Below are 72,089 nucleotides of genomic sequence, written 5' to 3' on the forward strand. Positions count from 1 at the left end.
ACAGCCAGAGGCCCCACCTACTTGAGCTCCCACAGCATACAATTCAAAGTGACAGGCAGACTTTGAATTTGATGACCAGTCTCTAGTTATCAACGCTTCCATAGTTTTTTTTATTAGTTAAGTCATAAGTCAGCAATAGGCCAGTTTACTCTTCATGGCCTGCCAAAAATGACCCTATTTGAAAAAAATAAAATAAAATAAAATGGATGCAAAGAAAACAAGTTAATCCAGTTCTGCAAAATAGGATATGTATTAACTGCTCTGAAGACCAGACTCTTTCCTCATCTGTGGAATGAAAGTGTTTCAAGTTATCCAGGCATCTAGCAATGTGTTTCTCTTCTTGATAATGATCTTTAACTTTATGAGCCAATTGCTTAGTGTGTGCGCGTGCGTGTGTGCATGTATTCCAGCTAGCAGTTACTCGCCAAAAAGCTAACCAAATACAAAGACTGCCTACAACTCCTGCAGAGAGATCTCAAAAGGGACTAGACTTGGAGTTCTTTGACCCCTCCATGAGTCTCAGAATACCAAACAGTTCCTATACATACTCCTGTCTCCACCAGTAGCCTCAGACATAGAAAGATGTGCGGTCTCAGGGACTCAGGCCTGTGCTGGCCAGCTGTCAGAGCAGAGGAGTCACTGCCCTTGTGAGCATGATGCTGAATTTCCTGATAGGGAAGTGCATCACACATAAAGTCCAGAATTAGGATCCCTGATGCTGATGTGCACAGAAGGACAGAGCAGTGACATTCAGAGTTTGTGATCTTCACGTAACAAGTAATCTACAACCATAGATTATTTTAAGGTATGTTACATTTGTTTATGCTCTGGAACATTTGTTCAATGATGCAAAGAATGTGTTGCTTTTGCTTATGCTGCATTTGTTTAACTCTGTGAAGCTGTGATTCTTTGTCTGTCTAAAACACCTGATGGTCTAATAAAGAGCTAAACGGCCAGCAGTGAGGCAGGAGCAAGGATAGGCGGGGCTGGCAGGCAGAGAGGATAAACAGGAGAAATCTGGAAAAGGGGGCGGGGGGGGAAGAAGCAAGAGAACAAGGTAACTGAGAAGAGGCTAGGGGTCAGCCACCCAGCCAGCCATGGAGTCAGAGTGAAAGTAAGATGTACAGAAGTGAGACAAAGAGAAAGCCCAGAGACAGAAGGTAGACGGGTTGATTGAAGTTAAGAAAAGCTGGCTAGAAACGAGCCAAGTTTATGAGAAATAATAAGACTCCCTGGTGATTTATTTGGGAGCTGGTTGGTGGGCCCCCCAAAAAGCCAGAAAAGTGAAACAACCAACTATGTAAGATCCTCTAAGATGGGCTTAATATCTCTGTGTTTTTGCTTTGAAACATCGTGTATTAGCAGAGCCGTACTAGCTTCAATAACAAATAAGTCCCACGTTACCTGTGGATTAATGCGACAGGTCTCTCACTCACACAGCAGGTGACTTTGCTCTATGAGGTCACAGGTCCTGACTTCCTGCATCCCGTTGGTCTGGATATTTTAGGCATCAGAATATTCTGCTTCCAGCCAGCTTAGAAAGGAGACACTACTTCTTACAGAGTTGTTGGGTGACTTTTCATTTCTGCAAATATTGTACTGGTGGGAAGTTGTCACGTGGCCTCATGACACGGACATATAGTCCTTAGTATAGGAACTCGTGTTAGAAACAAAGAATGAATGATCTCAGTTTCAACCAAAGGAACAACCAAAAGGAAAGGAACCCAGCAAGGTGCTTCTTCTCGGGGAAAGGAGGCATTGATATGGCAGAACCCAGCTACTGGGGTAGCAAGAGCACCAGGGCCAACGTGGCTCCTGCCTTTTACCTGATTTAGGTGATGACTTCATCTCATCCCATTGGTGGGAGCTTGACTGCACTATCTAATACGGTTAACTAATCAGTCTAAAGGGGATTACACATACACACACGCACACACACATACACACCTCTCACACCAGCAATGACCCCAGAAATAACTCGCTAGATAGACCTTTCCATACTATGGCAAATTCCAGAGAGAAACTGTCTTAAAGAAGAACACATTTTGGCTCACAGGTTTGCATTTCAATCACAATCCACTGACTCAAAAGGACCTTGGAGGATGGTGTAGTGGGGCCAAGCTGCTCACCTAGTGGCAGCCAGGAAACTGAGATAGAGGACTTGGGGGAGGAAGAGTTAGGGGTATGATCATCTGTGCAGGTTACTTCCCTCGTGGCCTTATTCCTCTTAGGCCTCCTTTGCTAAAAGTGTTATCGTGATGAAAAGAGCTCTCAGGGTCCAATCGCTTCCTGAAATTCACACTCTGAACTCGGATGCTGAGGAAACCAAGCCTCCAGTGCACAGTCTTTCATATCTAGAATGTAACAGAGAAGAAGCACCCGCTAGTGATGGACAGGTAGCCCGAGTCAATTGAGGAATATATAAAGTTCAGTCCTACTCAAAGTTCTTATCTTCCACATAACTTGGTAACAGAGTTCGAGGATCTCCAAACTTGCAATATACTGTATTGGAATTCTTCGTAAGAATAAGAAATATAAGCTCAGACTGGTAGACCGTGCCTGTAATCCAAGCTATGCCTTGATATGGTTACTAGAACCTGTCTCAAAATAAAAAGAGGAGAAACAACTCAGATAGAGCATTTGTTCAGCATGTTTCAGGTCCCAGGGTCAGCCTGTCATACTATAAAAAAAAAGATAATTATGAAGAAGGAAGAGGAGGAGGATAATTAAAGCAGAGCATTTTAAGCATCTGAGCTTTGACAGTTGCCGCTACTTGGGGAACCCCTGGAGGATAAACATGGGGTGCTGAAAGAAATTCTTCCTTCTCCTTATGAAGCAGTGTGAAATAGTGATTCCTACTTCCTGTGAAAGTCATTCAGTCTGGGTTGGAGAGCTGGCTCTACCATGACCAGCTTGCTGTCATCTTGAGGGTGAAGCCAACATGCAGAGCAGAGGGTCTGAAGTCTGGGCACGCCATACCAGTAGCCTGACCTACTTCTGGGTCTCCAATTCTGTTAGAAAACAAACTTTTAAATTTCTCATTGTTGAAACCACCTTGACTTGGGGGTGCCTGTTATTCCAGATAAAAACCACCCTAATTTGTGCCACCCCAGTATACAGAAACACAAGAGCAAATGCCCCAAATAGACCTTCTCTCACCGGGTCTTGCCATCTGAAACACTGACCCTCGGAGAATCATTCCTTCATTGGGGATTTTTATTTCTACATAATACGTGATGCATGTGTTCCTGGAGAAGGGAAACAAAGCAAGCCAAGACGAAGAGCAGTAAGAGGAGTGGGAGAAGAAGTTATATAGATTTCATTCAGTAATTTCTTCAATCTTTACCCATTGTTGGGCATTCGAGGCTGGGGAGTTAGAAGATAGGAAGATCAACAGGTGTGGGTGGTCCTCAAATATTTATTTATTTTAATGAGGAATAATCCATTAGACTGCTATCTTCCTGGACTTCCTTATTTTCACCATTAGCCTCCCCCTCCCCTGAGTTGCAGCTCAGCTCCCCCAAGTGGAGACTACATACAGCAGAGGCAGGGAAGATGGAATCATCCCGAGCCTCAGTTTCTCAGCTGCCTAGAGGACACTATGGACATTACTATCGGAGAGGAGAAAAGGACCCATTGCAACCGAAATTCCGCCAAAACCTCCTCTCCACCCTCCCTTTTCCCTTCCACTTTAGAAAGGGGGCGTTTGAAGGAAATAAACTCATCCTCGAGAAGGCAAAACCAGAGCTCTACAAGGGAAAAGCTATTTGAAGTGTCAATCTAAACAGAATTATGTTTTTACTTCATAGTTTTTAAGTTGACAAAATTACATGCATTTGTCCTATACCTCGTGAGGCTCGGAAGCACACATACATTGTGGGAAAGTTACATCTAGCTAAGCAATAAGTGCGTTATCTTGTATAGTTATTTTTCTTTTTTTGCAGCGAGAACACATAACATCTTAGTATTTTCCAAGAACACAGATTTCCTGTGCTAACTATCATCATTATGCTGCAATAGAGCCCTAGATTGCTCCTCCTTCTTGCTTTATATCTTTCCATCAGTGCTGTAAGCTGAGCACTACGTTCACTTCAGAAACTTGCACAAGAACTGACCATACCAACCCCTGGATCTCCCCTAGAAAAGCTCAGAGGTGCAGGAGGTGACACCCACACCCAGGCCAGAATGAGCAGGCATAGAAAAAGAGCTCAGGAGATCTCCGAGCTCTAACCTACTTCACAAGCCAGCACCCTGTTCAGTCCCTCTTACATTTTAGTCTAGATATTTGCACATGTATCATTTATGTGAACTCTCAGAAACACAGAAATAAGTTACTTTGGTTATCATTAAGGTAGATTACATGGCTGTTATTATGTCAATTTTATGAATAAAGAGTGGGGGGAGCTAGAGAAAAGTTAAGTTTTTATCTCCAATTAGGAAATGATCATCGAAAACTGGGTCTGGATCCCTGATCTCACAGCATCAATATTCACAATTCCCTCCTCCACCCCACTTCCCTGCCATGGGGGCACACGCAGCGGCCCTGAACCTGAGGAAGCTCTCAACTAAACCTTCCCATATTTCGCTCACTCTTAGATGTCAGCTGGAGTGAAATGCACATCTGGACAACATTTTGGAGTGTGTCCAGGAAGGCATTTTTCTAAGGGGCTTGAAGGAGTATCCACTGCTAGTATGGGCGGGAGTAGGGTGAGGTGGGCATGAACCGTTCAATCAGCTGTGGACCGGACAGAACAAACACAGAGCAAAGGGGACTTGGTCACTCTACTTTGCAGCTGGGTTAGGTTCTTTCTCCCCTGCCCTCTGACATCACAACTCTGGACCTTCTGGTCCAACCCTTCCCCGATCATGAGACTGCATGATTTGGACTGAGTGGTGTTATCAGCATCCCTGGGTCCCTAGGTTTAAAACCCTTATCTAGAACTTTTGAACCTCCCATTACTGACATAAGGCAATTCCCTTAAAAAAATCCCCACTGACATCTGCCTACCAATTGATCAGCATGTCTCTACCTGCTTCTTTGGAGAATTCTAATTAGCACACTTCTTTTCATCAGATTTTACTGATAGGGCACCTGAATTCTTGCATGCTGATGGACCATAAGCTCAGCTCTATGCCACGACCAGAATATGTTCTGCAGACACTGTAGTCTCTACGGTTAGACTTCTTTTGACCAATATCCTGGACATATATAGAAATTTAGGTATGAAAATAAAAAACAACTTCTATTATAAAAAGAAATCTTTCTCCATGTGCTCTATTATACCATCCAAAAAATACAATTTAACTTTGAGCTTCTGGTCGCAATCCATTACAAAGACGCATACCTGATTAAAGAGTCATGCCACCGGGATACCATCTTTATCTGAGCAGTTACATGCTAAGGAAACATTTCAATTAATTTATCTCTGTCTCTGTCTTGCTTACTCCCTTGTTGATGGCAGAAAACAAGTTGTCAAGCAATCTCTGAAAAATTAGCTCTGAGCCCCTTAAACAGATGCTGGAGGCATTGTGGGCCGTGTTCTCCCTCTTTGGCAGCATCCTGCTTCCCTGTCTCTTCATAAGAATCAGGGAAGATGGAGGGAGTGATGGAGACAGCCTGGCTCCCACAGGTCTCTTTAGCCCTAATTTGAAATGTTATCCAAGTCAAAGGCTGTGAATCGTGTCAGCCTGTTTATAGCTGGGAGAAGTCACTTCCTCCTATGTTAAAAGCTGGCTCCTGCACACTCCAGCTCTCCCGGGCTCTCTACCCAAGCCCCTGGGGTATTCCCTTTCAAAACCACACAGGCCCACAGCTCAGAACCTAGATTGTTCCGAAAGCTACAGCAGTCTCTTTTCTCTATTGAAGAGATCTGTTTTAATGTTCTTTGTTATTGACTTCAATCGCAGTGTAACAACAGTAGGGAAATTTTGAAAAGAAGAAAATACCCATAATCACCTCCTCAACAGAAACACGCTGGCGTTTATGTACCTCCCCTGGGACTTGTCTTCACAGTTTTAGAAACTTGCAGAACGAGGAATGTGCATCGCTCTGTGTTTTGCTTGCTGTTTTTGAAATTGTCTTCTCCCCGTGCCCTGCCCCTCCCTGGAAACCAAGGCCGGCAAAGGGAGGAGTGCAGAGTGGCAACCGACTGTCTGGGATTTTAAATATGACACTTGGAGATTCTAGGAGCTGGAAAGGTGATCCCCACTATAGACGCATCTATGTCCCAAATCCTAGAACTTGGGTATATAGGCTCCCTTAGAAAAACGGCCATTGCATTGTGGAGATGCTATCATCCTGAACGATGAGGGTGAACCCTAAATCTAATGCCATGTGCCCTTATAAGAAAGAAAAGAGGGGGCTGGTAAGATGTCTCACCAGGTGGAGGCACCCTGCTGTGAAAAAAAAATCTCCCGGAAGTTGTCCTTTGACCTCCACACTCCAGCGGCGATATGAGCATGCCCACATACAAAATTAAATAAAGAGGGCAAATGGAGGAAGAGAAACAGAGCAGTAAAGGTACGGGACGTGTGAGGAGGGGCCAGAGCAGAACTCCCTGAGCCCCTGGGAACCGGAAGAGGTGAAGGATTCGCCCGGGGTCTCCAGAAGCCTGCGGCCCTGCCCCTGCCTTTGTTTCCACCTCCAGCTCCGCATTCCTGCCGGTGTGAGCCACCAAGTTCGTGGTCAGTTGTCGTGGGGGCCATATCTAGCTAATTCAGAGGTCACTAGCTTCGCATAGTTTCAAGGATGGGATTTCACGGAAGCCTTGGAAATCAGCCCCACAAAGGGGCTTGTTAGTACATCAGTCCAGGGATCACAGGCACCTTGAGTTTCTTTCCACGTGGCGACCCCTGGTGTCTGGATGCTTTCTGGCGGTCTTCCCAGTCTTCCTGAGCTGCGTTGCCAATGCTGATGATCATCAAGCCTGCTTTAACATAAAGACTCACCCCCAAGTTACTGTCCTATCTCATCCCCACGGGACAGACGCTCCCAGTGACTTCTGTAACTTCCGACCTGGGCATCAACTCAGGGGTTGTCTTTGGGGTAGCAGTCATTATGTTTGTAAGTCAGTGAAATAGAGAGAGAGACAATGGCAGCCTTAGGCTGGAGGGATGGGGAGCTCTCTTATCCTGTCTTATATACAGAATGTCTCATGAACCATGGGAGCTTACATACACTCAACAGAATTCCTATTTTGTTTCATGATTTAATTCCTCATTTAGATTTCATCAATAAAATGTGTTTATTATTTGTTATCTAGCATTGTCTGGTAACTTTTGTCTTTTCACCCATTTGGATTGGGATATTTTTAGGCTAAATTCAGCTTCTTACAAACAATGCCAGAGTTTATAAAAAAAAATAGTTTTAATAGAAGTGTAAGCACAGGAATTAAGGAAGAAAGAGAGATGCTTAGGGAAGGGATGACACGCTGTGTTCGTTACTTTCTTTGCTGCTGAATGAAGTACCTGACCTAAGCAACTTCAGGAAGGAAGGGGCTGGGCTCAGAGCGCCAGCACAGTCCACCATGATGGGAAAGTCACAGGGAAAGAGCGGAAGGAAGCTGGCCGTCACGTCCAGTCAGGAAACAAAGAGGATGAATATTCTTGGCTTACTTTCCCTTTTTTACTCACTTGGGGACGCCAGCTTGGGGAATGGTACTGCCCACATTCAAGGGTACTCTTCTTACTTCAGCCAAGCTACTCTAGAGTCTCTCTCCAAGGCATGGTCACAGACTTGTTTCCATGGTAACCCCATCAGCTTGGGAAGTGATACTGTCATCATCCAAGTGCATTTGCTACCTCCTCTAAGCTATTTTATAGGTGGCTCTGTGTCCTCAGTGTAGCATGATGGTTAATTTGATGAGGCAAATCCGCCGGGCTACTATAGGATGCCCAGACAGACAGTTTCTGGGTGTGTCTGTGGGGGTATTTCTGGAGTTGATTAGCTGAGTCACCATTGGCTTCCCCAGCGTGGGTGGGCACCATCTGGAACGCTGAATGTCTGAGTAAAGCCAAAAGATGGCAAGATGGCGAGGAGCCATTTGTGCTCTTCACTTGATCTGGGTCGTCCATCTGTCCCCAGATGCCAGTTCTCCTGGTTCAGGCCATGCCTAATTAAAGCAAAATAGCTGGAGTTCTGGTTAAGATGCCGTAGTGCTGAACCCCTAATGTAAATTCATCAATGGAAAAGATGAAGAGATAGATGATGGTAGATAGATAGATAGATAGATAGATAGATAGATAGATGATAGATAATGTTTTCAAGTTATCAAAAGAGAGGGGCTGGAGAGGTGACTTAGCAGGTAAGAGTGCACACTGTTCTGGCAGAGGATCTGGATTTGGTACCAGGCACCCACGTCAAGCTGCTCAAAATGGCCTAGAACTCTAGTTCCAGAGGATCCGAAGGTCTCTTTTGGCCCTTACACAAATGTTACACACACACACACACACACACCTTTAAAGTTAAAAAAAGACTTGTCATAAGCATGTTATTAATCAAAAGGGTACGTGTTTTATAGCTGAAATAGAACATTGAACACATTTTTATTCTAAGAAGTGACATGAGGCTCAATCATAATAATGTGAGCCAATAGCTACTTAGCATTTATAACTGCAGTTACTGAGAACATGTTTCAGTTTCATAGTAAAGAAGTCGAGGAATCCGTTAACAAAGATAAAGCGAAAGGAATGTACATGTGGTGTGCCCATTGTGACCCTAGAAGGTAAGATGGCGACGTGAATGAAAGCTCTGGTCCCCAAAGCATAGAGCATAGTGGTGTTGTGATGTCAAGCCAATCCAACAAAAACACTCAGAAAGAAAGGCTGGGTCCAGAGTTCTCAGCTTCCCACCAGAGCTACCAAGGAAACAGGTTATCTCCCCTGGGAACCTTTCAAGGCAGCCGAATAGAAATGAATGAGAGAGGGACTAGAGAGATGGCTTGGCAATGAAGAGCATTGACTGCTCTTCCAGGGGACCTGAGTTCGATTCTCACCACTCTCATGGTGGCTCACAACCGTCTGCCACTCCAGTTCCGTGGCATCTCTCCTGGCCTCTGAAGGCACCAGACACACACGGTACACAGGCAATGATGCAGACAAAACGCCGGTGCATGTAAAACAAACCAAAAGGAAATTTCAATTTGTAAACGAATAACAGAGAGCACGAGAAGCTGGGGAAAGCAAGCACACTAAGTAAGAATCACTTTGTGTCTGTTCTAGAAAGAGGCTTGGATGCATGGGCCTGCTGTGGTTGTAAAAATTGATTCAGGAAGACAGATAACTGGAGACTTGGCATGCTTTCCTTCCCCTGATTTGGCAGGTTAAGAGGCCTGAAATGCAGCAGGTAAAATGAACCAGCAGCTCAGATCGACTCCAGCCAATATGCACAGGTTTCCTGACATCGTTTTGTCACGCCTCCCATTCATTCAGGGGTCGTGATCCAGTCTCATCTTGACCAGACTCAACAGCCTCCTTATTCCCTACGGACCCCGAGTGTTCTGGTTAGTTATGTCAACTTGACACAAACCTAGACGTATCTGGGAAGAGGGAACCTCGGCTGAGAAATGACCCCCCACCAGATTGTCCTCTGGGTAAATCTGGTGAGGGCCAGAGGGGGTTAAAGCACAGAGAGTGGAAATAGAGGAAGACGCCTAAGAAGGCAGAGCAGAAGGAAAGAGGAACTGTATTAAAGAGCCACAGCATTCGGAAGGCTGAGAACCACTGGTCTATGGTGTTCTCTTCCCATGTTTATCACAACAGTTAGGAAGCAACTAACATGCTACCCCAGAGTAAAAATTACTAATGCATTCTGTATCCACACTGGAGGCTTTTGTGCCCTTTCCTATCCAATATTTCGTTTTAGGCTTTCTGTGATTCCCAAGATTTGAAATAGAAGCCCAGGACTAGGAGACCCACTGTTAGCCATGGTCAGTGCCTGATACTGTGCTTAGCATATCATTGGCGCCCAACAAATATGAAATGAACAAACTATATCCTGGGTAGCTAATGAGGCTGTGACAAGCTTCTGGGTCTGTGGAAGCTCCAGAAACTCAGCTGCTTATAGAAATTCTTCCATAAGGCAAGCAGCAGTCATCAGAATATATAACACCCAAGTATGTTATGTTTACTCAAACTCAGATATAAAATAGTAGGTGTATTCTGGCCAACACCATCAAGTCCCACCCTGATAGTTCTGCTGTTTAAAATTTATGATTTCTTCGTCGTAACCTCTGCTATTCTCTCCCCCATTCAATGTTGTCTCAATCATTAAAAAACATTTATGTGCAAATGACAAGTGCCTCAAATAATGGCTTCCCGTGCCTTCCCAAGTTGACTGTTTTCTTTTCTCTGCCCTTCCTGAGTAACCAGTGTGGTTTGGACAGCTCACGCACATAGATTCTCATGAGGAAATGTGTGCAGGACAAAGTGAGTCTCCTTTTACTGCAGTGCGGGCGAGCATGCCCAAGATGTTCCCCAAGTCAAAGCACCCTATTTTTCTCATGATGCAAGCAGGGCAAACCGCTCTTTTTTTAAGTGAGGAGCCTGCTTTCTCTCTGGCTACATCCTTGACTACAAATCCCTTGAAAATTATTTTTCAAACTCCAAGCTTCATTAATTTAATTGAATCTGTTCCTGGGTTTTAATTAAATCTGCGTTTCTCCCAGTAACCTTTGGAGAAAGATAGCAGCCGCGTTGTCATATTGGAAAGGACAGGCTCGCAGAGTAAAACACACATGAAAGCGAAGGACAGAAATGAGTAGGCAGGGTTCATATAAATTTATTTTTGTACCAAAAAAATTAACATTCAGAGACAATGCTTTTATTGTACAGTATAATAAAATAACTTTCACTAAATTAAAAAGTGGATTGTTTTTTGCTGATAAACCGCAACACATTTTCTATTTAAAAAAAGAAACAACATTTACAATTTGTAGCTTTTATAGAGAAAGATACCTGTTCAATAATGACACAATACTCCTGACAGGTTTTAGTAGCCTGTTATGTATCCTTTCTTGGCTCTGTCAGCTCCTTCTAAATTTGAAAGGCACCTGGTGACCAACATCCTGCTTGCTATTCAAGGTATCCATTTTAATTTTTTTGTTTGCATAGGCTTGACAAGACTGAAAACTCTATTAAATTAAGAAGAATGAAGAAATCAACTACATGGGATTGCCCGAAACAGTATCCTTCCCCTTAGCGACAAGTTCCCTCCGGGGAGTTACAAAGTGCAGCAGTTAAACACGTCCTGTACATTTAAACATTAAATATGTCAACAGTGAGGCATTTTTTAAATATTTTTGAATCAAATACTATAGCACAAATATAATTTACAATATTTTCCACAGAAAACATTACACCTGAAATATAACTTTAGATATTATATAAAAATACATATATTTTTCTCTCCTTGTTAGAAAAAAAAAAGTACTTATTTGCAGGTTCCAGCATGATGTAACAATTCAAGAGAACTTGACCCTTCAAATTACCATTTGTCTGCAATGAAATGATACCCTCTTAACGTTGAGGTTCTCAGTGGCACATGGCCAGGAGTTAGATCCAGAGACTATGACCTCTTCCACTTCATAAGCATCACTATACATCTTCCAGTCTGATTTAATTCTAGGATTTCATTACGAAATTATACAACCATTGAGTAACCACCAGGAGTCTAGCATCTCCTATTGACTTTACATAGGCATGGCCTGGCCAGGGTCAAGAGAGAAGACCGCCAGTTTTGTACAATGTGGGCCGTGCCTCTTAGTAGTCTTACACACCTATATACATCTTCGACTTTTGGATATGCTTCCAAGTATCTAGGATATACATGCGAATGCTCCACAGAATGGGTTTTACTCTATGTCTTGAACTTTGAAAGCACCAAAGTAGGTCGCATCTTGATCCGGATCCAGCAGAGAGGGGTTGGACACCTGAACGCTGATTTCTTCCCCAGCTCGGAGCTTGAAAAACCCTCCAACGTTTATGGAGTAAAAGTGGAACTCAGAATTCCCTGACCAGTATTTGGTACTTCCTCCCTTCATCAGGTTTTGATAATTTGGGATTTTGATGCTGGTTTTAATGACATACACCATCAGCTGAAGATATTCGGAATCTAGGTCTCCCGATGTCTCGTGATGCCGGAAGCAAATGTTAGCGTACAGGTAATAGAAGCCATCTTGGTTAACCCTTAGCTTTCCGTTGCTTAACGTCATGTTGGAGATCTTGGCCCAGCCCCGATCGTGGTACCAAGAGGACAGACTGACTTTATGGGAACCTATAGAGGACAGAGGCACAAATTTAGAATCCACTTCTTGGATTAAAAAAAAAAAAACAACAAAAAACTTTCCTCATTTTTTTTCCATAGGGTGGTAGGGTAGTGTTATATGCCAACACCACAGTCCTTATTCTAACATGGTAACTTACCTTGACACTCATTTTCTATATGGGGATGGGTGCATTCAACTGAACTTAATGCTTTCTATCCTGTACACTGGAGGCACAAATCAAAGGTCCTCTATTTTTGCCCTTGAGGAAGCTACAGGATACGAGCAATGAATGCAACATGGTTCAGAAAAGAAGGAAAGCTTAGAGGAGGTCCATAAAATTGCTGAGAGGTGGGGAGGAAAGGAGGAATGGAGGGAGGGAGGGAAGGAGGGAGGGAGGGAAGGGGAGGGAGGTGATTTCCACACAGAGGGGTCAAAACTGACTCCATGAAGATGCTACAATGCCTGGAAACATAAAAAGGAGAAGCCTGAACCCCGTGGAGAGGAGCAGTTCCTTCCAGGGTGAAGAGGAGAATTAGCCAGAGTCAATTTAGATAGGAAAGAAATCAGCTTGTACAGGAAGAGAATTTCCACCTGTCACATAACTTAACCTCCGTTCACGGACAGGAGTCTATAGAAGGATGTGAGAATCGGGTCAAAGAAGCTATGGGTAGGCCAATTCTATCTGAGTCATCATCTGTCTGTCTGTCTTTCTATCTATCTATCTATCTATCCATCTATCATCTATCTATCTATCTATCTATCTATCTATCTATCTAATCTTCACCTTAGCCAGAGTCACACAGCTGAGAGTCTATCCCCAGAGAAGCCCAGACACAAAATGTCCTAGCTCCTCAACTTCATGCAATCCCACATCTACTATTGTTAAATCATCCCTGGTTCCATGTTTTCCTACAACCCCTTCTTGTTCAGAAATGAGGTGATAAGGGACGTCCATGCTATTGTTTCTGGAGAAGTCCATGTTCTGGAGAACATTGTAAATCACCCATGTACCCAGTGTTTTTCATACTCCAGGTCTTTGATACACATTACCGGCTCTTTAAAAATTGGGGATACCCATAACAAATGAAATTATGCAATATGTGTACTTGTGTGGACAGTAATTATTCTACCAGAGAAAATGGTAACTGAGAGGGTAAGGGTTTACAGAAGCATGGGAAGGTCTGAAACCACATCTTCCCTCCAGGGATTTTATAAAGAGTTGCAGCAAACTCACAGTGCCAACAGGACAAACACAGTCAGCTGGTCTCAGACTAGGGGAACAGGGAAGAATTTGTTTCTGCAGCATAAAAACTTTGTTGGGTGTCATGCTGCCCACAGCTTGTTAATATTGAGATGGTGAATGACAGAAATCAGTCAGGGAGCCCCAGAAAAGATAAGTATTACAAGGTCTTGCTCACGTGCAGAACCTACAAGACGCATGCATGCGCTTGCGCACACACACACACACACACACACACACACACACAACCATGCAAATAAAAGGGATGCTATTTGGGATTGAATTTGACGGAAAGTGAATAAGGTCGAAATAAAAGATACACTTGGACAAAAATGTTATTATGGTTTCAAAATTATGGTTTGCAACAATATACTTAAATAATTTTTTAAGAATAAAAAAAATAGGGGTTGGAGAGATGGCTGAGTGGTTCAGAGCACTGACTGTTTTTCCAGAGGACTCTGCTTCAATTCCCAGCACCCACATGACAGCTCAAAACTGTCTGCTATTCCAATTCCAGGGGACCACACATCCATGACAAAACAGCAACAAATATAAAAATAAATAAAAAAGAATAAAATAAATAAGCACAGGGACTAACACTGAAGTCACCACCTCATGAGCTAGATTCTAAGTCATGAAAGTTGACAACTCTCTGGCTTGATGGATCCAAGGAAATCTCTGTATTATTAATAATAATAATAATAATAGTAATAACAATAATAACACCACCTATACGATCTACCTTCCCACAGTAGCCTGAGTCCTGGGGGGACTTGAACACTTGTATCCTTCCCTAGAGAGTCAGATGATGAACCAGAGAATGATCTGTAGTCTTTTCGATGTGCCCTCTAAATCAAGCTACTGCAGAAATCAAACAGGAGATGGAAAAAGTGGTGGTGGTGGTGGGGATAAGGCAATAGCCAATCTCCAGTGGGACAACCCATCATTAAATGATCAAGAAAACAAGGTTCCAGTTTCCAAAGAGGACAAACACCCAGAAAAATGCTACAGCCAGTCATCAGCCTCTGGGCACTGGACAGCAATCTTCCTTTGTTCCCACTGGAGGTCTTAGCTCTGCTTTGAAGTCTAGTGCTCCAAGAGCAAATACCACCCTAGGATCCCAAGGGAGCAAACATGAGACTTCCAAAGTCTGCTCAGTATATCATCAGAAAGGCTGTCATGTTGACTCCTCCAGGCTGGTCCATGGCCACCTAATCCATGGGCAGAGCTCAGGAAATTAAAAATACTCCCATCTCAAGTTACTCCATTTTGTCTAGCTTCTTACCCAATTCCTACACTACACTTCCTTTCATTCGATCGTCACGTACAGGTTAAATTACTACAGTGAGGTCTCTTCTTCCAACGGGCCCGCTCACGTTGGTGTTAGATAATGGCCAGGGAGGGCAAGAATGTAATACAAAATAGTGGTGAGAATAGATCGGAACCTTGACAGAGTACTATCCCTATAGTTCAGTGTGTCCAAAGCGCCTCTATGCTATAATGTACTCTCTGCTTTTTCTACTCCATTCCTGTTCTCAAGTACCGATTCCTCCTGGTGATCAGGCAAGAGGACACCCAACATGGTGCTTTCTATTTCTGCCTAAAATGAGGAATGACTCACTCTGTCCAAAATGAAGATTTTTTTTTACCAAGTAGGTGGTCCCTGGGATGCTTACCACTGATGGCGGGGAAGATAAGAAGTGAGCATATAAAATATGATATTTTTATTCCATTGCCATTGCTGCCTGCTAGAAAGAGCAATGTTTGAGATCAGTGACAAGGGACTGCCCAAAAGAAGCCGCAGAGATTCGTGATGTCAGCCAAGCTGAGCTTGGCGAGACAGAAGAGCCGGAAATCTAGGAAGGTTCAAGTCAAAAAGGGGTTGAGGACTGGGAGCATATTGTTGACAAGAAAAAAACCCAGTGGGGTGTTCAGGAGGCCCACAGGTGAGCAGCTAGAAAGCCAGACAGTGAGAACAAAGGACTCACCAGAAGAGAGCAGTGGGGGATAGATGGGAAAACAGCAAGGTGAAGGCCTTGGCAGCCAGGATTTCTATTGCTAACGAGGCCTGCTGAGGGCCTCTTACCCCAGCCTGGCTGACCTCTCCAGTTCTCTGCTGGGCTCAGAGCTGCTAGATGTAGGACCTGGCCGGACCTCAGCAAACATTTAGCCTGCCCAGTCCCCAAAGACGCCCTAATACTTGCCTCGAGAAACTTTTGAAACTGCAGCACAGTCCACATAAGACAGATTCTGACGGACTGTGTACAAATAAATATATAGCATTGCTCCAAAATAAAAACAGCAAGGGAAAGCCGACTTCCTCGGAATCATTCAGTACCAGCCGGCATTGGGAGAACAACGGGTTAGAGGGGCTGTTGGCCCAACCAGAGCCGCTGACTCCATTTTCTTAAATGGAATCACAGAGGGGTTCATTTCCCTGCACCCTAAACCAAATAGCTGTCGGAACATAACCAGGAGCTCTGCCTGGAGTTTTGGCACCGGTTAAATTCTAGGTGCCTGCAGAGGAAGCTTTATAACTAAAACACGCTCGCCGTTGCCAAGCCGACTTTGGCACACCGTCGCAGGCAATATTTATCCTATGCCATTTAAAGTGAACTGAAAAGATAAATGTAGGGTACATTCACGGCACACGCAGCCCATGCACTGGTATTAATTTGATTGTCTTTGTGAGCATGCAAACTAGTTTTGCCACTCAGGGGAAATTAGCATCGCTCCCCCACCAGGCACACACAGACAGAGAAATATGCGGATCAGAACATGCAGCCTCGAGAATCTCTTAAGAGCTCAAGAGTTGGTTCCTCACCTTTTGTATCTTCAATCAGAACAACAACAACAACAAAATTCTCTCTATGGCCTATGCTAGGGTAACGGCTCGAAATTATTTATTAAAAGATGGACTTTTATTACTTACAAGACTCTTAAAAAGTTAAACTCAAAAAAAGAAAAAAACATCCTACCTTAAGCCATTTGTAGAATAAAATGAAATTTGCATAATGGCTTAATCAAGCTCAAATAATAATTGTAAATCACATCCGGTGAGTGTAATAATATGCCTCCTTCTATCCAATATATATTTATAGCATGTATAGCTTCCCCACAATGTGGATATTACTTCTATGATTACTGTAGCTGAAGTACAGATTCCAGTACTGCGTACAAGGTCACAGACCCAAGCAGACATCAGAACCCTGGTCATCAGACACCAAACTAATCCACTTCTGGCAAATATATGTGTATATATATATTCGGGTCTGAATGACCAAAATGGTAACTGCTACCTTGCAGTGAGGATGGGAAGGCACAGCAGAAGACCTAAGCCTAGGAGGTGCTCAGTATGGAGGATGCACTACTCAGCGGTAGCACTAACAGGAACTCTCTAGGAAGAGAACATTCACTGGGATCCTTGTCTTCCTTGCCTAGCCCGTGGTGAGTAGCCAGTGGATGCATTGAGGTAGCTACAGGCACAGAGCTTTGGGTCCTCATTTTCAAAAGTAACTGGGTCTCTGGCCTGTGAAACTAGATGTTTACCAGGGAGCGGGAGGAGGAGCATGAGCAGAAGCGACAGGCTATCTCAGCCTCCTGAAGACGGCTGTTGTGCCAAAGGAAAACTTTCTGGCTTGCTGAATGACATCATCCACCAAGGAGGTCAGTAGTGGGATGCCTTTGATACCAAGCTAGTCCACTTTATGAGTGAAAACACATGGCCACTGTGTTCCCAACCAGCAGGTATTTAAAAGAAACACCCACTTCCGTATCCGAAAATGAATACAGAGATGATGTGGACTGCACATGATTGACAAGTAGGGGTCAACTGAACGGTTTGCCTCTTCCTTTCGGTTGAGAAGACTCAAAAGTGTTAGTATCGGGCTAAGGGTAGGTTTGAGCATGTCCATGGGTTGAGGGCTGAAAAACTGAAATACATTTTCAGGCAGAGCGTAAATATAACTTACCCGTTGGGATGTTGGCAGCATTAATGGTGAGATGAGCAAAGGGCTGCATCTCCGACTTGCCCCGCTGAGCCAGATCGAACAATGAACCTTCCATCATAGCTGTGGATGACAGAACCAGGTGAGCTTAGAGATTACAGACCGTCCGGGACTTCAAACACTCATGCAAACTCGTGATTACCTGGAACTCCTGTGAAGCGCTGCGGCCCAACGATATGTTGTAATTCCTGAAATAAAAGAGAATTTTATCCATCAGCTCATTCTTTTTGTAAAGTAGTAAAAATATGTAGGATTACCAGATGTACAATCAGTCAGGGTGTTTTACAATGTGGCAGCAAAGTCCCTGCATCTCGTAATCCTAGATTCTGAACCCCAAAAACACTTAAAAAGTCCAACACACACACATACAGAGTCAAACAAACCTTTGGGGCAATAAAAGAAAGCAAGAGACAAATTAGCTTATAAAACCAAATAATTGAGCATAATTTAAAAAATCTGTAACAGGTATACAAATGGAAATGAAGTAAGCCAGGAAAGTAACAAATACACAAAATGCATGACTCTCTTTGGTCTGCAGGGGGCCTCCTTTTGTGTAAGTCAGTAGTGAATTCCTACTATAATACAGAGGCTTAGGGCTGGAGAGATGGCTCAGTGGTTAAGAGCATTGCCTGCTCTTCCAAAGGTCATGAGTTCAATTCCCGGCAACCACATGGTGGCTCACAACCATCTGTAATGAGGTCTGCTGCCCTCTTCTGGTCTGCAGACATACACACAGACAGAATATTGTATACTGTATACATAATAAATAAATAAATATTTAAAAAAAAATACAGAGGCTTAGCCCACAAGAAAGAGGATGATGCCTGGTTCACTCAAAAAGTGATTTGTTCTTGTTGGTGGTGATGGTGTTTAAATCACAGTGTATTTAAAGAACTATATGAAGGTCTAAGAGCTCTCAAAGCTGAGAATGGTGTGAACCAACCTCCAGGAGGGCGAGCATGTACCAACTGCAGGATCAAGCCCTCTGAGTCTGAGATGCAGGGGCTCTATGCTGGATTCTCAAATTTGAATTTCTAAGAGACGAGCAGCTGCTAGAGCCTCTGCTACTGAGATTGACAAATCCCCTTTGCAAGGATTTCTGCACCACTGGCAGGAGAGCAGATGTGTATGTCAATAATTAACTTAAAATTCTGTTACAAACAAGTCTAGAAGCATAGGCCAGGAAAAGAATGAATACAGGTAGATAGGTATCAGAAATTGCATATTTAACTTGAGCTCCCAGAATGAAGTCTCTAGCAAGTGACCACATGCTCACCCGATTCAGACATTAGCTAGCGTGAAATGTCTCATAAGGGAGAGCAGGTCAAAGCTCTAGCTTTCGCCTTGGTTCAAATGATGAGATAAGGCAGGCGAGTCTCCAGCCACGTGCCCAGTAAAGTCAGATACCCAGACGCTATCAGCGCAGGACAGTGTCCTCATTCCCTTGCTAGAACAACATTCCTGCTGACCACCCACCCCTCCACGTCATCTAAAGGACAGGCCATGGAATGAGAGATCTCCCTATCCAGAGAGGCTTTCAGCTATACAGTAAGGCCATCAAGTGGGCAGTCAGAATAACACAAGCTCAACCCTTAGCAATGAGAAGCCACCTGGAGATAACATTGGTTCTTCCTTATTCTTCTCTTCACCTTCAGTGCCCTCAAAGGAGGGAAGGATCTAGTCTGTTGTTCATAACTCTTGGAGAATCCACAGAGGTTATATAAGGTCAGCCTCTGCCCTGGCCTACGCTTGGGTCCTTGTACAGCCTGAAGTTCACTGTATGGAATTTTAAGCAGATGGTGGTCCCTTGCATTGAACAATGTGATGGCTCTCGGTCATCTTTCTGTCCCTCCCCACTTCTGCTGACTTACAGTCTCACAGGTCTCTTTTCAGGATTCTCAATGGTGTCCCAATTTCTGGAATCTCCTGGTTTGGCTCACATGACATTCACACTGCAGATTATGTGTATATACATATACACGTGTATATCATATATATCATATACATATATATGATTATGTATATATAGTTACACATATAAAAATTATGTGTGTGATTATGTATATAACTATATACTTAATCATATATAGTATACTTTAATAACTACATATATTCTTATGCATTTATATATACATATGGTACCTCAATATACATTGTAACTTTATATGTTTATATATATAGTGTCTCTATATCCATTATGTATATCTACACATAGATATCACATACACATACTGCATCTTAACCTGATTAGAATAGGCATCTTAGAGACAGAGTTGTATTCTGAGGCTTACAGCCACGCCCTCATTGTCCCCCAGCTCTGACCTGCACCACTGGCAGGAGAGCAGATGTGTACCACACATCCCCACAGAGCTCTTCCCTGACTTTCTACACACACAGACTCATCGTGGAGGAAAAGCAAGGAAAATGTCACTGTGGCCAGTGCAGTTGCTCTCAAAGCTGAGAATGGTGTGAACTAACCTCCAGGAGGGCGAGCATGTACCAACTGCAGGATCAAGCCCTCTGAGTCTGAGATGCAGGGGCTCTATGCTGGATTCTCAAATTTGAATTTCTAAGAGACGAGCAGCTGCTAGAGCCTCTGCTACTGAGATTGACAAATCCCCTTTGCAAGGATTTCTGCATGGGCAAATGAGGAATTAGCTCAAAGACTGAGACCCAGGCCAAAGCAGCAGACTGAAGCCCCTGATGAAATGGGCAGGGCTGCCTTTCTCCCTCTCTGCTGGGAATGCACTTTCCTTGCCTTTTTCATCAGCGGCTTCTAGGTCAGAGCTGCCACAGATCCATTTAGTTACAAGAAAATTCAATAAATAGCACCTCTCAGAAGCACTTTCAATGCCTGCTGTCAGGGGAAAAAAGGGTTCATGTCCCAGGATGAATTAGACCTCTCGTTAGAGACCCAGGAGGTAATGCTTTTGTATTATTTTGCTAGAGTATCCAAGAATTGCAGTTCCTCTCAAAAATTCAGTAAGGACGTTTCAATACCAAAAAGGGATCTTATGATGAATCTGTGACCTCAGGTCACACACAAAAAACCCTGTAGCATGTATGTCTCTGCCCCAATCTTCTGAGCCTGAAAGTAATTGCTATTTATTGTCAATTGTAAACATACCAGCCCAAGTCTATAATTTTAAGCTGTCTTTGAGCATTAAGACTATAAAAAGATACATACATACATACATTCTTAGCTGAAGGATACCTGCCATGCAACCATAAAGATCTGCGCTAGATTCCTCGAACCCATGTTTAGTTTGTTTATCTGTTTGTTTGAAAAAAGAACCAGGAATAAGACATGGGTGCACACTTGTTATCCCAGCACTCAGTAGGTAATACCAGCACTCACAAACAGGTCCTTGGAACTCTCTGGCCAGTCAGTCTAGCCTAACCATGATTCTCCAGGCCAATGAGAGAGCCTGTACTCATAAACCAAGGTGGATTACTTCTGAAGAACAAAACCCCCATGTGGCATCTGGCTCCTACACACGTACCCACACACACGTGCACCCTTACACACGCATGTGCGTGTGCAGATGTGTGTGAGTATAGATACTCATACAAGTTTCTTGTAGGTAGAACTTAATTGTATTCCGGTGTGTGTGGGTGGGTGGGCGCAATTGCAGTTTGGGGTTATCCCAGCCTTATTCACAGCCTCTGGTCTCATATCAACTTGATGGTTTTCAAAAGATGCTCCAAGGGGGATTCTGCTATCCAGCAGCTGTTGAGGAACGTGATTGCTAGATCAGCATCCCCATGAATCGTTGGTGGGAAACGCCCGCGTTCATTCAGAGGTGTCCTCTCACAAGGTGCCTGCCTATCCCACGTCATCAAGCAGAGACTTCCAGTCAGCCAAGTTGCCCCATTATCATTTTTGAATTATCCGAGAATCATATAATACACACCTTAGAGCAGAAGCCTGGACAGTGTCTAGAGTGTGGGGCCCAGCAAAGCCCTTCCCTTGACCAGGAGCCACGCTCTAGTCATCTGACAAGAGAACCTAATTTTCTGCCTGACTCCCTAACTTAGAAGATCAGCAGCTTGGCTTCCCAGAATACAGCTACCTGCAATACACAGAGAGAAACACACACACGCACAGACACACATACATACATACATAGGCATACACACACACACACACACATGCATAGACATACATACTCACACACACACACACACACACACACACACACACACACACACACGACCCTTGGTTCCCATAAACTACCCAGGACAACAAGAATCTTACCTATGAGAGTTAATAAGAAACTTCACAAATGAATGAGCTTATTTTGGGGCAAACTGTAACACTAGTCTTTTCAAAAAAAATGTATTCATTTTAAGGTAAGCATACTTTAGGCCTAAATTATAATAACTTCCTTTAACAGAACAAGAAACGGGAACAAAACAGAAAGAAAGCAGGCAGCCAAAGAAATTGCAGCCAAGGCTAAAGAAACCTTCAGACACAGTGCCACCTAGTGGACATTGCCTCAAATTGACGTCCCCTGGACCACCACAGGCCGGCTTTCAGGTTTTCAAGTTGGAAATGACCAAGTTTCATAGGAGTGCTATCTCTCGAAATGGATTGCATTAATTTTTCATATTTTCTGTCAGAGTACATATTCATAGATAAGAAAACAACCGATTCTGTTTCTTTTTCTTTCTTTCTTAATTACAACTGAGCTTAAGTCATAGGAAAAAAAATGTTTAGATTTCACAATCTCTCCTCTGGGGAGCAAAGCACACAAAAGATCAATTGATTGTGTAACTGTGGTCTTCACTATGGCCTCCATTCAACTCCTCTTAAACGGGACGTCCAAGAAGTGCAGGTCCCAGGAGTGTAATAGGGAAACAACCCCAGCTAGGACTCAGATCCCTTCAGACCCCCACGTGGCTTTTTAAATGATTTGGGAATTTTTTTTTTTGCAAACTCAGGGAAAAGCTGCTTTTCTTGAGAAGTCAGAGCCACTTAGGGGAGGCCACACTGAGTAAGGATAAATACAGACTCTGAGTTATATTTTAAAGTCCTTAACTGGATATAAGAGTTTTGCTCCACACAATTTACCCAATTTCTTCTTCTTTTTTTTAAATTGATTATATTGAACTACATGTTTTTCTCTGCTTCCCTCCCTTCCCCTCCCCTCCCCTTCAACCCTCTCGCCATGCTACTAATTTATTGAGGAGATCTTGTCCTTCTCTACTTCCCATATAGATTAGATCCGTGTCTCTCTTAGGATCCTCATTGTTGTCTAGGTTCTCTGGGATATAATTTTTAGGTTGATTTTCTTTGTTTTATGTTTAAAAGCCACTTATGAGTGAATATTTACGATAATTGTCTTTCTGGGTCTGGGTTACCTCACTCAATATGCTGTTTTCTAGCTCCATCCATTTGCCTGCAAATTTCAAGATGCCATGTTTTTTTCTGCTGTGTAGTACTCCATTGTGTAAGTGTACCACATTTTCCTTATCCATTCTTCAGTCGAGGGGCATTTAGGTTGTTTCCAGGTTCTGGCTATGACGAACAATGCTGCTATGAACATAGTTGAGCACATGCCCTTGTGATATGATTGAGCATCCTTTGGGTATATACCCAAAAGTGGTATTACTGGGTCTTGAGGAAGGTTGTTTCCTAATTTTCTGAGAAACCGCCACACTGATATCCAAAGGGACTGTACCAGCTTGCACTCCCACCAGCAATGCAGGCTAAGTGCACCTTTGTAAACTGTGCTACACAGCTGCTAAAAACAAGACCCTGAGCATATGTGATTAAATTGGTCTTATGTTTGTTTGACTTCAATTTTGTTTTCATCCTTCTAAGTGTGTGTGTGTGTGTGTGTGTGTGTGTGTGTGTGTGTGTCCCCTGACTAAGAGAATTCCCAGCTGTACAGGTTCCATGTAAAGGTCAAGTTGCTGGAGTCTGCGTTTATCAGTCTGAAATCTCACCCGTACTGTGATATGAATCACGTGATCTATGTGGAACCTGTCAATCAAATCACAGAAGAAACAATTTGCACAGCCAGATGCTCCAGACACTCCTGGCACCCGTCAGTAGCAAAGGCCTCAGGTGGCTGCCTCCCTCCGCAATACCACAGCAGCTGCAGGGACATCTGGCTGGTTGAGCAAGGATTTAACACCCCGCTTGCCAGGTATAATACAGGGTTCATACACTTGTTAACATATGTAATGCAGTCATTTTAACATCTTAATGACACCCTTCATGCAATCCTTCTCTGACCTAGTTACAAGAATAGGGCATTTATCAGCCAGTTAGTACATGAATGCCACACTCAGGTTGTTGCTGAAAATGAATAGCCCATTTCCCAGTCCTGCAGGGAAGTCCTGGGGACTCACACATGGTAAATGCCTCAGAAATCCCATCTCCTCCTCTCCAAGCTAGCACTACTGCCTTCAATCTCCCATCCCTTCTCCTTGGGAAGACAGCAATTGCTTCCCTACCTCTTCTCCCTGTCTTTGCGCCTCGAACTGATGCTGGCTTCTGGAATGAGCATCTTAAAGGCTAGGGGAGTTTGTCCCTCCTTTCCCTGAAATCGGTTGGTGACTTCAGGAACAAGTGCAGTCCTACAGTTTACGAGGCTCTACATGAGCCTCTGTGATGTTGCAAGATTTAAAGAAATAAATAATTAGGTCCATATCCAAAGTTCCTGGACCACTACTCCTAAAATCCCTGGGATTTTTTTTTTTTACTGTAATTCCTAAACCTTTCTCAACAGGGTCTATTTATATCAACAAGATAACTCCGAGGATGGGAGCTGGTTGCCAGAGCAACCAAGTACACGATTAGGAGATTGGAGTTTTGTAAGGCATCCAGTTGTCCTTCCACATCTTAAGACTTAGAAACTGCTTCGGGTGAGGGGAACTGGACCACTTGCCATCTGAAGTCTTCCGGGCTTAGAGAAAACAGTAGCTAGTCACTGAGCTGCCTGCTGGCTTCACAGTTTCTCCTCCTGCACTGAGTCTGGGTGCCACCTCCTTCCCCAAGCATGCTGGCAGCGCCAGGGGTAGGGTGATGTGGAGCGTCTTCTGATGGTGCTATGTGCCAGAACCTGGTTCACATTCATGGGCACCTTTGCCACCTGCTGCTCCTTGGCCAGAAGGTCCTAATGACCCCTGCAGTGGCTCATCTTTAGCCACAGAGCTGTCACCTTCAGGCAATCTTCCCAGGCACAGAAAAAGTACCACTGCACTGTAGAACCCCTCTCAGCTTCCCCCATCCAAACCCTAAAGCTCACACCCAGAGAGAGAAGCATTACTAGATGTCCTGATGACAGTCCAGGGTCCTTAGGTGGACTCAGTGGTGACAGTTCAAGCATATCCCAAAGCCAAGAGCTTTAGTGCACATTTCTGTCTGAGCAGGCACACAAAGGGAGATGCCCCTCCCTGCAGCTTCCTTAGGCAGAGCCCCCAACACAGGCTTCCCCCGCCTGCCTTCATCAAAGCACTGGGAAAGCGCTCAGAATGGAGGCAACTCCTCCCTGTCCCCAGGGAGGATGGAAGTCCAAAAGGGGTCCAGCAGGGGGGCACAAGAAGAGAGGAGAGCAAAGGCAGAAGGGTGTCTAACCCCCCGCAGATCCCAAGGGCCAGACCTCCACCTGCTCATTGAGCAATTGTCACGGAAGTCTTTGAACGTTCCTCATGAAGAACTTGGCCATGATGGCCACTTGGGTACCATTTCTTCCAGGAGTGGAAGAGATGCGTCTACAACCGCTAATGCACGCTCCTCATCAAGGGGCTGAGGAGCTACGTGTCCTTGTTTTCATAAAGCGGAGTGATGCTTTCCCTGGAAGGGCAATAGGTATTCTGGGAATAGAAAATTAGTTTTTATTGTTTAACCTTCATGGTTTAAAAGAGGAAGCTTCTGCTATAGATAAAGGTCCTCTTGGGCTTTGCTAAAGAAGCCTTATGACAGCAGCATTAGTCTTCATGAAAAGCCCAACTTTAAAACATCTTCTACTACGCTACTCATTAAAAATGAGTATGCAGGGGCTCGGCAGAGGAGCGCAGAGTGACTCTCCGCTGCTCTGCCCGCTGCGGCAAGAATGCCAGCCTTCCACTGGCAGAGCTTTCCATGTCCCCAAGACCCACCACTTCAGAAGGAGATGGCTTTCACAGTCTCTCAGAAGTGCTCCTGGTGCCCTAGGAATAAGTCAGGGCAGCCTAGGTGTCAGGACAGCCTCTGTAGACAGGCAAGGATGGGAAGAGAAGGACAAGCCACCAAAAGAGGGCCCCTAAGCGGCTCATGCCCCTCAAAACCTGGAACTCTAACAGTCTTGTGGGTTTACAGCATGGCTTGCTTCTGGCAAGAGTGACCAGCCACCTGTACTAGCTACTGACTCGGCACAGGCTAGAGTCATTGGGAAGATGGGAGCCTCCATTAAGAAAATGTCTCCATAAGATCATGCTGTAGGGAAGCCTGTAAGGCATCTCTTAATTAGATTGATTGATGGGGGAGGCCCAACCTATTGTGGCTCCACCATCCCTAGCCGGTTGGTTCTCAGTTCTATAAGAAAGCTGCCTGAACAAGCCATGAGAAGCAAGCTGGTAATCGGCACTCCTGCATGACTTCTGCGTCAGTTCCTGCCTCCAGGTTGTTGCCCTGTTTGAGTTCCTATCCTGACTTCCTCTGATGATGAACAATGATATGGAAGTGTCAGCTAAATAACCCCTTTCCTCCCCATTTTCTTTTTGTCATGGTGTTTCATCACAGCAGTAGCAACCCACACATGACACATAATGCAGGCGTAGGTACGGGTCATTCATTCATTAAACGTGTGCTTTAGTATGTCTGTCACTGGGGACAGAAATGAAAGTCACGGGACCCTGAAAGCTCCCCTAAGGTAAGCTTGGGTGCATGTAGCCGGTGCTCAGAGGATAAGCCTCATGTGTACTCAAGAGGGCCTCCTAACTCCACAGGCAGATGGGTGAGCGCAAGCGGGAGCCTCTCTTGGGAAATGCCTGCACTGCATTTTGAGAAACAACTAGAAAACAACTAGACAAAAACGGGTCTGAAATGTTCCAAGAGTACACGCAAGAACCTAATTCATCCATCTATCAAGGAGAATCCTGCTTGAATGTTTTATGAGGAGGTAGAAGTCACAGCATGAAGGTCAGGGGAAGAGCTGGGGTAAAAGCTTAAGAACATCCTCAGGTTTCCAGCTTGGCGTGCTGGAGATGCAGGGACAGCAGACCCGAGGAGCAGCTGCAAGGGGCAGGAGCATTCCAGACCCGAGGAGCAACTGCAAGGGGCAGGAGCATTCCAGACCCGAGGAGCAACTGCAAGGGGCAGAGGGAGCATTCCCTGTTCTGCAAGTTTGACTCTCAGCATTTTAAATTAGTAATTTTACCCCAGCTACCACAGTGATCACCACTTGGCCAAGATCAAGGATTGGATCAGCATCTTAGTGACCAGGACCTTTCCTAGAATGGATCTCCTCCCGACCTTGACCTTCAGGTTCACCAGTCACTGGACATCAGATCATCTCTGATCTTGACAACTCTCGCCAGCTTCTAGACCACCTTCTCTAGATAACAGCCATCATCCTCTCTCTCATAGTCAGTTCATTTAAAAATAAATGTCAAAAACAGCTGTTCTGTCTAACAGTAGCCCTTAGCACTCGGTTGGCCTGGAGACATCACAAGGGGCACCTTTGTGGCTATCACATCAGAACCTCTAGTCAAGGATCTGGGAACTCTTAAAAATAAACAAAATCAAGGACCCCAAGTTCATTGAAGACGTAGCTAGATTGGAAAATACTGCCCTGGGACTTGTCCTCTCCTCCCCTCCACAGGTTGCCACTTTCTCTCTGCAGGCACAAGGCAACTCGCCCCTTTAACAACACAAGCTCACTAAATGTCTGAAGTCCATCATGTCTGCACCCTCTCAGGTATATCCTCCTAACTCTGTCTCTTTCAAGACCCCATTCAAAATATCTTCCTTTCCATCCTGGGGTATTCATAGCATGGATGAAAGCCTCTGCCATCACTTGCTGGTTAGTTCCCCACTGCCATCCTCCTGGCTCCCGCCTACTGTGCAGGGGCTTTCCTGAGATTAAGTTGCCGGCCTTCAGTCTTCTGTTGAGCAAAAGGCAGTAGATGGTGTTGTGGTTTAAATGAGAATGTCTTCCATGAGTTGAGTATTTGAACTCTTGAAGGCAGTTTGTGGAGGTCTAGAGGGGTCAGTCATGCTAGAGGACGTATGCCACTGGGGATGGACTTGAAGGTCTCCAAGCCTGCTGCCATTCCCAGTGTGTGTTCTCCCTCCCTCTCTTTTTCTCTCCCTCTCCACTCCCCCCCTCTATTTTGTGCTTTTATTCACAATTTGAACTCTCAGCATCCAGTCCCTGCTATCATGCCTTCTGTGTACTGCCATGCTTCCCTGGCAAGAGGAGGCTCTTATCTCCCTGGAACCTTAAGCCCAAACAGACCCTTCATTCTGTAAGTTGCCTTAGTCATGATATTTCATCACAGCAACAGAAAAAGTTACTAACACAGATGGCCTTGGCTCTGTAGGACATCTCTGTGGATTTTACTCCGGAGTTCCCATAAAGATCGCTTTTATACACGCTAAATATGATTGAGGTTGATTGCAATTCCCAAAACTACTATGGCCAAGGGAGATGGAATCCTGCTGGAAAACCACCACATGACTAACATTGCGACTTGAAACACCAGAGACCCACACTCAAGTTCCCTTCTGTGTTTATGAGAAACTCTCTTAGGATACATACTCCTGCACACAAAGGCACAAAGGCAAAAAGACAGTAAATGGGGTCTGAATTCTCTCCTTGATCTTTCTCTGGAAACTCGAAAGCCTAAGAGAAATAATGTCTACATAACAACTCCAAAGGCTCCAGCAGACACAACCTCTTTAAATTTTCACTGATAATTTACTTCAGTTAAAATTTAGAGAGTGGTGTCTTTTTGTTTGTTTGTTTTGTTTTGTTTTGTTTTGTTTTGGCTCTGACTATCCTGGAATTCACTAGGCTATAGACCAGGCTGCCCTCAAACTCACTGAGATCCACCTGCCTCAGAGTCCAAAGTGCTCGGACTAAAGGCATGTGCACAACCCTGCTGAGACCTTTTTTTTTTTAATTATCAACACTGAAATTCAAGAAATCAGAGTTCCATGAAAAAAAAAAAGAATGCAATCACTCAACATGACGAACATTCTGGTTTTGAGTAAATGCTCCTGAATCCATAAAATCTAGCCAAAAATGGAAAGTAGCAATCAAAATTGTAGACGTGTATGTCTAGATGGACCTGCAACACCTCCTTATTGGGTGAATGTTGTTAAATCTCCTTTTCAGCCTCTCTCCCATGCTCTCTCTAGGTACCTAAATATAAACTTCAGAAAAATAAAATCCTGACCACCAAAACTTTTCGGGTTTGTGTTAATTCTTGCTCCATATATGTTAATATCTATGTGGGTGTATATGGGAGGGTATTGGGGTGCTGTGTATAATGAGTCCACTTTCCTTCATATCCAGAGCTAACGTGTGTCAGAGACTGCCAACGGTACCTCTCTCTCCTCCTTGGTGGTTCTGGGCAGTCTCTTCTTCAAGCATTGCCTGCAAATGTCTAACCAGCAGGCTGCTATTAATACAGAAGTTATCACTCCTGTGTAGGGCCATCGTTTTTTCTGTTACCCTCTCCATATCTAAACATGACAGGCCACCCTGGACACAGGGAGGATACAGACACTTCGAAGAAAGAGAATCCAGCACTGGAGGGCTCATCTTAGGAGTGTGTGTGTGTGTGTGTGTGTGTGTGTGTGTGTGTGTGAGAGAGAGAGAGAGAGAGAGAGAGAGAGAGAGAGAGAGAGAGAGGTAACCAGCCATTTCCATTGATGAGATTCTTCTAATTGAGAAGATGTCAAATAACAGTGACGTTTTCATTGTGGGATGCGGGACAAAGCATCAGAGATGTTGGACTTACTAGTCTTACTTTAAGGGTCCAGTGTTCATGTACACTGTAAATTATAAAGGGAATGAGACAAAACGTATACTGACTATCTCAGGATAACAAAGGTGCGGCAGTGATGAGTTCCTTATCCTCGTGCTCTGGTAAACCCCAACCATAAAATTAGTTTCTTTTTTTTTTTTTTTGATTTTCGAGACAGGGTTTCTCCGTAGCTTTTGGTTCCTGTCCTGGAACTAGCTCTTGTAGACCAGGCTGGCCTCAAACTCACAGAGATCGGCCTGCCTCTGCCTCCCGAGTGCTGGGATTAAAGGCGTGCACCACCACCGCCCGGCATTTTTTTCTTTTTGTTTTTCATAAAAATTATTTTATTGCTACTTTACATCTGTAATTTTACTACTGAATTGTAATATAAATATCTGATATGCAGGATATCTGATATGTGACCCCCCCCCCCAAGGAGTCACGGTTCACAGGTTGGGAACCACTGCATTGGAGGATCAGATGTCTGTAAAGAAGATGACTTGCTGTTTGTCATTGTCGTCCTTGGGTTGGCTCGTGTTTGCTTATGTCTAGATTTATTTGATGTGTGTGAGCGTTTTGCCTGCATGAATGTATGTGTACACATGTGTGCAGTGTCCACAAAAGTCAGACGAGAACATCAGGTGTTACAGATGAGTGGGACCCAAAATATGAGTTCTGGGAACTGAACCCAGGTCCTCTGCAAGGGTAGCAAGTGCTCATAACCACGGAGCAATCGCTGTTCCCATCACTGGATTTTCATACTTGGGCATGGAATTAGAGGTTTAGCACAAGGGCACTTAGATAGGAAACCAGAGTCAAGTTTCCAGGATACATTCTAGGTCTCCATCTCCAGGGTGATCAGCCTGTAGGAAAGCGAACACACCCACGGGACACGGGAGTGAAGTGAGAAGTCTAGCTAGAGACACCACCTCAGAGCTGTGCCGGTTTTGATGATGCCATCTGTGATGGCACTGAGGTGATATTGTCCACAGCTGCCATTCATGACAACCAAACACAAGTCTGAGAAACCAGATGAGAAAGGACTGTCCTTATCAAATTCCTGAATGGCTTTAGAAATTGGTTGATGTCCCATTTTACTCGAGAATCTTAGTTTACAGAGTTCAATAGGTGACCCACCGTTCACTGGTTCTTTGTTCCTTCCCCAGATAGTAATAAGAATGTTAGGTGTGATACATTCAAGAGCCGACTAGAGTCCTTGGCCTGGGGAAGCTTACAGCTTTGTTCCGCGGTCTATAGACATTTCTTACTGTTCAGATTTATGAGGGCTTTTTCTGTTGTTTTTGCTTGCTTACTTGCTTGAGCTAATGTAGGAGACTGCTCACGGTACACTCACAACGATCTCTTTTTCCCTGGTGGTTCTTGGCAGCCCCTTCCTCAAGCGTTATAGGCAAATAGCAGCTATGGAAGCTACTGGAGCCTCCCATGCAAGAGATCTTACACTAGGGGACACTGAGATGCTGAGCTACCTTAGTCCCAGACATTATCAGGCAAATTACGAGTGCGTGCGAGCGCGCGCGCGCGTGTGTGTGTGTGTGTGTGTGTGTGCGTGTGTGTGTGTGCGTGTGTGTGTGGTGTGTGTGTGTGTGTGTGTGAGAGAGAGAGAGAGAGAGAGAGAGAGAGAGAGAGAGAGAGACAGACAGACAGACAGACCGAGAAACAGAGAGACAGAGATATACCACATGACCACATGACTACCTCTTTTTGGTCATTCCACTTTTTTTTCTTAATTTTATTTTTAAGATAGGTCTCTCACTGCCCTGGTATTCACCACATATGCCAGGCTGACTCTCCAGCAAACCCCTGGGATCTGCTTGTCTCTTCTTCCACTGTGTGGGAATTACAAGGACTGGATTTTTATTATCTTATATGGAGAGGTGTTTTGCCTGTATTATGTGTGTACACCACATGTATGTCCGGTGGTCAGGGAGGCCAGAAGAAGCTGTCGGATCACCTGAAACTGGAATCACAGATGTCAGGGAATCGAACCTGGCTCCTCTGGAAGAATAGCAAGTGCTCTTAGCGCTGAGCCTTCTCTCCAGCCTCCCTCCACCCCCGGCTTTTCTAAATGCTTATTCTAGAAATTCGACTCAGGTCTTCCGAGCACTTTGCTAACACAGCCATCTCCCCGGCCCTATTAGGGAAAAAATTAATGTTCTCAAATAAGACATTTGTTTACATAGCTATTAAATAAAAGCAGTCTTGTAAATTGCGTACATTAAAAATATTTGTATTTCAGGTTTGCAGAGATGGCTCAGTGGGAGAACTGATTGATGAGCAAGCATGAAGGCCTGAGTTAGGACCACTAGACCTACATGAAAGCCAGGCATGCCAATGCCCATCTATAACCCTGGTGCTTGGGAGAAGAGCCAGGCAGACCCTGGAGGTGCATGAACCAGCCAGTCTCATCCAACGAGCAAGCTCCACATTCTATGAGATACTCCATCTCAAAAACTTAAGTGGAACACAATAGAGAAACATACTTGATGTCAACCTCTGGCCTCTATATGCACAAGCAGGGGTTAGTCCCCTTCACACACACACACACACACACACACACACACACACACACGCATGTGCGCACACACACTCACGCCACAGGCACACACATACACACAATTTGAAATATAGCTTTTAAAAGCTAATATGTAAAACAAATACAGGGACAGGAGAGATGGCTCAGCAATTAAGAACACTGACTGCCCTTCCAGAGGACGCAAGTTCAATTCCCGGCACCCACACAGTTGCTCATAACTCCAGTTCCAAGGGATCTGGCTCCTTCCTCTGGCTTCCAAAAGCACCAGGCACACATGTGGTACACAGACATGCATGAAGGCAAAACACCCATATGGATTAAATAAATAAAGAAAGAAGCAAATAAATAAACAAATAAAGCAACCATAAGCCCTCTTGCTTCTTCCTACTCCCCTCAAGGAGCACAGGATACCTCTTTGCAGACAGACAGCAAGGTGACATCTATTGGTTTCTTCCTTTGATATCATTCATCTAAATACTTTAACAGGCAAATTTGGAACAGTTTTTATATTTAAAAAAAGGTCCCAGTGTGAAATCAACAACCTGGCACACTGAAGGTAGGTGGAGTCACAGCCCTGAGGGCTCAGAATATTTACTCGATCCATAAACAGATGTCTATCCATGGAGCCCAGACAGAAGGTTGGGGGTGAGCGTCCTCCCTGCCTTCCACAGCAGTCCTGGGTAAGCCCTGAACTCACCACTCTGCCCAAGCCTGGTTAGCTAGGCAGAGCCGGGAAGGCTGCCAAAACTGAAAACAGGCATCGATTTACACATCAGACACCACACTGGACCGCTGTTTTTTTTATTGTCACAGACTGTTATGATAGACTTTATAAATTGCGGTTGGTAGAGCTGGACCAGTAGGAGGCTTTCGGAGTTCTGTGCTAACGGGGGAAAGGGGCCAAGAAAACCTAGCCACAAACAAAAAAGGAGGGAAAAACAAGATTACTTGTCTGACCACAATGAGCTGGGTAAACACCACTTTCTGCACGCCTATAATGTGATGTTGCACTCATGTCTGGTATGCGTTACCACTGCCTGGGCTGATCTCTCAGTACTGATTGCAACTATATACACGACTTATTTTATGGCTTCACTCAGTATCTGTTAGCAAAGTTAAGATGCAAACCTACTTCCAGAATGCCTGCTACACCCAGCCGATTTTTGGTGTTGCCAAGACAAAAATCAGAAATCTGATTACTCGGCAAATATTGCCGACGTCACAATAACCAATGCTTTTCATCAAAGGATAATACATTTGCTAAACCGTCCATTTGACTAGGATAAAAGAGTAAATTCGCGGGTCTAAGAGGCATGGCGAGATGCCTGGGTCCACAGCTGCACCGTATGGATGTTGGTTAACGGTAATGATAAGGTTTGGGAAATACTCATCTCCTTCCTACAGATCGGGCCTAGGAAGAGCGAGGCTCCCCCACCTCCAGCACACACTGGGGACTCCCATAATGTGTGTATTATACTAACATACACCGGCTCACTGTAACAGTTTGTTGAGCTTTTAAAAGGCTTTTAACAAATAGTCCACGTTTTTCTAAAATGTAAAATCCTATGGCATAGGGCATAAAACACAACATTGGTGAAATAAAGCCCCATTCCTCTTGAGAACCATGATTACCCGTTAATACAAAAGACTAGGCTCTCTTTCTCCTTCCCTCCTTCCCTTCCTCTCTTAGGGAGTGTCTCACGATGTCGCTCAGGCTAACCTTCAGCTCACAATCCCCCTGCCTCCGTTTGGGATGACTGACATGAGCCACTGTACCTGGCAACCATGCGCCTTTAATGCAAGCAGCTGATTCTTCTCGTCTGGTCTTCGTCCTAGTCACCCACATTCTGAACTTGAACCCAGAGCCTCGGCCATACTAAGCATGCTCCATGCCGCCACTAAGCTCCACCACCCCACCCCACCCCCGGCCAAGAAAGACCGTTAACTTTTTAACAAGGGTAAAATTCTTTCTTCTCTTAACCAAACTGTGTTCACTCATTTAAAGTAATTTCATACTGTGTTAATATACATATATTCCCGAAGACAGTAATAGCGGCTATAAGCAACACGCCTTCTTATGCTTTCTCCAGTGTCATCGATTTTGGTGCTTGTGGGACACTTGGTTTGAGTGAATCGTCTCTGAAATGCAGGTGCAGGTAGAATTGGTGGCGGCCACATTAGCCGCTACTCTCTTAGTGAGGTGACGCGAGGAAGCAAGTTGAAAGTTAGCACCATCTTCAATTTCATAAAATACAGCAAAGTCTCACCTCGGAAGTGTTGTATTTACCTTAATTAGTGTTACAGCTTACTCCTTCCACCTGCACGTTTAGCCGACACACTTTTAGGGCTACACTCTCCCTCCGGAGAACTAAGCTAGAACCGGACCAGCTAATTACTGAATCTTAACAAACCCAAGGCCCAAAGCCTTGAGAATGCCAGGGTTGTTCCGAGCTAATGAGACAACACTAGAAGGAGAGAACTGGAAGCTGGGAGGGCTCGCGGATGGGGCTCACAGGCAGACACTCAGCATTTAACGCTGAGTTCCCACCCAGTTTCTAACCGAGTCAGTAAGTGCATTAATTCCGAAGCCGCCGAATTCCCAGGTGGCTCTACTCAGGGAAACCTGACAGGTTTGGGTTCCTCAGCTGAGGCTGAGAGCACAACTGTCTCCAGTCTTCGATATTCTCATCTCTTATTGCCCAGCTCTCCCAGAAAATAAGAAAGGAGACACCCGATTTCCACCTCCCCCATCTCATCTCCTGCTCTGCACGCCTGCCTCTCACCACACCTGACAGCCGAGGACCAGTTACATGGTTCCTCATGAGAGCCCAGGCCACAACCCTGCAGGAACAAATGAGGAAAGGGCCACCAGAGAGTCCCCGAAACCTAGAACATGGTTTTTAGATCAAGGATTCAAACTAACAAAGGGATCACCAACCAACAGTAGTCGATTTGATTCTCCTTCCAGGTGTGCGTTCAAATCCCTCCTCTTGAAAAGAAAAGACAGAGCCAGGCAGTGGTGGCACACGCCAGAGGCAGAGGCGGGCAGATCTCTGTGAGTTCGAGGCCCTCCTGGTCTACAGAGTGAGTTCCAGGACAGCCAGGGCTACACAGTAAAATCCTGTCTTGAAAAAAAAACAAAAAGCAAAACACGAGAAAGAAAGGAAAGAAACTGACCCCCACCAATTTCAAAAGAAATCTCTTGAAGACAGCCTCATCGGCTCTTTTACCACTTACTAAAGAACAGCGCCAACAGTGTGTCTCAAGCCTCACTATCCAGCTACTACAGTGTCAGCAAGAACCCTCGGCAGAGCGACTGCGGTGTGGACTGACCTTCTGCACGGCCCCGTGGAAGGCCTGTTTCATCCTCCTGCAGGACTCGGACAGGGCATCTGTGTCGTCGCTCTCCATAGTCGAGTCCTGTAAGCCTGTGTTCTCATGGAGTCTGAGAATCCTATAAATGCAGCGAGTGCCGTCTTCCGATATTCTGTGAGGATCCATCTGGGGGCGGGGAGGATATTAAAGTCATTACAGTTAATAAAAAGGGCGACGCTTAGAGTTTTATATCCCTCAGTGATAGATAACAAATAAAATTACCCTCTAGCTGATGAGAACGTTTTGCTGTTGTTATGTATAAGTGTATACACACGCATGTCTATGCACATGTGGGGACCAGGAGTTGATGCTGGACATCTTACTCTGTCATACTCCACTTTAAGTGTTTGAGATGGGGTCTGTCGATGAACCTAAAGCTCACCCTTTAGCTAGACTGGCGAGCCAGAACCTTAGCAGCCTCCCGTCTCCAGTTCCCATCACTGGGATTTGGATGGCAAGTACTCTATTGACTGATCCAACTCCCTTGCCCTGTAGATGGCAATCATCTATAATACACAATGTCATAGATACGTAACAGATGTGTGTGTGTGTGTGTGTGTGTGTGTGCGTGATTCATGGGAAATGAACTTCTTCGTGGGCAGAAGAGGCATCGAGGATCTCATATGTGATGCAAGCAAGTAAGACTTGTCAAGTTAGACAGGTAGTTCATAATTATAATCTAAGGATTTGAGAAGCTGACGAAGAAGGATCAGTGTCTAGGGAAAGCCTGGGCTATATAGTGATTTCCAGGCCAGCCTTGGCTACATTGTAAGGCCCTGCCTCATAAATAAGATAAATAAGACACATGCTGCATTTAGATGAAGCCGCGTGGAGATGAAGGCCACTCGGAGATCCAAAGGAGGCAAAGCTTTGAAGTTTTGAAGCCAGGAGTTTGACTTCTCTTTCAGATGAATATCTATTTACCCAGTACTTCCCATCCTGGGTCTTACAAACACGTAAGGGCAGTGTCTGTCTTCACATTGAGGTGGACAGGGGTACTTGTGCAGGTCATATGGACAAGCGCTTGGAAATGCTAAAATATAAGGACTGTCTCATCCAAAAAATCCCCATGGAATGACTAGCCAAACACAAGTTTATAAAAGGTTCCCGTCAAGAATCTCTCTGGGTGCTCTTCAGGTAGACTGCCTTCTACTTCCCAAGCTCCCTTAAGGCTTTGCGGTGGCTTCAACCACCATAGAAGAGGGAATTTGATTTGCTGCTGTTGTTTTCCTTTGGTTTTTTGAGACAGGGTCTCTCTGTGTAGTCCTGGCTGTCGTGGAATTCACTCCCTAGGCCAGGTTAGCCTTGAACTCAAAGAGATCCGCCTGCCTAATACTGGGATTATGTGCCGCCACCACCTAACTGAGGTTGATCGTTTTCATGACGGCTTAACTTGCCCTCTCTCTTCCAAAACTCAAAGTTCTTCATGATCAGTAGTTAAAAAATAGGTTAAACTAAACGCAAGGGGGAACTAAGTCAGTTTATACCAACCAAAGCACAGGCAGATGTAACACTGTCTCTCTTTCCCCAATTTAATTAGATGAAAGTAAACGGAAAGAGGTGTGCCCTTGTTAACCAATCCTCAGGGACAAACTAAAAGGTACCCTCTCCTTACCAAACCTCTCACAAACAGTCTTTTACCAAACATACACACATGGATCTATGCTTTACTATTCTAGTCATGCAGATATAAGGCTGGTCTGGGGCTGGAGAGACAGTTCACCAGCTAAGCGTGCTTGTTGCTCTTCTAGAGGACGAGAGTTTGGTTCCCAGCACTGAAGTCAGGCAGCTCATTGCTGCCTGTGACTCCAGCTCCAAGAGATCCGCTCACCCTGTTCTTGACTCTGAAAGTGCCTGCACACATGTTTATATGGCATACTCACATAAACACACACACACACTTGCACAAATAAAAAATAATTGTTAAAATTCTAAAATATATCAAGATAATCTTTAAACATGGGTGAGATCCAACCTTGAAACAAATGATTTGTTTTCACTAAAGGGCAGATGTCAATTTTTTTTTTAATTTTTACACAAGAGCCTCACTGTACAGCCCAGGAAAGCCTGGAACTCCCTATGGCAACCAGACTAGCCTGGGACTCACAGAGACCGGCTTGCTCTGCCTCTCTAGTCCTGCGATTAAAGGCGTGTGCCACTGGACCCAGTTCAATCATACTTTTGAAAATGCTCATGTAAGTCAAGAAGTATCCTATCAAGGCAGATATGTCTGGGCACTTGACATGAAGGACCACTAGGTTCAGACCTCAGGAAAGCAGGATTCTGCAGGGCTTAACGCCAGGCCAGAGCTGAGCTGAAGGGACCATGTGGCATTAGGAAACACAGGGGACCCTAATCAAAGCTTGTTAAGCTTGCATCCTACAAACTAAAGCAGCAGGCCCCAGCACTGTCCATACTTGGGGTACAGTCAATCACAGCATGAACTCACGGGGAGGGGGACTGTATTTGAACTGAATCCAAAGTTGTCCTCTCCATATTAAACTTCAATAAGTGATGCTTCAAAGTGTCAAATATACAAATTTGTGTAGCTATTCTGTTATTAAAATGCCCTCCGGCCAAGATTCAGTCCTTAGCACAATATTGTACCAGTTAACAATAGTTCATGGCTTGGTACAAATTTTAAAAAGTGGCATTCAAAGACTGACCTTTCTCTCTTAAAAAAAAAAATGCCGGTGACCCCACCTCACTTGGACCTCTCAGCCAATTTTATCACAGCCTTAATTAAGTTAAATTTGATTGTTGAACCTTTCTTCAAATACTTCAAGCACGCACTTGAGAACCACTGCTCACGTCTCCACAGCCCATCAGTTACTGTGACAAAAGAAATCAAGAGTGTGCCAAAATTAACTTTGAGCTGTCTGTTTACTCATTTCCTTAAGGATGATAAGTTAGAAATCCACTTTGCATCTGTACCAGATGTGCCTTCCCCTTCAGGTGCCCAGGCGAAGGAAGGGAAGCAGCTTGAGGACCAAGGAAAGCAGGTCTGGAGCAAGGCCCGTGGGGCTAACTGCAAGACGACTCAGACTGGCCAAATGTATGTAGCTCCCACCCAATAGTGTATTCTGGGGTACACGGCAGTCTGGATAGGGGATTTGTGTGGTTGAAAATTCTATTTAAGTGACAAGATATTCCACGCTAGTAAATTAGAAATGGGAAGACTTGTAGGGTGTCAAATCATTTCAAAGACCCTTCCAGCCAGATAGTTAAGTATGTGAGGAGCCGTGTTAGATGCTGGGGGGTGGGGGGGAGCCCGCTGATCAAACAGGCACCCATGTCTTTTTGGAAGGCGCATCGGCTGAAATGAGTTACAATGAGTCACACCTGCATGTGTGCCTGCAGACACTATAGGAGTGTCTGATTTGAAATGGATGATTGGGGCTGGGAAAGCAAGCATATGCTGGAGGCCTTGGGCTCTATCACCAGTAACACACACACACACACACACACACACACACACAGGGGACTTTGAAAATGCACCTATCTGATGATCAGACGATGCTGTGGCTGGGAAATGAACTTTTTCTTACTGGGGTGTGTGTGTGTGTGTGTGTGTGTGTGTGTGTGTGAACTTCCTTGAAACCGATCATTCTTTCATAGGGTTAAATGAGGCAGGATGCTTGACATTTGGGCTGCTTCCTTATCGGTTTTTCAAACGAGCTGCCTACCCACCTCAACATCAGATCTGGAGCAGTGGCTGCTGTCCTGGGTGAGGCTGCCATGTGCCCAGGAGAGGGGAGTTTAAGAGCAAAGGTAGATCCAGCTTTCTAAAGGCTTACCGTTCAGCTAAACTCTAAGCGTATGGCTACACACAAACACACACACAACACACACCACAGACACAATACACACACCACACACCACAGACACAATACACACACCACACACCATACACCACAGACACAATACACACACCCCACACACCCAGACACAACACACACAACACACAACACACACACAATACACACACACCACAGACACAAGACACACACAATACACAACACAGACACACCACACACCACAGACACAACACACACACCACACACACACACCAGACACCAAACATACATACACACACCACACACACATACCACATACACACATATACCACAAACACACCACAGCAAGCATACACACATACACACATATACCACATACACTACATACACACACTACACACACCCCACACCAAATACACACATATACCACACACACACGACACATACACACCACAAATGTATACCTTACATGTATACAAACACGTACATACCATACACAGAAACCACACAACTTTACAAGCAACATTTTAGAAAGGCTTTATTTTCATTGTAAACCAAAGGATATAGTAAATACACAGGACAAGCCAGCTGCCATTTTCCCTTTGGCAGGCCCTGTGGGAGAAAGACCATCTACAATGGACCTAGGGTTTTTTTAAATATAGGCGCAGGCATGGACAACCAGAAACATACAGGATGACCTTTCCCTGCTAATTATTTAAACCTGAGTAGGATTTGGTGTAGGGTTTGGTTTTTTGTTTTGAATCTAGTCTGGTCTTGATCTTTCAATCCTTCCAATTTATTTCTGTTCACTATCTTTAATCTATAATAAATCTGACTTCTTTTATCTTAAATGGTAAATGTGTTTTCTGAGACGAGATATTTTCATTTTTATTCAAATGCGTTCAGAAATCCCAAATAATTCATCCAGAACTTAAAAAACTTAATACAACTTAAAAAATAAAACTATTCATTATTTGACACCAATACCTAAAAGTATAAAAGAAGGTTTTCCAAAGATATAAAAGCGGAAAGAATTGCGGATTGAGCCCTTGTGTGCCCAAAACCCACCTTCAAAAATTATTCACAAATGGCTAGAAACCATGCCTCATATATAAGCTGTGAGCTCCCTACACCTGCCCACATTTCTATCAATTATTTTGGAGCATTTTCCAGACACCACAGCATTTCGTGTGTAAGGGTTTTGGGATGCATCTCTTAATCGATTAGGATTCCCTTCAGTATCAAGTGTGAACACCACACTCAGTGAGATGCAATCAGAATACTCAAATAAGAATGTTTTTCCAAATCCAGCTACTCTAGGGATGGATACAACCTTTTTAACATGTAGTTACAGACCTGGGTTCAGAATCATGACTGAAATATTTTATTTGTCTTAGAGAGGCTGGATCTTTGTGGCGATTGGGGACTAGAGGCACGGTGCATTTAGTGGAGGGTTTGCCTAATACACACAAAGCTCTGTGCATTTAAACCCAGGCACCACACCACATAAACGGAGAATAGCGGTACATGCCTGCAGCCCTAACTCTTGGGAGGTGTAATATCCTTGGCTACATGACAATTTTGAGGTCAGCCTGGGCTATTTGAGACCCTAGCTAGGAAGAAAGGGAGGGAGGGAGGAAGGAAGGGAGGGAGGAAGGGAGGGAGGGAGGGAAGGAGGGAGGGAGGGAGGGAGGAGAAAGGGGGGAAAGAGAGGGGAAAGAAAAAAAAGAGGGAAAAACTGTACCCAGAAACCTGATGGTATTAAATTCTCCAAAGGAAAATCATCTGGCTTTGTTTGCTATCTCACGAGCTTACTTTGGGAAAGACAGTTTCCTTATTAATCTTGGGCCATCAACACTATTGACAACATGATGGAAGGTGACCATGCCATCAGGGTGACAGACACCTCAGGCCACTCCACCGCCACAGAATTCCTTCAGGAAAGCTGAACAAGAGCCTAGCTGGTGAGTCCTTTCTCCACAGGTGTGCCAAGTCCCAGGGTTCTTGGCAGTTAAGGGTCCCTAGAATGTTCTCACTCTACACTTCTTTCTGAGCTCAGTGCTCACTCTACCATTAGGGCTGAGGAAGTTGTTATGGCTCTAACAAGTTAAAAAAAAAAAAGGCACTGGGAACTACCATCATCAGACCTTAAAACCCAAAACCTCTCTGCAAAGAATTATTATAATTACCTTCTATTTTAAGCATACTCTATCCCCTGGCACCGCACACATAAAAACAGAGGTACTGCACATAACAGTGAGTGATCTCAGTACCATATCATGGAGCCACATACCGTGCAGGCTCCCCCCACACATGCATTGAAATGCCAGATGGCAGAAAACAGCAGAGAAGTCTTTCTTCATTGACACCCCGTGTCCCAACAAAGGGTAGGGGTGTCTACCCACTTTCATATGGATTTGTGCGACTCATGTCACAAGCAAACCACCCAAACCTCGTCTGAGGCAGAAAATCTCAACAGGTAACAAATGTGATTATTAAGACGGGTTTGCCGAGGAACTGGTTTACGGTCTTTCTATTTTTGCATTGGTGGGTAACCACACCAGTGGTAGAAACTGCAAGCCAGTAGATCTGACTACTTAACAAAGCCTAGGATCCAAAGCACAGCTCAAGACTTTGGCACATGTCAAAAGCCTACGCAGTCCAAGCAATGGCACAGTTTAATGTATCCAGCTTGGTTTAGTAATCACCTTTGATTCTGGAAACAAACGAAGTCCAAACCCAACTTTCTTTTCCCATAAAAATATGCACAGTCAGCCCCCCACTTCCTCTGAGAAAGAGTTCATAGCACCAGACAAGAGTAGTTGAATGAATCCAACCAACTGCTCTGCAATTTCCAAGAAAAGACAAGAGCACAAACCACCAGAAAGCATAATATTACAAATTTACCCCTCCCTCTCTCTTCCATCTCCGGCAGCTCTGAGTCTTTAGCTTGAGGCTTCTTCCTCTTTTCAAAGGTTGGTTACTGGCTAGATTGTAGTCAGGCTATACTAACACACACACACACACACACACACACACACACATACACACACACACACACACACACACACACACACAGAGGCACCTTCCTTCCTCTGCACACCTCACAGGCAGGCACACTGGGGCCCTTCCTTTCACCCCTCGGAACCTGAGCTCGGGAGAAGTAGCAGAGCCCAGCCCTGGGACCCACCAGCACATTTGGTAGTGCTGTCTCTCTGCGAAATCAAGTGTCACCCCAGGTGCTCCAAGGACTATTGACACCCTCTCTCTCACTGTGGTCCCAGTGTGCCAGAAAAGCCAGGCAGCCACCGGTTAGTTAGCAGCGTTGGAAAAGCACTCCTTTTTCCCCTGAATGGGTTAAAGTTGTTTCTTAACTCCAGGTGGGGAGAAAGTGTGAGATCACTTGCTCAAGAGGCGAGCGGCCAATGCTGCTTCTGGGGGGAAATTCAAACCCAACCTCTACCAGAACCAGAGTTCTGCGCTCTGCGCTGCGGGGGAGAAGGCGCTGGTGAGACTGGCTGGAGGTCCCCAAGTTCCCTTCCTTAGAGGGTAGCCTTCCCGTGAGGAATAGTCAAGATCCTAGAAGTCCAGCCCGGGGGTCAGACTCAGTTTCCCCAGCAGAGAACGGGACAAGGAAGGCAGCCACTCACCTGCGCTCGGAAGTACAGGAACAGAGCGACACTACAGACCACCTGGCCCAGCCCCAGCCCTAGCAAGGCCAGGAACATGGAGCGGGAAGCCGCAGGGGGCGGCGGCGCGGCTGGTGCTGAAGGCATGGGGTGCAGCGGCCCCTCGTGCGGGGCGCCAGGGCCGCCGCCCATCTCCTCCGAGCCGCGCAGGTACTTGCCGTAGTCTCGGCTGGCCCGGCGCATGGCGCGGCGCCCGTTATTCGGGCGCCCTGCTTCGCGATTGCTCTGTTCCTTCCTCGGTCTCCCGCTGCTAAGCACCGGTTCACCGAGGTCCTGACAGTGACTCCCCCGGGCGCGGGAGAGAGGGCAGGGTACCCAGGGCAGCCCCAACTCTTATAAACCTCATGTAGAGGGCTGGCCTCAGGAGCCAATCAGCCCCAAGGAGGCTGCCTCTTCCACTCCCACTTCAGCCCTCCTTCCTTTCCTTCACCCTCCCCCTCTTCCTCACTCTCACCAACAGACCTCCTCCCTCCCCAGAAAGGCCCTCTGAGGTGGAGGCTGTGAGTGGGTCCAGTGGTTCCTGGCTCCCTCAGCTTGCCCATCCTCAGTTTGCATCACTGGGCCTCAGTTTCCTCTGTAAGATTTGGAGAGTTTGTTAGTTAGCTTCAGTGAACTCCGAAGCCCTTTCCTGTCCACCACTCTCAAAATTTCAGAGGAGGCCATCCTCAAGGATCCTGAGGTTTGGCCTCTGCTATGCTTCCAAATATAGACTCCCCGGATATTGGGAAGACTTGGAGAAATTCTAGAACTCCCTCTGAAGTCCCTCCTTCTCTCTTAAAAGTGACTTTACACGAGGCAGGTTTTGAATGATGCAGCAATGAGCCTATAGGCTCCTATAAGAGAGGGAAGTGGGAAAGGGGAGGGGAAGGGAGAGCAGGGGAGAGCCGAAGAACTAAACCAAAAGGGAAAGATAAATAAAGGGGTGCAAAGATGCTAGCAGGCTGTCCAGGAAAGAGCAAGTGGCCAAGTTAAGCTTCGATAGTTCAGAAAAACTTTCAGGGCCAATGAGATGGCTCAGCAGGAGAAGGCGGTTGCAGTAAATCTTGATGATCTGAATTTGACCAGTAGAATCCTCATTGTGGAGGGAGAGAACATACTTCTGAAAGATGTACTCTGACCTCTATATACACTCACTCACACACACACAGAGAGAGAGAGAGAGAGAGAGAGAGAGAGAGAGAGAGAGAGAGAGATATCTGTTATTGTAGTGTTGTTGTTTTTGTTTGTTTATTTCTTTGAGACAAGTTCTCTATGTAGATTTGGCTGGCCTGGTGCTTGCTATGTGGACTAAACTGACCTCAAACTCATAGAGCTCATCCTGCCTCCACCTCTGCCTCTGCTTCTGCCTCCCAAGTGCTGGGGTTAAAGACTTGTACCACTTACACAGCTAGAATAAATGTGTGTTCTTAAAAATCTTTTTGCAGGTTTTTTTTAATGTCTTGATTCAGAATTATTCCCCTTGGGAAGAAATATTAGCTTCTCTTACAAATTCTGAAACAAGTTCAAAGTGTCTGATACATGTTCAAAGGTGAGGTGCTGCCCCTTGTAGGAGATGTGCCCCCCTTCTTAAGTCTCACTTTTGCTATGCATTTCTCTCTACCTAGTTCTCTAAGGGACATTTCCACAGGACATGTGTCACGGGTGACCTGTCTCTGAGTTAGTGATGCTTTTCCTCTTGGCTATTGTTCCTCTTATTCTTTTAACGAACCTCGTATCCAGGGACAATTTTGAACACAAGGCATAAGTCATAAGGAAAGTATTGATTCTCTAGGCTCCCCAAAGCTTCCAGTGTCAACACATTACATGTCACAATACCAAACGCCTAAATCGTTTATAGCACTTTTTTATTGACTCCTGAAACTCTTTAGTGGTTGGGAACGTAGATCATTGTGGCCGAAGTTTCTTGAAGCTCTTTTTTCCATCCTTGAGAGCTTGAGTTGTATCATTAGCAAGAAATGCCGCTGGTTGTTCTCAAATGGACAAGCACATCTTGTTGGTTTTCCAGAACAGCCAAGTCGGCTTGTACTGTGATCAGCCTACAACCCAGGCATCGGCGCTTCTACACGACAACCATCTCATGCTACAGCAGAAGGGCTCCATTGCAGACTTTCCCATTTTACCCAGTTTTTAAAACTCTATGTCCCAAGTGTCAGGCTATAATAACCACAGTTGTTAAACCAAAGACATCCTTCTGAGTTTAGATTCATTTATTCATTGTATTTTGTGTGTATGGGTTTTCACGTGCATGTATGTATGTGCACCTTGTGCGTGCCTGGTGCCTTCTGGGTCAGAAGAGGGCATCAGATCCCCTGGAAATGGAGTAGCCAATGCTTGTGAACCACCACATGGGACCTGGGAACCGAATCCAGGTCCTCTGCAAGAGCAACATGTGTTCATAACTACATATCTAGTGAGACATCCCTGCAGCCTCTGTCAAGGACATTCTTAAGGGAAAATGGCTTCTGTTTTGCTTTACAGGTTTCGTGCTGGCTTTCCTAGCTTTGCGATAACACTGGATCATTTTGTCCATCAGTGTTAATGTCTACATAGGAAAAACTGAACAAATATTTAAATCATTAAAAACCACGGTCGCGGCATAACCATACAGATACATGTGATCCTGTCAAAGTGTGAGGACTACCCTTAGAGAAACATTGAACTCTTAGAAGAAAACTTCTTTTGAAAAAGCCACGCACAGGGCAGCTGGTTTTAGCAGACATGGCAAATGCTTAGTTAAAAAGAGGTTTTGAAGGTAGTAAAACTTGAGGATTATAAAGCAAGGGAGACAGACCTGCCATCCAGGAAAGGGAAATGAGTCACAGCAAGTGGGGAGGTTAGAATTGAGAAACACCAAGCCGCGGGCCGCTGTTGGGAATCACTCTCTAGCCTACCTCCACATTCTTTACCAACTGGGCTTGTCAGTCATTCCCCTTAGGCCCTGGCGACTGCTGCTCCTAGTTAACTGGTAGAGGGACCCGGCTTTTGTAAGCATTGTCTACACTGCTTTCAAGTCTACACGACAGACTTCATCAGCGCCTCTTCTTGAACCGTCAGACTACCGTGAACATAGAGGCTGATTTTTCACAGACCCACTACAGTCTGAGACAGCCAAGGTCCACCTTTTATATCCTGCACTCCCTATTCAGTTTTCGTCTAAAGAAAAGTTTCTGTGGCAAAGGTCCGTAAGTATTCAAATGTTTATACTAATTTCAGCAACACCAAAGACAGCCAGTTTAAAATAAGGAAATGCTTGGTTTTAAATATGAGAACTATATTGGAGGAGGAATCTAAAGATGTGATTCAAAGACTGGTTTGAGGTTGGATTTGAGAGATGACAAACTGTGCACAGGTATGCATGCTAGAATGACACACAGGCTCCTATCTAAGGTAAAGCTCCTAGAGTGAAGATGTTGTCAGTCTATCATGACACTGGAAGGCAGCACAGCATGGGGCAGCCGGGCGCGTTGCGTCCATAGTCAAGATGCAGCGAAAGAGGCAAATGCTGACACTCATCTGGAGTTCTACTTCTGACATGGTACATGGCCCCAGCCATTACAGGAAGAGAAGAGAGTCAAGGACTCTGGCAAGGTTCATGTGGCCTAAGAGAAAGCATTCAAATGCAAATATAGTGAGAGGGGTGGAGAATCTGCTGTTGTAAGGCAATGATTGAAATGATCATGGCGGTTGAGAGGTCTTGTAGTCTTCTAGCTCCATAGACTTCCTGACCACTGCCAACAGAGAAATGGATGCCGTCCCTCAGGAAAAGCGCTTCTCTCAAAACCCCTCCAGACTCCCAAACACTTCTAAACGACACCCCCTCTGACAGCGAGAAGTAGCCAGACAGAAAACGATGGTTCCTATTCTTTACGTATGAAGGGTTGGGAATAAAGGAAATCCCCCAACTTCAGAACCAGAGCCATAAAAGAAGCCCAAGGCTTCAGGAAACCTGCCACCAATGGAATTCCGGAAGCAGTCACCCACTTCACACACCCTGGAGCCAGGATACGCAGAAACAAACAGTCGGACTCATCTCCCTCTCTGTAGTTTATCAAAAATAGATGAAGAAGGAAGAGGAGGAGGAGGAGGAGTTGTTTCTGGGCCTACTGAAGCTAGGCCCTTTCCCTCCTTATTCTCAGTGAAGATGATGGTGGTGATGATGATGGTGGTGATGATAATGGTGGTGATGATGATGGTGATGATGATGGTGATGGTGATGATTCTTAGACCTGGCATATTCTCCTGTACCTTTGGATACTGAGCCATGGGGTTTGGGGGTGCCAACCTCTCAGACAAATATACTCTGCTTTTGCCACTGAGGTGGAATCTATCATTTTATATCTCTTTGTTGACTTATTGCTTACAGCAGCCCATTGTAACCAGTGGTGTCATTCTGAGCCCTCGGAGACAGACAGATTTAGGAGATTCCAGCCTAAAAATTTAAGACCTGGTTTTCCAAAGACTGGAGAGGGCTATTTTCCCAGCAAACATGACCAAGCAAGGCTAACGTACCCTACCTTCCTTCACCTTTTGGTCTATCTAGGCTCCATGGATGGTCTGCATCCACTCAGGGTAGAGACATATTCACTTTATAAAATCTTTCAATCCATATGTTCCCCCCTTCCAAAAACGCACTCGTAGATCTGGGCAGACATGTGTCTTAGTATCCTGAAGCTCCACCACGTTAACACATAAAGTTAACCAGCAGCCGCTCTGTTCGGAAAAGAGTACTTTATAGCCTAAAGCTGGCTGGGCAAAAAAAAAAAATATTATCCTCAATGTTCTTCTGTTAGACAGCTTGAGCAAAATATCCCAAAGTGTTTGGTCACTGTTCCTTGTTTTCTATACTTCCATTGACTCAATTGCTACCCAAGCTGTCTCTTTCCTTCAAAGATGAAGCATTTTGGCCGCATTGCAAGAGTTTTCCTGCTAATAGTATCTGATTAGAAAGTCTAAATATCGCCTCTTTTTCTTCCCACTTTATTTTCCCCAAAATACATAAGGGGGGAGGGCTGGAATTTTTCATCCGATCCTCACTGCAATACCGATATTCTCTTGACTCCTTTTCCAAACTCTGAATGTGAGCGTCACTAATAGTGAACATCCCTGTGAGACAGGTTTCTCCAGAGAAGGCTTTTATTAGATGCTTTCAAAGACGATGTTACATCTTCACATTCGACAAAGTCACTAAGAAATTGCAGTCACCGCATGAAATTTTCAGGTTACTTACATCATTACTAGAAAGAATGAGACTTAGAATTCTGTTGACATCTAAGACCATGCTGGATGGCTCCAGATGACAGACAGACTGTGTGGTATATTTGTTACTCTACAAATAATAATGAGATCACACTATGAAACTTAATTCATAATGGCCTATGTATGTATTTATCTGTTTATTTGTTCATGACAGAATGGTAAATTCCAACTGAAAAAGAAAAATTTAAGAAAATGGGAATTCCCTAAACTCTAGTAAAGGGGTTAAGATTTATTATAACACAGCCCTTTTCTGTATAAAATCGTGTCTATGAAGGACAATTATAATAATTCAACACTATTGTTCTTTCGTCTTTCATTTGTTCAGATCTTCTCTCTTCAGCGGGTGTTTTCTCTTCCCTCTCTCCTCTGTACCAAGGAGGCTGATCGCCATTGTCTATGCTACCCACCTGTGCTCTCCCCATTGCCTGTGCTCTCCCCATTGCCTGTGCTCTCCCCATTGCCTGTGCTACCCCCATTGCCTGTGCTACCCCCATTGCCTGTGCTACCCCCATTGCCTGTGCTACCCCATTGCCTGTGCTACCCCCAATGCCTGTGCTACCCCATGTGACTCTGCTGCACTAGGGCTGGCCCACATCTGCCAGTAGGAGGCAGTGGTCTAGAAAGAAAGATAGAAGGAAAGTAAGGCCTGGATTCTCTCTCACCCTAATTCCCAAGCTTCCTGAGATTCAAGTCATGGCTGATTGGTTCACATCTGGCCTTTCCTCCTGCACAGCTCAGGTTCTTTCTGGACTCTGGCAATATCTTTGTCTCTCTGGAACCCTTTGGGCCAGGGAACATTTATGCATCTCTTATTTCAGATACAACAAATTTAGTGACTTAAAATAATGGAGAAATGTATTATCTTGAGGTTTTGGGGGCCAAAAGACTGAAATGTCCCTGCAAGGGTTTGGGGGCTGTTGCTTGTTTTTGTTTTCCTAAAGTTTTAAGAAGAGAACCCTTTCTCTTGCTTTTTCTAGCTCCTAACCTCCACCTGCATTCTCAGCACATGGTCCCTTCCTCATCTTTGAAGCTCATCAATCCAGTCTCTGACCTCTGTTTCTGTCCTGACATAGTCTCTCTGGCTTCCACCCAGCAGTCTCCCTCTTATAAAGAGCCGATTGCTAACACTGCACCCATTCAGACAATATGGCTGTATACCCTGATCTCAAGAATATATATATGTGTGTGTGTGTGTGTGTGTGTGTGTGTGTGTGTGTATGTGTTATGTACATATATATAAATGTATATGTGTAAGTATATATGCAATATATATGCAATTTAGTTATGTGTGTGTGTATATATATATATATCTTAGAATATTGTTCCTCTTTGCCTTATAGAATAGGGTCTTCACTAGTTAATTTTGGATTTAAGGTATGGCCATTGCATGGAAAGCATTTATTTGTCCCTGCAGTTTAAGAAATATTCATTTTTGTTTCTTCTTGGGTCCATCATTATTTCTTTTTGCTTTTCTTAACCCTGGCGAAAGCCCTTCAAAGTTTCTTCAGTTATGTCTCTCAGGTTCACCACCCTTTCCTCACTAAGGGTGATATGTAGTTGGCCTTCTGTGTCCATGGGTATCACACCACGACCTTCAACCAATCGTGAATGGAAAGTGTGCAAGAAAAAAAAAGAACCTAGAAAGTTCCCAACAGAAAAACTTGAATTTGCCACACTAAGTACTCTGATGACTTCCAAAGTTATGGGAGTGCTGCACGCATGAGCATCGTCATGTGAGTGACACCATATGTGATCTAGAGGTGATTAAAGGCTACAGGAAGGTGCACATGGAACGTACATCCCATTGTTCCATCCAACATAAGGGTCCCGAGCAAGTCTACGAAGTAAGCACTGACTGTACTTGCTAAATTAGAAACAAATTACATCTGGTTTATGAGCTTGAGTATTCTAACACACATACTAGTTTATATATTTCATGCTAATAATACTTTTTAAAACATTATGCTAGGTAAGTAATAAATATCTTACCCTGGAGGCCAGGTCAGCCCAGGCAAATTTAATTCCTTGCTTTGCTTTGCCCCTCACACTCTGGTCACTTTATTTCTTCTCTGAGCATTTCTGCCCCTTCTATTCTCAGACCCAAGCTGGTTGTGCTCACTTGAAGACCCCCGTGAAATATTTTATTTATTTGTTTATTATGTATAGTGTTCTGTCTGCACATTGGTCTATAAGTTAGAAGGCACCAGATCTCATTACAGATGATTGTGACCCACCATGTGGTTGCTGAGAATTGAACACAGGACGTCTAGAAGAGCAGTTGACACTCTTAACCTCTGAGCCATCTCTCCATCCTGAAATCTCTCCCAAATAGTCTACCCAGCATTCCCATTGCTCCTTACAACAATGTGTTCTTATTACATTTCCTTCAACTAACTAACTTGATATGATGCGACAAGTTAACCCTAACCTATGTCGATGGGAAATCAATGTTTTAGGTTGACGGTCTGAAGACATATTTCCTTCACCACGAAAGAATGTGCTTGTAATGGCCAATGATCAGATACAGGGTGCACTGGTTACTTTGCTCACACTGTAACGAGATCCCTGACACGAAAGCTGTTTATTGGCTCACGGTTTGAGGGTCCCATTCATCCGACAGGAAGTGGTGGCCATGGAAATGTGAGGTGACTGGCCACACTGCACCTGCAGCCAGGAAGCAGAGAGAAATAAAAGCTGGTGTCTGCTCACTTTCCCTTTTTTTATTCAACTTGGACCCGAGTTTCTGGAACAATGCCACCCACAGCCCACGTATGTCTTTCCAACTCTGCTAGAGCTCTCTGGAAACACCCTCACATACAAAGAGGTTCATCTTCTACCGATTCTAAATTTTGCCAATTAGATAATTGTGATTAATCATCCTACCAGAGAAAACAAAAGAGGAACTAGAAGAGGCAGGTGTTTCTTAGGTGTGCAAGAAAGAAATCTGCCTGTCTGTAGTTCTGTGTCTCTTCCATACTCAGTGATGAAAATCTTGTGAGGAATATTACCACTAGGTCTCCAGCAAGTAGTCTTGTACGATACTTTTTAAATTACTATGAATTCTATTTTATGTGGAAAGAAAAATACTATCTTAAGTATTGGGCCTTTGAAACAAACTTTTTGAGAACTATTGAAATCAGGAAGATTATTGTTGTTTCTGAACAAAATCAAATGATATCGAAGTATCTATTTATAAGATAGTAAATAGATACTTATATCTACTTATAAGATATAAGTAAGTATTTATTCCATGGTTGTTTCTGAACCTATATGCAGCTCAGTTTTGCTTAAGGAAAACCAGCTTGTGACCTTCAAATGCACCTCCCAGGTGACCCCACCTCCTCCCATTCGGCACAACATCCTAAAGTCTCAACGCGACAGTGCTCTCAAATTATAATCCTGTCGGTGGCCAGATCCAACAGTGGAGTCAGAGCCTTCGTGATCCAGTTGATCCCTCAAGACCCTATCAGCTGACAGCCGAGGCTTGCGCACAGGGCCTTTGGGAGGGCACGTCAGATTCAGCCAGACATTCAGGCGTTGACTCCAATGACAGCTGATCCTAACTGTCAGGTTGACTGGATTGGAAGAAACTGAGAAATAGGCTGAGGTAAAGAGGTTTTTTGATCAGGTTATTTGGTGTGGGAAGATTCATCCAAACTGTGGGTGGGGAGCCCAGACAGAGGGGGGTCTGAGGGGAAAACTCCTCTCTTTCCTCATTCCCTTCACCTTCCACTGCGGGGTTCATTGATCACGTTGCTGGTTCATTTCCTCACTGAGAGCAGAACCCAGTTTCTTCAGGCTTCCCAGTAGACTGGAGGCCAGGGGCTCTCTAGAAATTCCCCAGGCCTTCAGAGCTTCCTTCAGATTCCTGGGGCATCCAGCTGTGTGGCTCTAACAGCTACAGGACTCTGGGCTTGTCCAGTGTAAATACAGTCATTGTCAGATTACCCAAAGTGTACCGTGCACATCAACCTGATAAATCCCCATTTAATACACACTCGTTCTCTCAGTTCTGCTCCTCTAGAGAAGCCCAGTACAGCTCTCTAGGTTCATGTTTATCCACAAGGCAAATTATATTTAGTCCCTGTCTAAGAATCCCCCAAGGGTCAATAGTTCTGGCATTTCTCAAAATTCCAAGTTCAAAGGCCCTCTCAGACTCAGGCAAAACTCTTGGCTATGAGCCTTTATAAAAGCAAAAATGAAATACATGCTTCTAGCACACAGTAGTGAGACATGGAACACTCTTATTCTGGAGAGTGGGGAGGATGAGGACATAAAAAAAAAGGCATGGAACACAGCGAGACCAAACACCAGAAGGGCAAACATAAACCCTGCAGGTCATGTCTGGCATCTAGGGCACACGGTGGTATGATGTAAGCTTCAAAGGACCTGTTTAATGCTGAATCCACTGCCCTCCGGACTTAACCCTCATGGCCTCTCTCTTGAGTCTTGCTGTGTGCACTACCTATGACTTCACTTGGCCCATTTCCCATTTCGAGTATCTCTGACATTCACACCTACACTGCCTCTTTAGCTTCACTCTTACAACTTTATGCATTGCCCCCTGGATCTTCTTGCAAGGAATTAGGTTCCATTACATATACCCTTCCGTAACCACATATTTTCTGTGTTACTTAAGAGCGAAGTGAGAAGATAGGAAAAGAAATGACCTGTGCCGACGCTTTCCCAGAACTCTGACTTCTCTCTCTTCCTAAATCCGCTTGCGTTTTCCTCTCTGTAGTGCAAAACTAATTTCTTTGTTGATCTGCTTCTATCTGTTTTCCCCACTGAATCCATCTTCCAGGTTCGTTTATTGATAGTGGTTGCATTGCTTTCCTAATATTTAAACCTGAGTTCCTTGCGCCTTCATTATCTGATGCGTATCTTTAGTCTCATCTTCTGTCACTGCATACCTTGCACTTAAAATTCTAGTTTGAGAACATAAAGAATAATTCATGAAATCCTCAGACTCTATGCTATTTTTGTCAAACCTCCATGTTCTTGTTCTTCCGACCTTTGTTCATTTGACAGGCGTTTACTGAGCACCAACTACAAGTTCTGGTACTGTTACCCTAAAGCCAGTTCAATAGAAAACTTCAGGAGTGGGAAACACAGGGGAAATATAATTTGACAATAGAACTGGAACAGAGGAAATAAAAATAGGGCATGAGGAATGTGCGGAACACAACCAAATGGTCTAATGCATGTATAATTGGAGCTCCAGAAGGAGGGCGCTGGGTAAGAACCATCTGAAATCACCATGGGAAATTTCCAAACCAAATAAAGACTTCAACTTATAGACTCAAAGTTCAGAAAATTTCCAACAGATTCTACCTTTATACACACCATAATTCAGCTGCCAAAGTACAAAAAGAAAGACCTTGAAACCACGGGGTGACTATCCAGCTTTTTCTCTTCTTATTGTTAGAAGTTTCAGGCAGGTCTTCTTCCTAATTTCTTTGCTTACAACTTATGTGACAAGGTCACCTTAGTACCGAGAACACATACAGTTCAATACTTAAAAGAATAAATCACTTATTATTATTATTATTATCATTATTATTAGAGCTTTGCATAGTGGCACACTCCATGGGCTCAGGACTTGGGAAGCTGAGGGAAAAATCATGAGTTCAAGGTTAACCTACACATATAGTATATGCCCCCATTTCAAAAATAAACAAGCAAATAAAATACAAACATAGACTTTATTTAAATAATTTTTTAATTTAATTTTTTCTTCCTTATCCAGTCTAGAAATGCTAGGTGATGGGGACTAGTGATGAAAGAACGTGATGGAAGGATGAGTTAGTAAGGAGTGATGAAGGACAGGGGAGGCTCCTTCATTCTACTGCTGAAGTTAAGATCCGAGTGGATGCTCTCCGGGTTTAGTAAGAATGTTCAGTACCAATGCTTTTGTGGGGTATTTTGATGGCTCCTGTCTAGAAACTTCCAATGTTTTCCCCAACCAGGCACTTCAAATGCTCTCCCCAGCCATCAGTTTCTGCCACTCCTGGCACCTCCCATTTTCTTTCTTCTGGCCAGCCTGCCTGATGAGGCGCCTTCTTGGACCAGGTCCTTTTGACGTTCGTCCTCAGACTGTCTCCTCTCTGGTCACCCACATCTTGTCCCCAGGATCCACTCGGTCCTGTTGTCAGTGAAAACAAACAATGTTTTCACAGTGTGCCACTTCGTCTGCGCTCTGCCCCTGGATAGACAGCCACTGCCACAGCTTGTAACTTTCAGACTTCTTAGAAAAGGCACAACATTCCAGCCTGCCACCCTGTCACCACAGTAGATTGCACACTCCCACACCGATTCTCTGGAAACACCTCTCAAGCTCTTTCCTGCTTATATCGGGCTCGCTTTGCTTACCTGCCACCCTTTTTAGCTAATAGAAGTCTTTGAAATATCTCTCTCTCTCTCTCTCTCTCTCTCTCTCTCTCTCTCTCTCCTTCTTTAACATACTGTCGCACACACAAGCAAAGCAACCATTTACTATATAGTATAATTAGTGAACTGTCTTGGGAGCAAATAAGAGAAGTTCCTAACCTTGGCCATAAAAGACTTGTTGGAGGAAGCCATATTTAAACAAGACTTGTGGGATGAGTAATAGTTATTTAAGTAACGTGGAAAAATAGAGGGGCCAAGAAACAAAACAGGATGTATTCAAGGAATTGAAAGGTTAGTGTTGCTGGAGCCGGGCATAAGGATGATTGAGGGAAGAGAACGCTGGAAAAACGAGCCTTTGTCTTTGCAGATAAAAAGCTGAATTTCCTTCTGAGGCAATGGAGGGTCATCAAATGTTCCCTTTTCATGTTTCGTTGCACGATTCAGAAGGCATTCAGGCTGCAGTGTGAAGGACAGGTGTGGGGAGGAAGATCACAGGTGATGGGCAGAGCAAGCCTGGAGCAGAAGCCAGATGGATGGTGCTGCCAAATCCAGGCAAGGAGCAGAGAGAGGGGGCAGAAGGGGTGGAGAAGTACGTGGTGTCTCAGAGTCATTTAGGCAAAGAATCATTGGGAATGGTGGAGGGAAGATGAGGAAGACAAAAGAATCAAGATGTCACTCATGTCGCTACCTTCACTGAGATGAACACTCAGGAGGAGGTGGTCAGGTCCCCACCAGCAAGTTGGAGGAGCCTGTGACATCTTTCTGGCTTCCATTGCTGGAGTGACCCCTGTTCAGCCTTCAGATCCCAGCCTAGCCCACAACCCCTTCCCCCTCTTCCCGCACACTTAGATTGAACTCAGCAGCTCTTGCACGTCTGCCCCCCCCCCCTGCCCTGTCACTGTCTTCATCACAGGGACTCTAGTCATGTAGGTGTCATCTTCACAGTAACTAAAAGTTTGAAGATATGACGATATGGCTTCTGTGTTGCTTACTATGTGTGTGTCTCCACCATCAAGGAGCCAAATTCCTGACGCCCAGCAGATGGGGCTTTGGAAGAGTGAGTCCTCCTGGGTTCTAAAACAGTGACACACAGGGAAATGTCTGTGATGAGGTGCTTCTGAGCAAGCGTGTCTCAGAAGTAACAGGTGTGGCAACTGCTGTCATGTCTTCATCCAAGCAGCAAACACAAATCACTGCCCCATCTCAGACAAGACTCTGCCCACCTGGGGAAGACAGGGAACTCAGCTCAAGACAGAGTAGAGCCAACGTCTGAGCAAGAGTCTCATTGATGCTGTCTGGACATAGACCTTCAACTCTCAGCCATCAAACAAGACGCAGGTTTTAGGAAAGGAAGGGACTGGTGTAACCATGAATATATTCATGCCCTGTGGCAGAGTGACACTGTTAGAACCCAGCCCGAAAACGGGGACTCTGGGGCCTCACATCCTGTCATTAAATCCAAGCTGCGCCACTCACAGGTGAGGTGACCTCTATTTCCGGGTCTGAGTTTGATCATTTAAAAGGCTAAGAAAATACACTCTAGAGTGCCTGCAGGGTCACACTACCACCATAGTTCAAGGGTGAGAGGTCTAGTTTAGTACTAACGAGCTGTTTTGAGGTCAATATGAGTCTATATATATGAAATCCAAGGTAACAGAGCTTAACATATGTGTGCTACAGCTCCAGCCTTTCTTCATGTTGTCTTTATTGTTACTACAACTACTTCCCAGCATTGTTAGCCTACCTCTCAGAAATCGTTTCTGAAATTGAATCTCTTCTTGCTTCTTAGCATGCCCTGGAATTACTGAACTCAAGGAATCCTTCTGTCTCTGCCTCCTGACTGGTGGAACCACAGAGGTTTGTAACCACAGCCAGGTTCTGGGCACCATGTGCAGCTTCCACTCCCATAAGCACCGGAAGTGAGGAACAGACCGGGAAAGAGTGTCGCCGAATCTAAATGCTCTGCTAACCAGTCACAGCAGAGCTGAAAACCCTTCCTTGGGAAGGCTGAAGCAGGAGTAACCCCAAGTTCAAAAGTTTCAGGCCAGCCTAGCGTACACAGTGAGGCCCCCTCCTTCTCAAAAAACAATTTTAAAGTACAAGTGAGTCAGGGTGCTTTATTTAGTGACAATATTTCAAATCTTAGTACAATGATCACTTATTCAAGTTCTTGTCTTTAAAAATAAACTCAGTGTGCGCAAAAAGAGAGAAGAGTTAGGGCTGTGAATAACACTCTTCTCTGACAATGGCCTGCCAACCACAGCTAGAAATGATGAGGCTGGCCAAGATGCCCAGTCAAGAAGGAAACGCAGAGCAAATGGAGGCCATCTGAGGTCACAAGCCAGCACAGAGGAACACTACCATGTTCAGATCCAGTCCATGGGGAGGACCATGACAGGCCTTACTCAAGCAGATGTTCTGTGGGAATATTTCTCTCATCAGTTGCAGAAGTTACTAAAGGCGGCTTTAAGTTCTTATCTGGAAAATCCATTCGCTTTTCTATTGTATGACTTAAAAATAAGACTTGAAAAATATTGAGACTGTGTGTGTGTGTGTGTGTGAGAGAGAGAGAGAGAGAGAGAGAGAGAGAGAGAGAGAGAGAGAGACCCAGAGAAAGATAAAGCGTGGGAGAAGGGGAAAAGGAGGGGAAGGGGAGGGGAAGAAAACAAGGAGGGGAAGGGGGAGAGGGAAGAGAGAAGGTGGGGGAGAGAGGGAGGTGTAAGCACCACTGCTTGACTGTGGAAGTCAAGAGGTCAGAGACAACATGAGCTTTGCTTTTCTTCTATCGTGTGGGTTTCAGAGATCAAAATAGGTCATCAGGTTGGTGGCAAGTGCCCTTATCCTTGACACCATCTTCTTGGGCCCTTCAATTTTAAAGTATTTTTGAGAGAGAAAAAAAAAAGTCATTGAGAAATATGTAAGACTCATTAGTAAGAAGCTGTCTGTTTGGCTGTGTGACCAGATCCAAATGTTTTCATTACCACTGGCACACACAAGGAAACTGTGGGGCCAGTGGGCAGACGCTAGGCTAACCTCACCTCCTGACATTTGCGTTCACATTTGCCATTTATTCTTCCTAGTCACCATTTTGATGGAAACTGTGTGACTCATCTATAAAGGTATTTGTGTGAATATAGAATTTTTTTCATGTTTTGAAAGTAAAATTAGCATTTCTAAGGTCCACATACTGAATTGTGCCAGCCATTTTGGACCACAGGAAGCTGCTTGATAAAAACCCCTGCACAGAAGGTAATTTTCCTTGTTAGACTTGTGGAACTCACCACCCACAAAGGCTAGGGAGATTACATTATAGAATAAATTAACCCTCAGATGGATAGTTCGTTTGTGAAATCTAAGATCTTGTGTCCAGTCTTGCTATATAAATTAGCAGCCTTGTTGACATTTTGGTGTTAGACTGAAAACTATTTTTTAAAAATGTGTGTGTGTGTGTGTGTGTGTGTGTATGTGTGTGTATGTGTGTGTGTATGTGTGTGTATGTGTATGTATGTGTGTGTATGTGTGTGTATGTGTATGTATGTGTGTGTATGTGTGTGTATGTGTGTATATGCATGTGTGTGTATGTGTGTATGTGTGTGTATATGTATGTGTGTGTGTATGTGTGTGTGTATGTGTGTGTATGTGTGTGCGTGTATGTATGTGTATGTGTGTGTATGTGTATGTATGTGTGTTGCATGTTAGTGTTTACATGTATAAGTGCACATGTACATTCAGGTAGAGGTGCATGTGCATACGTGCACTTACATACATGCATGTAGAAACCTGAGATGAATGTTGGGTGTCTTTCTCAACATCTCTCCACCTTATTTTCGGGGGCAAGGTCTCTCACTGAACCTGGAGCTCATCAGCCCAGCGAGGTTGATTGGCCAATGAGCTCCAGAACCCACCTGTCTGCCCCACCCTTCAGCCCAGGGGTCCTAGAAGTGCAACTTGTGCACCCAGGATGTTGAGTCTTTGGGACCTGGACCCAGGTCCTCATGCTACACGACAGGCACTTTACCAAGCGAGCCATCTCCACAGCCCCTGTTTGAAGTGGAAAATGTTCTAAAAACGTCCATACTTGGTTGTTTATATTTCCAATGGCCCATTCTACAGTGACAAGATGCGACGAACCTGTCCCAGTCAACGTGATAGTCATTAGACACAGTTATCTAGGAACATTGCGACTAAGGAACATTGTACCCTTCCCTCTTAGAACCAAAGTACTAATTTCATCAGGCTCTCCTTAGCCACTGAACTTACGCCTACCGCACGGAGCACATGGACCTAATCTTGCTTTCTTCACGCTTTCATTTGCTGAGGATGTAACTTTGATTCCCAACACCCACATCATGCAGTTCACAACCTCCTTGAACTCCAGGTCCAAGGGATCTGACGCCCTTTTCTGGACCCCACAGTTACCTACTCTCACATGCACATATACATACAGAAACATACACACACACACGCAAAATTTCAAATAAAAAATAACTCTTTAAAAACGTCAGATTTATCACTGCTCACTAACATTTGGCATGCAAAACACTATATTTAAAATGTACCAAGGCTCAGCATGACCCAGTGAATGTGGAGGTAAACAGGAGAGTGTAGAATTCTTGACAAAGTTGAGAAGTAATCCCATACACTTCCTTTAAAAACGCTTGGGGCTTCTTAGTCCATTTTCACTGGGCCAGAAACACTAGAATAACACACGTTTAAGAACTTTGTGAACTGGCTCAGCACAAGAACTCAGAGGTCAGTCAACATCTTAAACAAACAAGCTGTTCCCTGCTCTAGTTCACCACAGTCTGGGTCAGGAACAAAAGACACTTAGGACAGAGCTGAAGGTTTATCTGCCTCTATAGATCCATCTCTTTCTCTCCCAACCCATCAGTTTAACCTGGAAAACATCTGACTAATCATAAAAGAGATGCTAGTCAGTCCTGGGGACCACTCAACTTACCCCATAGCTGTGTCAGGAACGTCACTCTCTGTGGGACCCGGTTGAGCCATACACGTCTTCCTCTGTCTTCCTGTTTGTCTGGCTGTGTGTCCCCACCATAGAGCTGTAGCCACAGCAATGGTAAGATGAGTATAGCTGCAAGAACATCCACATTTCTGTGTTTAATATCCTGGGGAGGGGAGTGTTTCCGTAACACCAAGAAGAGTTTGAACAAATAAACACGATCAGGACACACTATAATTAATGGTTCCACCACAGCCAAACTCTCCAGCCTCACAGTGTCAATCTGTCTAGACTCACCCAGGACATTGCTTTCTCTTCCATTTAGGAGAACAGGTCCAATCTGGCTGCAACTAAGTAGTCTCACTTAGGACCCTTTGCACATTGACGTTTGCTGGATGGCTTTCTCCATCCTGCTTCCATGGGTGAAAGTTGTTGGAGACCCCTGACATATCAATGGTAAATATTAGGAAATAACTGGTGCCAATTTATCATAATCAGAAATAAATACACATTATTATACATAGAGTTGTTCCCTTAAAACTTATGTGTTGAATTCCTAATCTCCAGTACTTCGGAATGTGACTATATTTGGAAGAAAGGACTGTACATTAAAGTCATGAGGATAGCTGAAATTACTGTCCTAAGAATACAAAAAATGGATACAGACTTGTGAAAAGGAAAAACAATGTGAAGTTACTAGAAAATGTCATTTACCATTTACAAGCCCAGGAGAGGACCTTAGACAAAGCCTCTCTTATGGCCTGCCTGTACTTACATCTTGTGTCGGAATCATAGTAATTCCTGAGTGACTGTATGCTTCTGGCATGGGTACAGCCATGTTAAGGATCCTGTGGTAGTTTGGATGCAATTGCAAGTGACAATATTAGGAGGCATAATTTTTGTTGGAATTGGTATGTTCCTGTTGGATGAAATGTGTCACTGCTGGGGTGGACTTTAACATTTCCTATACTTAAGATACTACCCAGTGTCTCATCATATTGCCAGAAGATCAAGATGTAGCCAGAACTGCTGTGGGGATAATGCTCTTGTACACTGTAAAGATTTGTTACTCATATTGGTTTAATAAAATGCTGATTGGCCAGTAGCCAGGCAGGAAGTACAGGCATGGTTACCAGACTAGAAGAATTCTGGGAAGAAGAAAGGCAGAGACAGAGTTGCAAGACAGACACATAGAAAGCAAAATAGGAATGCCTTACTGAGAAAATGTACCAAACCATGTGACTAAACATAAATAAGAATTATGGGTTATGGCTATGACAAGCAATGTTACTATGAACATAGTTGAGCACATGTCCTTGTGGTATGATTGAGCATCCTGGGTATAGACCCAAAAGTGGTATTGCTGGGTCTTGAGGAAGGTTGTTTTCTAATTTTCTGAGAAATTGCCATGCTGATATCCAAAGAGGCTGTACCATTTTGCACTCCCACCAACAATGCCAATCTAAATACTCCTTGACCAAAGAATGGATAAGAAAAATACGGTACATTTATACAATGGAGTACTACATAGCAGAAAAAATGACATCTTGAAATTTGCAGGCAAATGGATGAAGCTAGAAAACATCATATTGAGTGAGGTAACCCAGACCCAGAAAGACAATTATCATATGTACTCACTTATAAATGGTTTTTAAACATAAAGCAAAGAAAACCAGCCTACAAATAACAATCCCAGAGAACTTAGACAACAATGAAGACACTAAAAGAGACTTACATGGATCTAATCTACATGGGAAGTAGAAAAAGACAAGATCTCCTGAGTAAAACTGGGAGCATGGGAACCATGGGAGAGGGTTGAAGGGGAGGGGAGAGTAAGAGAGAGGAGTAGAGAAAAATGTATAGCTCAATAAAATCAATTAAAAAAGAATTATGGGTTAACTTAAAATGTAAGAGCTACTTAGTAATAAGTCTGAGCAATAGACCAAAGAGTTAATAATTAATATAAGCCTCGGTGTGTTTACTTGGCTCTGAATGGCTGCAGAACCAGATGGACAGAAACTTCTGTCTACACAGCACCATGCCTTCCATCATGCTGCTGTGCTCCACATCATAATGATAATAAACTGAATCTCCGATCTGTAAGCTGCCACCTCAATTAAATGTTTTCTTTTATAAGAGTTGCTATGGTTGTGGTGTCTCTTCACAGCAGTAGAAACCCTAACTAAGATAGACCCAAGGCCTCAGACCCATGGAAAAATGTCAAAGCCTTCCCCAGACTAGGCTAAGGGAAATGGCAAAGTCTTTCCTCCCAGTCCAAGTGTAGATGTCGATGGTGTGTGCAGAAAATGTCCACCGTGCTTTTACCCCCAGATATGTTCTTCTACAGAGCCTGTGCCCACTGAAATTAGCTAAGCCTGTCTCCTTGATGCAGCTATTTACCATAAACCTTATCTCCTTGTTTATCTGTTTGTAAAAACTATGACTCCTTGTTCAGCTGCATGCAATAACTCTGCCTCTCCATTTAACCATATATGACAAACATACTGAGTTTCTGAAATAATGGTGCTGCAGCCCAGAAGCTCAGAGAGCCCAGACCACCCAACCCCAGCTTTTCTGTTTCTGTGTCTGTCTGTCTATCTGTTTGTCTTTCAATCATTCTCTTCTACACCAAGAGAGATCCACCTCTGGAGCCATACTGACCATGACAATCTTTCTGAGAAAGTAAGTTTCTGTTGTTCAAGCTACCCTATCAGTGCTGTTTTGTTACAGCAGCACTATCTAGTCAATACACACTTCCTGTAGCTCCATCCCGGCAGGGCCACAGATTTCTCAGCAGAGATAAGAACCCTTCCACCTGGGAGCCTCCTTCATTTCCCTGAACACAGAACCAGAAGAAATACCAGGCCACCTCTCTAGTCCAAGCTGGGACCTGTTTTGTTCCTCATGGATACCTTTATCCAAAATAGAAGAAAAAAGTTGAGACTTCTCTCCTTTTGCATCCTCTTCTATTATCCAGGATGAATTCATATATGGAGCCCAGGATTTGACCTTCATCTGGAGAGGTCAGAAAAGCCATGAGGGAGTCCCAGAACCTATGCCAAGTCTTCCAAGCATAGTAGGAATATTAGGTTACCTTGGCAAGTAGCTCCTGCCAGATTCTTCTGGGCCAAGAGTTTTGTTAGAATCTATGGAAATAGAGGAACTGGAGAGATGACTCAGGAGGAAGAATTTGCTGTACAAGAGTGAGAACCAGAATTTGGATTCTTAGAATGCACATAAAAGGCTGCCCAGGCATAGTAGCTGTGTATACAGGAGGTGAGTCAGACGTCTTCAGGACTGCCCAGAACAAGTGATCTCTGGATTCAGGAAGTCACCTTGCCTCAGTAGATAAAGTGAGGAAAACTGCCAAATGCCAGCTTTGAGCCTCCACACTCACATACCCATGTACCTCCAAACACGTGGGAACATCACACATAAACATACCACATGCAAACAACATTCTATGGGAATAAAACAGAAGTTCCCTACAACACTTCTGTGTACCACCCAGTGAAAATTACTGGTAAGTTGAACAGCGTGTTGTCTGTACTGTTGTTTTAACAGGAGAGTTTCTAATTACATTGTTCATCCCACAAGTACCTGATTCATTCTGCCTTTCAGGAATGTTATCTGGTGGGCTATATTTTGAGAACCCTAAAGGCTACTGCCAGTGACAGAGGACTCTTTTGCCTTGTGCTGATGCCCATCCTAGCCTGGATCTATGTTTCTAAGAAACCTAACTTGGGGAACTGAGAGTAGGAGTCATAACCAAGCATACTGTCAAGAAAAGATTTGTTCAGGGCATTCTGTCTTTGGTATTTGAAACTGGCATTCACTCCATAAGCCCAAGTGAGACACCTGGACAGCTTCTGTCACAATAGACAGGGGATCTATGATGGGGGTGGGTATACACAGGGATGTTATCTACACAGTTCGTTATTACAAAGACCTCAGGATGGGAAACTGAGTCACCTCGCTGGAAAAGAAACTAAAAGCCCAGCTCTTGCTGCCACATCAAACTGCCCTTGCTCACAAGAGGTATTAAATAGCCAGTTTCCCATCCCCAAGGTTCAACAGCTCTTCAGGTATACTATTCCCAAGGATTCATAGTCGTCATCTATCTATAAACCTATCATTTATCTACCTACCTACGTATCATCCATTTACTTATCTATCTATATCTATCCATCATCCATCCGTCTATCTATCCATCTATCTATCTATCTATCTATCTATCTCCTTTTCCTCTTCTTTTCTCTCTCCTTGATTCTTCCTCTCTTCTCTGTCTTTCAGACAGGGTCTTTTAGTAGCCCAGGCTACTGTCAAACTCACTATGTAGCTGAGGACTACACTGAACTTCTAATCTTTCTGCCTCCAACTCCCTGGCACAGGAATTAGAGACCTGTACCACTATACAAGATTTATGTGGTACTGAGCATCAGATACAGGGCTTGTTGCATGTTAGGCAAGCACTGCACCAGCTAGGCTACATTCTCACCTCTTCCCTACCTTTTTGAGAGGAAATACGCATTTATTTAACAAAAAAAAAACTTATTTCACACATTTAAAAATATGTGTTGTTTGTAGTTAATCATGTGATTTAATTCTCTTGTAATTTTAATAGTTATATTTACTATAAATTAAATTTAATAGAAAAATCCATATGTATCTGCATAAACGTATGAGCCTTTAGAAGAAGGTAATTTTATAATTATACCTGGTAAAAATCAGTGCTGTAATTTATCATATATTTACCAATAGCCAGTTTTTATAAATGAACCTTTACTAAGAAAGCTGCCTTCTATTTTCATATCATGCTTATTTTGATATCCACAGCTGTGTGGGGGCACTAAAATAATTAAGCTTTCTTGTCTAGATCCCTGAATTATTTACACACTATGTAGCCATTTGACTTCCTTCTCGGTGCTTCTAGTATCTTCAGTGTCTTCAAACTTTGAGCTCCTCTCTAAAGAGAGATACAATTTAAGGAATGGCAATCAGTCTTGAATAGCGAGGCCTGCTTGCAAAAAAAAACTCTTTGCATAGGCTGGAAATGCCTTCAGACTCCTTTCCCCCCTCCAAATCATGTACACTTTGTATATGTGGCTCTTCCAGGTCTCTGAGGGTAGCTCTCCATGCTTCAGCCCGTACACACATTCACGTACATGGACATACCATGCACATGCTTAACATAAGAACCTATGCAAATGAAATGTCAGTTCCACAAAATGCTCTGGATCGTGCCGCCAGGGAGTAAAACGTGGTGAGCAAGCTGAACGCCGTGCCGTCGAGGAAAAGAAGACGGCACATGCAATGCACACATTGGCCAAAATGAAAGCTATCAAATTTATTCTGGCAAGCATAGTCTTACATGTAAAGACAATTTCAGAATGAGACCCTCCCAAGCGATATGCGCTGACTCTATGTACACACATTTGCTCACTCAGTAGATTGTCCCTAGCAGTGTGATGCTCACCTGCTGCTGAGAAAAAAAAATGTGACTGCCTGGGGTGACAGAGTTACAGCTTCCACCCCCGTGGCATTTATGTGGGTGAGCGCAACTCTTACCATGACGAAGTCAGATGGGGAAGCCTTCCTGGCCAGCTGGGAAAGCCTGTGGGCCGCACAATGCAATCTGACCTTTCCACCATGGGCCCAGCCAGCCCCGCTCCCAAGCCTCCCCCAGTTTCCCAAGATGAGTCTGTGTGAGCTTATCTTGCCTCTCCAAACTCGAAGTTGAGAAGAGCTGACATGGCATGCGATCGGAGGCCCAGGACTGGATTTAAGTGAAACAGTAGAACTGCAAACAGGAGAGGAGATGGCCCTAGCCAACCACTCAGCCCCCACATCAGACAGTTCCGTGAAAGTAGTGAGCGCATAGGGATATTCTGTAAGACACTGGCTGTGACCTGCCCTCTTCCAGGCCGGGCTGGCAAACTTCCTATGCAAATAAAGGCTCCTTACTCTGTGTCTAGGATAAATTTTGTTTGCAGAATAGCTGGCCAAATTCTGGGGCTCTGATGAGAGGGAGCCCCAAAATGCCCAGAGCTCACAGCCACCATTTTGCACTGAGCACGGCTACTGGAGATTTGTGTCTGTTTGTCTATCTGCCTGTCTCCTCTCCAGATCTTTAGCAATTCAACAATAAACACCAGAAACCAAACCCCACTCAAAACATTCACAAACACACTGCAAACATGGCTAATGTTGTGGAAGCCAAGGAAGTGGGGCTGGGGGAGACGGGTGTTGGTGGGTGTTCCCAGTTCCTATGGTCACAGCCTTAGCCACAGCCTGAAAACACAAGGTATCAGGTTCTCTGCTAGCCCCCTCGGTGAAGAGAGCTGGGAGTTTCTGACCTCCTTTGGGGTTAAGGCTGCTGTTCTCAGTCTGTGCGTAAGCGAGTGGTCACAGTCCTTAATTGCAAAGGGGAAGTGGTCAGAGAGCACAGTGTCGTGGCGGCGAGATTGATAACTCATAAGATCTCTTGGAAGGATGCCAGGAAATAACAATGGGGTTGAACCTGAACTAAATACACGTATACAACATTTGCATGCTTGCTTGTGCTCTGGAAAGGAAAAGGGAAAGGTGATAGAAAATAATCCGAGATGGCGTTGGTGGCAAAGCCTGCAATACTCACTGCCGTTCCCTTCTTCTGTAAAGAGAACGCCAAAAAAGAGTAGCTAGCAGCTCACACTAAATCCAACAGTCATCCACATCCCAAGTTACTCAGTGTGTTCTTTATGGATTTAGTCATGCATCTATCATAAAAATCTTACAAAACAACCCTCTGTCCCCATTTTGCAGAAAATGAATCTGGAGACCCGACAGGGAATAGCTAGGAAACACTATAAGCAGGATTCGCTCTCCAGGTTCCGTGGACTTCACAATGCCACCCTCCTGCCACTGAAGTCTCTTTTCCACCAAAGTCCAAAAGAATGCTTCCTGTGGGAAAGCAACTGCAGTTTGAATCATGCCGCTGGCTGGTGGAGTTGTTTCCTTTAAGACCAAGTCTTGAGGATCAAGAGTAGTTTATGTTGGATGGCCAGAGCTTGGAGAGGTTCCAGGATTGGAACACACATTACTTTTATTCTGTCTTCCCATTCCTGAAAAAGAAAGCAAACTAGAGAAACTGCAGAAAAAGTCGACCATATGCAGCCTCCAATTTGCTACGGAGTGCTGTGTCCGGTTCAAACGACGGTGAGAGCTGAGCTGCCATTCGGTTATCTGACTTGAAATGGAAGAATTATTGATGAAGTGCCTGTGATATCACTCCTTGGAGTTCCAAGGACTTAAATGTAGAAAGAAGCCTGAGAAACAGGAGACAAGAAAACCAAGACCACAAAGGTCACTTGGTCATCATATACCCACATGGAGTATTCCAGAGAAAACTGTGAGGAAGACGGACCGCCCATGTGAACTGGTTCCACTTAAAGGCAGACTGAGTAGAAGGCTTCTAGTCTCTGCTTTTGACCTCTGAAGAGTTGTACATTTAAAACCTAAACAAAGAGTGGTGAATTTTCTGGAATCTCCTTGAAAACCTTGGTGACGTGGAGACTGTGCTAACTGAAACAAACCTGACTACCTACTGTGTGCCAAAGACCATGTCAAATGTGGAGGGTGCAGAAATGAGGAAGATGCACATGGTCCTGACTTCCAGGTGCTCGAGAGGACAACAGAGTTCAGATTGTCTCTCCTAGGAGGCAAGCTGGGAATCGGAATCCAGAATGTGGGTTAGAAGGGAAATAACTGAAAAGAAGGGAGCAGTGTCCATGGAGAGCGTGAACTTGAGACTGGATCTAAAGATGGAAGAGGATATTGGTGGGTGGGTTAGGAAAGGAAGGAAGAGGGCTCAGGGATGAGAGAACAGTGAATCCTGAACCGAGATTGGCAGGCTACATGACAGTGAACGTAGGATGGATCTCTATGTGTACACCCTTCCCAGGGGTGCATGAGGAGACTAAAGGGGGTAAAACATAAGGTCTTGAATGCTATACAAAGGACTGTGGGGTTTAACCTGCATATTCAGGAGGTGAATGCTCAACTGGTTTCTGGGACTAAGCACTGGTGTTACCTTGTACAATTCTTAAACCATACTCCAATCGTATGATTCAATGCCCTTTCAACTTGGTTCATCACCTGCCTTCTGAATGACTGCCACTTAGTAACTCTTCATCGGTAACAGTCAGTGTTGTGCTGTAGTGATGAAGCAAGCAGGCCTGCTTTTTGTCCTACCTGGCTCCCGCAGGGCTAGCTTTACCAGAAATAATTACACGGAAACTGTATTCATTTAAACACTGCCTGGCCCATTAGTTGCAGCCTCTTATTGGCTAATTCTCACATCTTGATTAACACATTTCTAATCATCTGTGTAGCACCACGAGGTGATGGCTTACCGGGAAGATTCTAACCTACGTCCATCTCGAGCTAGATTGCGTCTGCCTGGCTCTGCTTTCTTCCTCCCAGAATTCTGTTCTGTCTACTCCACCCAGGTAAGGGCTGGCCTATCAAAAGGCCAAGGCAGTTTCTGTATTAACCAATGAAAGTAACACATAGATGGATGACCCTCCTACACCATTGTGCAAATTGATAAAGGTACATGGAATGTTCTCCAGCCACACCCCTCCATCCTGACAGCTCAAAGTCATGTTGATTGATAGGTAGGCAGCCCATCAAAATTCTGTTTATGGAAGCAATTGCTCTGGCTGTTGAATCACATTCCACAGTTTTACACACACATATTCCTTACAGAGCAAAGTTTACTGTAAACAGCAAGAAAAATCTGCACTTTCCTCCTGCAGAATATAAACCTTAAGCCCCCTTAAAAAGCAGACTGATGTCACCTGATTGACAAGTTTGCACAAATGAAAGTCACTTAGAGCTACAATGCCCTGGCTGGACTACACTGCCTCGAACCCCTCGGGCTGGACAGGAGGATCCAGGACAGCCCTGGAAAAGAGCTCAGTTTGTAAGCCAGTGCTGACTCAGCAGCGAGCTGTAAGAATGGTTTTTTTGTGGGAGGCACCCCAAAAGTGGCTATTATTTTAAAAGAGATTCTCATGGAAAGAGAGTTGGCTGTAAGATTAAGCAAGTGGGCTCATGGAAGCTGAATAAAACCAGAACGTAGGTGAAACACTGAGCACTGAGTTGTGTCCTCCCACCACTCACAAGCACCGTTGTCACAAACTTGAAGCTTTTAGCTCCTGCAGAACTCTCAGGATAATAGTGATAATGAAACAGAATGCTCCCGAAATAACAGTTCGTAACGTTGAAAATCCCTGCTTTATATATTTGAAATGTGCTATGTGTTTGCCTTGCCCGTGTGACTGCCTCTGACAATAGACAAGAGGGGCGTAAATGTTTAGCTCTTTTCTTTTTTTCATAGTCTAAGGTCTCCAAAGTTGGTAACCTGATATAGCAAGAAGCACTATTCCCTTTTCTCATGGCATACAAGAATACTGTTGTAGGGGCTGGAGAGATGGCTCAGCAATTAAAAGCCTAGGCTCTTCCAGAGGACGTAGGTTTGCTTCCCAGCACCCACATGGTGCCTCACAATCATCTATATGTCTAGTTCCAGGGGATCTAATGTCTTCTGGCTTCTGTAGGTGCCAGGCACATATGTGGTATACAGATATACATGTAGGAAAAACATCTATACATATAAAAATAATCCTGTTGCAGTCAGTGATTAATTAAGAAATCAGATTCTATGCAGCATGTACCAACTCTGAACTTACTTGAATTTCCTCTGGAGTAGATACAGGAAATTATTTCACATGCATTTCCCTACAGCTTTCCTTCTTTGTTTATATTGGGCCATAAGTAGAAACATCTTCATGCTACAAGGTGGGGAGTGGGGGTAGACACAATAAAATTAGTATTCCAACAGATATCAAATTAGCCATGAATGATTCATGCCCACAAAGGAGTAGAGAGGCATGATCATGTTGGATCATGAAGATGATAGACCTGTAAAAGTAGCCACAGAAGTCTGTGAGCACTCCTGTGCGCGTGCCCGCATACTCTAAGAGTAGCCACGAAAGTCTGTGAGCACTCCCATGCGCATGCTCACATAGATTGAGTGTGTCTGTGGCGCTGCTATAATGACACAGCCTGACAGTTAGGCAAGAGCCTTACGCTGAAGCGACGGACACAGAAAGTGGGTGTGGCCCAAGTGGCAAAGACTGTGGTGGCTGTGGCTCTGAGCTTCAGGGAGAATTAGGAACCAGGCGGTTTTCTCTTACAAGATGCGGCCCCTTTGCTCACATTGTTAGTCTTCCTTCAGCTCCACAAATAGGACCACACATCTTCAGTCCATTATAACTAAATGGCTGAGCATCCAGTCAGTGCTAAATGGATGTCTCTGTTTCATAAGAAGGAAATTATACTGCAGTTCTGATATGCTATCTACCATCTACTGGAAGAAAGAAAAACTGAGATGAACCGAGATGAAAAGTGTGAAACTTTTCCTTCCCAGACTCCTGGAAATTGCTCCTAGGACTAAAACCTCCAGTTCTCCAGGGCCAGGAGAGGCCAAAAAATATTAATTAATTCTTTCATTCATTAATTAGGACAATATAGCTAAGGCCAGTGTAGAACTTACTGTATAGGCTAGGCTATCTTCAAATTCATGATCCCCCGCCTCTGACTTCTTAGTCAGCACTAAGAATATATATTATAGTTACACATTAGATATATAATTATATGTTATATAGTATATATTACGCATAATACATATAACATAATACATTATATATAATATAAACATTATTGTTGTGTACGTCATATTCAATACCAAAAGAAAAATTAAAACTTGTTCCCACAGATTAAGAGTTACTAACCCTTGTAATCCAGTCCAGTAGCCTTTGTTTCACGTCTCTCTCCAGAAAGGACCTAATTTATACTCTACTCATCTGTGATGGTACCCATACCACGGCCTTCCTCCCACCAACACTGCCCAGCCTCAGATAGGCCTGAGCCCACTGAAGCAGGAATAGTTTCAAACAGACCAATAACTAAAGAGCCTCAATCTGTGACTCCAGAAAAGCTCGGGTCTTGTGTTTTGTTATTCTATCACTGCACAAGATGGAAATAAAAACAGTCGTTTAGGCGAGCACTTTAAAGACAGCCTGGGAGAGACGGCATAATTGAAGAGGAAATGTTTGTGAAGAAAACATGAGCTTTGTGATCACTAGTCCTCAGTCCTCACATTTTCTCCTGACTTCCTGCCATCGACATGAGAGCCTGGCCATCCATCTCCGTGTTGTATTTGCTTGCTGTGCACATAGAAGATCAAAAGATATTTGCCAGGAACATCAAGTACCAAACATTCTGCTGGGCTCTAGGAAGATGGCTGAGCAAAACAGATGTGAACAGGTGCAGTCCCCATAACCAATCACAAAGTTTAAACGGGTTACCCTAGCAATGGCCCAGTGCCCCAGTGAGTTCTTCTGGGTGTTTTCTCAGTGAGTGCTTGTTCCTTGAGTTGGCAGAACTAGCAGGAACATGGCCCCAGGCGCCTACGCTAGAAATCCTAGTGACACAGACAGACTCTCCAGTGGAGAGGACTCTCCAGTGGTGAGGACCGTGCTGGCATCTCTGTCTAAGGGCTCAGATGTTTTTCTCTTTGCATCCCCCAAGTGTCATTGGGATGCAGTAATGGAGGTGAAAATTTGTTTTCAACCCACAGGCAGCTGTATCAAATTCCCCTGCTACTCTTGCATGATGATAACAAATTCTGCTATCGCCAGTGGTGCGGTTGCCAACACGAGAAAGTTCATGTCTTCAGTTTCCCTTGGTACATAGCAAGGGAAAAGAGTTTGTCTAGACATGGTGAGTTTCAAAAGCCCTCTAAGGTCTGAGATGAAAGGAATAGGAAATGGAAACAGTAAGGGTTTGTCTAAAGGAGGGGGAGTGGGCTTGAGTTGCAGATGAGACGTGACTTCTTGGACCCATAACAACCTACTGTGTGATGCATAAGTTATATGGACACGGCTTGGATCCTGTAAATTTCACGTGCTGTCTTTAAAAATGAAAATTGTGACAAGGAAGAAGGGTCAGGGAAAGTGGTCTATTATTTTATGTCATTACAGACTTGGGATGGAACCACAAACCAGAAACCATGGAGCCAGACAGGGTCATGACCTACCAGCAATACCACTATCAGCAATTATCATTAAATCGACTTTCTTCTGCCTACCACTAAAAGTCCTGCTGAAAAAGAGTTTTTCTGGAAAAAAATTATGCACCAGAGTGAGTTGGATTTTCCTTTTCTGCCATAGCATGAGTCTCTTACGTCACCATTTAGGCTGGTGAGAGCCCTGGATAGCACCTCTCCAACTGCAATATGACAGGAAGGCTCCAGAAGCCCATTGTTCTAAGCAGAAGACTGGGGTTTTCCCTCACCTTGGAAGAGGCCCACCAAGTGAGCTTTGGATGCCATCTGGCCGGCAGTTTGCAATTCCTTGGAAGGACTTCTTGGCCCATAAAAGGAAGGGTGTTGCCAGCTGAGAGATCACTAAGAAAGAACGTGCTTAGGAGACAAATAGCTGACTATGATTTAGGGAACCCGGGGCCACACAAGGAGCGTAG

At 44.4% G+C, this 72,089-nt stretch overlaps 1 protein-coding gene across 3 annotated transcripts; it reads right to left on the reverse strand.

The window, feature by feature from the left end:
* Positions 1 to 11,849: 11,849 nt before the first annotated feature.
* Tnfsf11 (TNF superfamily member 11) lies at positions 11,850 to 59,539 on the reverse strand. Of its 3 annotated transcripts, XM_041677018.1 has the most exons (6): positions 43,036 to 43,075; positions 42,854 to 42,969; positions 35,365 to 35,532; positions 17,653 to 17,698; positions 17,475 to 17,573; positions 11,850 to 12,271 (listed from the first exon to the last, which is right to left on the reverse strand). In XM_041677018.1, the coding sequence occupies exons 1-6, from the start codon at positions 43,073 to 43,075 to the stop codon at positions 11,850 to 11,852; spliced, it is 891 nt and encodes a 296-aa protein (XP_041532952.1). The 3 variants fall into 3 exon arrangements, with proteins under 3 accessions (XP_041532952.1, XP_041532961.1, XP_041532942.1); XM_041677027.1 differs by lacking the exons at positions 42,854 to 42,969; positions 43,036 to 43,075 and adding an exon at positions 59,499 to 59,539; XM_041677008.1 differs by having other exon boundaries at positions 42,854 to 43,075.
* Between the last annotated feature and the right edge of the window lie 12,550 nt (positions 59,540 to 72,089).

Source organism: Microtus oregoni, unplaced genomic scaffold (genome assembly GCF_018167655.1).
Source record: "Microtus oregoni isolate MIOR12 unplaced genomic scaffold, Mior012 000001F_ref0000356, whole genome shotgun sequence".
In the NCBI taxonomy this organism is placed as follows: Eukaryota; Metazoa; Chordata; class Mammalia; order Rodentia; family Cricetidae; genus Microtus; species Microtus oregoni.

Excerpts from the sequence above, each read along its gene's own strand:
- Tnfsf11 (XM_041677008.1), bottom strand. The coding sequence starts at position 43,075 with ATGCGCCGGGCCAGCCGAGACTACGGCAAGTACCTGCGCGGCTCGGAG. Across the intron at positions 17,699-35,364 it reads TCCACGGGGCCGTGCAGAAG|GAATTACAACATATCGTTGG; the intron begins GTCAGTCCACAC and ends CTTTTATTTCAG. Across the intron at positions 12,272-17,474 it reads TGCTGCCAACATCCCAACGG|GTTCCCATAAAGTCAGTCTG; the intron begins GTAAGTTATATT and ends TGTCCTCTATAG.